This window comes from Lithobates pipiens, unplaced genomic scaffold, assembly GCF_037356315.1.
Source record: "Lithobates pipiens isolate NorthernLeopardFrog02 unplaced genomic scaffold, aLitPip1_a1.2 Scaffold_8, whole genome shotgun sequence".
Classification (NCBI taxonomy): Eukaryota; Metazoa; Chordata; class Amphibia; order Anura; family Ranidae; genus Lithobates; species Lithobates pipiens.
This window is the reverse complement of record NW_027507903.1, coordinates 515,337,751-515,404,999: the sequence shown is the minus strand read 5'-3', so window position 1 is coordinate 515,404,999 and position 67,249 is coordinate 515,337,751. Positions and strand designations below refer to the sequence as shown.

The 67,249-nt window shown below is 44.2% G+C and overlaps 1 protein-coding gene across 2 annotated transcripts; it reads left to right on the top strand.

Annotated features, from left to right (window-relative positions):
- The first annotated feature begins 23,808 nt into the window (after positions 1 to 23,808).
- MATR3 (matrin 3) lies at positions 23,809 to 64,115 on the top strand. 2 transcript variants are annotated; one of them, XM_077469413.1, is made up of 15 exons: positions 23,809 to 23,973; positions 33,396 to 34,402; positions 37,168 to 37,229; positions 37,995 to 38,021; positions 38,562 to 38,689; positions 39,897 to 39,940; positions 40,664 to 40,789; positions 42,934 to 43,059; positions 43,588 to 43,803; positions 51,166 to 51,297; positions 56,565 to 56,599; positions 57,712 to 58,066; positions 59,701 to 59,950; positions 61,430 to 61,551; positions 62,588 to 64,115. In XM_077469413.1, exons 2-15 carry the CDS (start codon positions 33,539 to 33,541, stop codon positions 62,630 to 62,632), a joined length of 2,532 nt encoding a protein of 843 aa, XP_077325539.1. In that variant the 5' UTR covers positions 23,809 to 23,973; positions 33,396 to 33,538; the 3' UTR covers positions 62,633 to 64,115. The 2 variants fall into 2 exon arrangements, with proteins under 2 accessions (XP_077325539.1, XP_077325540.1); XM_077469414.1 differs by having other exon boundaries at positions 23,838 to 23,933.
- The last annotated feature ends 3,134 nt before the right edge of the window (positions 64,116 to 67,249 follow it).

Sequence of the window (67,249 nt, the reverse complement as noted above, 5' to 3'; positions counted from 1 at the left end):
TTATGCAAATCGGATGCGGTTAAAAATGCATCCAACTCGCATATATGTGAACCGAGCCTTAGGCCGGGTTCACACCGCTGCGATGCGGGAACGCCGCGAATCCGCTGCGTTTTCCCGCATCGCATTACTCCCGCCGGCAGTTCACACTGCCCTATGCGGACGGCTGGGAGTGTCAATGATATGTTAATGACACCCCCAGATCCGTCCGCATATCGCAGTGCAATCTGCCGACTCGCACAGGAATCGGATTCTGTTGCGGACCAAAAAAAGGGTCCCGTGCGAGTTTGCTGCGGGAGCGATGTGAATTCAGCCATACTATCTGTATGGCTGAACTCGCATCGCTACGGAGATCGGATGTGATTTGCACTGCAGTGCGGTGCGAATCACATCCGGATCTCCCCCCGCAGCAGTGTGAACCCGGCCTTAAAGTAGAATTCCAGCCTAGCCTAACTAGTCTTAAAAAGACTTACTAAAACTGGTGCAGCTGTGCATAGTAACCAATCAACTTCCAGGTTTTATTGTCAAAGTTTAATTGAACAAGCTGAGGTTAGAAGCTGATTGGCTACTATGCACAGCTGCACCAATAGTAATTTTCCCCCCACCTTCTCCATAGTTGGTTACATTGCAGAACACTTGGCACAATACCATTGCCAATACCAACAGCCATTTTTCCAAGAGTTACCCAGGAGTCCCCACAGGTGGTTCTACATGTAGGGTGGTCCTCAAACTTAGGCCCCGAGGCCATCCTGAACCAAGCCACAGGACCTGCTAAATAAAGGTCAGGCGTGGCAAGGTGCCCCCATCTTCTCCTTATGAGGTTGATTTACTAAAACTGGAGAGTGCAAAATCTGGTGCAGCTCTGCATAGGAACCAATCAGCTTCCAGGATTATTTTGTCAAAGCTGAATTGAACAAGTTGAAGTTAGAAGCTGATTGGCTACCATGCACAGCTGCACCAGATTTTCACTTTTCAGTTTTAGTACATCGGCCCATATGTGTTCATAAGTAGTCACCCTGCCAGTTCAGCCCTGCAGAGGGCTCCCTCACTCTCTCCACTGAAAGTAGAGCTACAACTTGCTTGTCACGGGTGTCCTGTTTCCATACCTGAACTGCCAAACCCCACCCACAGATGGTATTAAAAACTCCACCCGCTACATCACTAGAGGTTTGGCATCAAATAAAGGGCACTACACCTGCCAACAAATTGACAGAAGAGGGAGCAGAGTTGATGACTTTTCTGGGAGTTCATACCCCTGTATTGTCCAATCGGCAGTCTTTGGGTGGGTAGATGACACCATTGTGTTCTGTGCAGTCAGGAAGAGGTAAATGTATAAGAAAAGTACTGTAGGACAGAATTGCAAATCCTTTGTAATTTTGTTCAGATAAAACAGTTCACATGTGTGTTTAGCTTGTTCTTTGGCATCAAATTAGGAAGTTACAGAGAAGTCCAAGAATATTCTGAAGCTTATGGAGTGGCTCTGTATAAGACTATTTGGATACTGTTTCTTTTCAGGTACTTAAACTCGCCACACGTGTTTCAATCTAATTGTACAAACTTTTTTTAGCTCTTCCAACAACTGTATAGTACAAAGGCCTGACTGATTGAATATAAAAGGACTGGGATAGTCCCTCCTATTACATAATTTTGGTTTATCTGAAGTTGATTGTACAAAGTTTGTATGGTCAGATTGTAACACGTGTGATGACTGTTTTAGGCTTTTTCAGCATTGGCATTAGAAGCCTGGAAGGTGGTCCTAACCCCTGACAAGCAAACCTGAAACAAAGGATCAAATCTAGCAGATTTAACTAAATGACTCAAACATACAAATGGTCAGAGGACAATTAGGGCTATGTTTCCACTATTGCGTCCCCAAAGGCGCACAGTTTTTTTGTTGCGACTTGAAGCAATGCCTATGTATTCTTGAGGTCTATGGTCCTCAAGTCGCATCAAAGTGGGACCAAAGTAGTGCAGGGACTACTTTTTAAGTCGCTACCTCCTTGAAGTGGCACAGATATGAATGGTACTCATTGGAAAACATGGGGTACGGCTTGTCATGCGACTTTTCAGTGCCAAATCGCACTAGTGGAAACCTAGCCTTAGTGCAGAAGGGGGACTTCATACATGTGATCATACAAGTGACTAATGCCTTCTTTGAAAAATCAGCACTACTAAAATGTTATATTTGTATGTATGTTATAAAATCAAAAGTAAAAATATCTGAAAGCTGCACACAAATGATTCTTATGAGAACAAAAGCTTACAGGGTGGAATTTTCGTTTTTAAGCACTTCCCGACCGGCGTATGCCGACGTACATCGGCACAATGGCAGGAACAGGTAAATTTGCCACCTTGCCATCTCGTGTGCGCTGGATACCCGCGATCGTCTCACGGGGAGATGCTAATGTAAACAATCATCTCCCCGTTCTGCCTAGTGACGGTGTCACTGATCTCTGCTCCCTGCCATCAGTAACGGAGATCAGTGACGTGTCGCACACAGCCATGCCCCCCCCCCACAGTTAGAAACACACCCCAGGACACACTTAACCCCTACACTGCCACTTAGTGGTTAACCCCTTCACTGCCAGTGTAATTTACACAGGAATCAGTGCATTTGTATAGCACTGATTGCTGTATAAATGACAATGGTCCCAAAAAATGTCCGATGTGTCCACCATAATGTTGCAATCCCAATAAAAATTGCTGATTGCCACCATTACTAGTAAAAAAAAAAAAAAGAATTCTTAATAAAAATGACATAGAACTATCCCCTTTTTTGTAAATGCTATAACTTTTGTGCAAACCAATCAATAAATGCTTATTGCATTTTTTTTTTTTGTTTTTGTTTTTTTTTTACCAAAAACGTGTAGAAGAATTCATATCGGCCTAAACTGAGGAAAAAAAAATTTGTTTTATATATTTTTGGGGAATATTTATTATAGCAAAATGTAAAAAATAATGCGTTTTTTTTTTTTTATTCCCCCAAAATTGTCTCTTTTTTTTGTTTATAGCACAAAAAATAAAAACCGCAGGGTTGATCAAATACCACAAAAAGAGAGCTCTATTTGTGGGGAAAAAAGGACGTCAATTTTGTTTGGCAGCCATGTCGCACGACCGCGCAATTTTTAGTTAAAGGGACGCAGTGCCGAATCGCAAAAAGTGGTCTGGTCTTTGGCTAGCAAAATGGTCCGGGGCTTAAGTGGTTAAAGTTCTCTTTAATTCTGTAACATAAGCAAGCGGTGTTCTGTTGTCCACCAAGGGAGAGCTCAGATAGGGCTGACAACACTGCTTAGGATTAAAGTCAGCATAGGAAACTGTCAGCTCAGACAGGACAATGGGAACTTACTAAAGATCAGGCAGATGAAGGAATTTTCTGTACTTGCAGTTTTATATTGACAAAACGTAGGAAATATTTGTGTAATTCAGTTGTAATGATATTTTTTATCTCAGCAGTCCTGTAATACTCTGTGTGCTTAATAGCAATGTAAATGGTTAAAGTTTAACTCCAGGTTTCCCCAACCCACGCCTATAAGTGTACCTTCACCTGTTAACACTTCTTGAATCCCACCCCCCTCTCCTTTCCACAGTTGAATAGCGTTTAGTAGTGTATGACTCCAAAGGAGGAAGCGACTATTTTACAGCTCAGGTAGCTCAAACTCCATAGGACTGAAGGCAAGGGAAAGGCTAATAAAGGTACAGATATCAGACTTTTCTTCTTTTGATGAATCGAAGAAAAGACTGGACAGCTGCACTCTGTTGACACCTTTATTGAAGACAGGTTAAAAATTCTTCTGGTACAAAGACATCGAGGCACAGGATCAATGAAAGGCTGACCTGTTTCACACTATGATAGGGGGCTTAGTCTTCGCTTCCTGCATGCAGATCCAGCACCTCTTTCCATTAGCAGATGGGTTTAGGGTTGCCACCTGTCCGGGATTCACCCGGACAGTTCAGGTTTGGACTTATGTATCTGTGTTTTAGACTGCCTGAAACCCGGACACATTATTCAGACTGCATTATGGCTTCCCAGCAGGGTTTCTGGCTGCAGTTGTCTAAGCTGAGCGTGTCTCCTTCACTCTTTCATGCTGCCCAAAGCCAGCACTAACAATACACCCCCCCCCCCCCCCCAATACACACACAGACGGGAGAGCAAAAAGGGCTCAATCTGCACCTCTTCCTCCCGCCCCTACACCTCTGTGTCTGCCCACACTCCAATCCCCGCCACTGTGCCTCAGAAAAGGAAAGTGAGGGCCGGAAATTTGAAGTCCAGCAGCCTCAGATGCATCTGGATGAGAGGTGCTGACTGCCAAGGGGTGAGTAAGCTCACCATCCATCCCTGCCTGTGACTGATGTCTCCCCCATTATCTCTCCTACCTCTGTAGTGCACGCCCCACACTATATAAGGCTGCCTTTGAGGCGGCCTCGTGTAGTGTGTTGGCATCTGAAGCAGTGGGTGTTCTGTGTACCTTCAACACAGTTACACACCAATCGTTTTTGGCTGATTTCCTATCTTGCTCTTGTGTAGTGGTTATTGTCTGTGCCCTGACCGCAGTATACACCACTATATTCACCTCACCTATATAGCTAGTGATCTAGCTTTAATAATAGAGCTTGCAGTCAGTAGTGTTAGGAGATAGTGCGTGCTGTCTGCGTGCTCTGTACCCAGTACATACCGCTATAATCCACCTACATAGCTGTTCTCTATTTGGGCCCAATTGCCATCTGCAGGAGTTATTGGAAGTTGTGTGTGCTTCCAGCACAGCACAGTATACATCTGTATATACCCCTTTAACTCTGCTGTTTTCTGGTTATTGTCTGCGTGCCCTGACCGCAGTATACACCGTGATATTCACCTCACCTATATAGCTAGTGATCTAGCTTTAATAATAGAGCTTGCAGTCAGTAGTGTCAGGAGATAGTGCGTGCTGTCTGCGTGCTCTGTACCCAGTACATACCGCTATAATCCACCTACATAGCTGTTCTCTATTTGGGCCCAATTGTCATCTGCAGGAGTTATTGGAAGTTGTGTGTGCTTCCAGCACAGCACAGTATACATCTGTATATACCCCTTTAACTCTGCTGTTTTCTGGTTATTGTCTGCGTGCCCTGACCGCAGTATACACCACTATATTCACCTCACTTATATAGCTAGTGATCTAGCTTTAATAATAGAGCTTGCAGTCAGTAGTGTCAGGAGATAGTGCGTGCTGTCTGCGTGCTCTGTACCCAGTACATACCGCTATAATCCACCTACATAGCTGTTCTCTATTTGGGCCCAATTGCCATCAGCAGGAGTTATTGGAAGTTGTGTGTGCTTCCAGCACAGCACAGTATACATCTGTATATATCCGTTTATCTCTGCTGTTCTATAAAAAAGGCATCTGCAGGAGTTAGTGGGTGTTGTGTGCCTCCAGCACAATATAAACTACCCAACTACTGTTTTACCCAACTCCCTTCAGGCCATTACCATGTCTGGAAGGCCAGCAAGGAGAGGCAGACAGGCGCGAGCCGATAAAAGAGGGCAAGCAGGCTCTGTGTCTAGAGACAACAGTGCTGGTCCTGGACGCGGTGCATTGTCATCAGCACGTGGCCATGGGACATGCTTGTCCTTCTTTTCTGCAGCTGGACATGTTGAACCGCAACATGCCAACGACTTGGTAGAGTGGATGACCAAGCCCTCTTCATCCTCCTCATCCTCTCTCACCCAGTCTCAGGGTAGTAGCAAAGCAGCTGCCAACACATTGTCTTCCCTCCTCTCAATGTCATCATCAGTGACTCCTTCCCTAGACCCACCACGTCCTCCTGAGGAGTCTCCTGAACTCTTTGAGCACAGTGTTGGGTACATGCTCCAGGAGGATGTGTTTGGTGGGCTCTGATGATGACACTCAGCTAGAGGAAGGCAGTAGCGTGAGCGCAGAGAGAGGGGATGCTCAAGAAGGACAGCAATCTGGCAGTCATGTTCCACAAGCTGCAGCATACTGCCAGGTTTGCTACAGCGATGAAGAGGGAGGGGATGATGAGGGCACTGACTCCACGTGGGTGCCTGGAAGGAGGGAGGAGGAGGAGGAGGCACATGTCCAACGAGGCAGGATGCCCTCCGGGGGCCAGCTTAGGGGCAGCACACCGACTGAATCACACCGCAGAGCTCCGCCTGCGCAGAGCGCTTCCTCTGCGCGTTATTCTAAAAGTTCTTTGGTGTGGGCCTTTTTTGAGACGAGTGCATCAGATCGCACCGCTGCTATTTGCAACATATGTCTCAAGCGTATCTCACGTGGCCAAAACATCAGCCGCTTGGGCACCACATGCTTGACCAGACATGTTGACCTGCCATGCAGCTCGTTGGCAAGCGTACCTCAAAGACCCACACCAAAGAACAAAGCGGACCTCTCCTTGCCCCTCATCAGCTGGCATCTCCAACCCCACTAGACCTTCAGTCCTCTCTGAAACCTGCTCTGAGAGGAATGAAGGTGTAGAATTAGGTGTGTCACAGCCAAGTGCTTCCGGGAACTCTGCTAGTGGTACATCCACATCCGATTATAGCAGGCAAATGTCCCTGCCCCAGCTGCTGGACCGGCGGAAGAAGTTTACTCCCAGCCATCCACATGCCCAGCGGTTGAATGCTAGCTTGGCTAAATTGCTAGCACTTCAACTGCTGCCTTTTCAGTTTGTAGACTCGGCCCCCTTCCGTGAGTTTGTACAATGTGCGGTTCCTCAGTGGCAGGTCCCCAAACGCCACTTTTTCTCACGGAAGGCGATTCCGGCTCTCTACCGACATGTGGAAGGCAATGTCCTTGCCTCGCTGGACAGGGCGGTCAGCGGTAAGGTGCATATTACCGCTGACTCATTGTCCAGCAGGCATGGACAAGGACGTTACCTGTCTTTCACGGCCCATTGGGTCACTCTTCTGGCTGCTGGGAAGGATGCAGGACAAGGTGCAGTAGTGTTGGAGGTTGTTCCGCCACCACGCCTCCAAAATGCTACTATTGGTTGTGACACACCTCTCTCCTCCACCCCCTCCTCTTCTTCTTCCTCCATGGCCTCTTCCAGTGCTCTGTCCTCAGAACCAGCGGTGCTCCGTAGGCGTTGCAGGGGCTACGCAAGTACGCAGGCAAAACGATGCCATGCCGTGCTTGCGCTGGTTTGTTTGGGGGACAGGAGCCACACTGGGGCGGATGTTTTGTCAGCTCTGCAGGGGCAGGCCGAGAGGTGGTTGACGCCACGCCAGCTTAAGCCAGGAATGGTGGTTTGCGACAATGGCACCAACCTCCTCTCCGCCCTCCGACAGGGACAACTGACCCATGTGCCCTGTGTAGCTCACGTCCTTAACCTGGTGGTGCAGTGGTTCTTGGGCAGGTACCCCGGCTTACATGATGTCCTGAAGCAGGCCAGGAAAGTCTGTGTGCATTTCCGCCGATCATTTAATGCCTGTGCTTGGCTGGCTGAGCTCTAAAAGGAGTTGAACCTGCCCAAGAACCGCCTTATATGTGACATGCCCACCAGATGGAACTCAACATTGGCCATGCTGCAGCGGCTGCACACGCAGCAGAGGGCCATCAATGAGTACCTGTGCGACTACGGCACCAGGACAGGGTCAGGGGAGCTTGGTTTTTTTCTCACCACGCCAGTGGGGCATGATCAGGGATGCATGCACTGTCCTGTCACCGTTTGAGGAGGCCACAAGGATGGTGAGCAGTGACAGTGCATGCATCAGTGACACTGTACCTCTTATCCACCTCTTGGAGCATACGCTGCGTGGAATAATGGACAGGGCTCTTGAGGCAGGAAGAGGAGGACTTCCTTGCCTCTCAAGGCCCCCTTTATCCAGACAGTGTTCCTGCTGTGCCACCCATCACACAGGAAGAGGGTGAGGAGGAGGAAGAGGAGGAGGAGGATGATTGTGTCAGCATGGAGGTGGAGGCTGGCACTCAGCAGCAGCAGTCTTATAGGGATGATTTACAGTCCCAAGAAACACGTGGACTTGTACGTGGCTGGGAGGAGGTAGCTGCGGATCATGTTGTCCTTAGTGACCCAGAGGACTCCGGACCGAATGCCTCAGCTAACCTACGCTGCATGGCCTCCCTGATCCTGCAAAGCCTGCGGAAGGATCCTCGTATTCTTCGGATCAAGGAGAGGGACCATTACTGGCTGGCCACTCTCCTTGATCCACGGTACAAGGGTAAGGTTGCCGACCTTATCTTGCCATCGCAGAGGGAGCAGAGGATGAGACATCTCCGGGAGGCCTTGCAGAAAGCTCGGTGCAACGCGTTCCCAGAGACTGGGAGGTCACAAACTCCTGGTCCTGGACAACGTGTTGCTGAGGCATCAGTCAGAAGGAGCGGTGGAGAAGGTGGCCGTCTGACTGATGCTTTCAGACAATTTTTTAGTCCGCAGCCCCAAGGTATGATTGGTTCCAGCACCCATCGCCAGCGTCTAATTTACATGGTGCAGGAATACCTAGGGGCAAGGTCAGACTTGGACACCTTTCCCACCGAAAATCCTCTGGCTTACTGGGTCTTGAGGATGGATCACTGGCCAGAGCTTGCACAGTATGCAATTGAGCTACTGGCCTGTCCTGCATCCAGCGTTCTTTCGGAACGCACCTTCAGTGCTGCTGGTGGCTTTGTTACCGATCACAGGGTGCGCCTGTCCACCGAATCAGTTGATCGACTGACCTTCATCAAGATGAATCAGTCTTGGATCACCCACAGCTACCAAGCACCTGAAGCTGATGTAACCGAATAATTTTTTTTGAAATATCACATCCCTTCAAGACTGCCGATGCTGATGCTGAGTGACTGTCCTGTTATGTTGATTGTCTATCCTCTTCCTCCTCTGCTGATATGTTGGAAGAACATTTTTGGTTCTGGGTGATGCCAGCAGCTCAATTTTTCTGCCCCTGTTTAACAGGGGCATTTAAGTACAATTTTTGATGCAATGCTTTGCAGCAGGGCTAATTCCTGCAATAAAACTAGAGTATATGGCAGAGGTTGCAGTGTGATGGCACCAGTGCCTAAGGCCCAATTTTTCTGCCCCTGTTTAACAGGGACATGTAATTACAATTCTTGATATAATATTTCACAGGAGGGCCCCTTCCTGTGCCCACCCAGAGTAACGGTGAGGACTTATAGTGTTGTGGCACCAGCACCACAACCACCAAAGGTCATTTTTTCTACCACTGTTCAACAATGGCATGTAATTACAATTCTTGATATAATCGTTCACAGCAGGGCGCTCCAGCGCCCACCAAGAGTCACTTTGAGGGCTTACAATGTTGTGGCAAAACCAACACCTTGTTCCGCCATTTCTGCAGAGCATATAGCCCCTACTTTCAAACATCCAACTTACAAACATCTCCTACTTGCAAACGCAAGGAGACAGCAGAAAGTGAGATGAAAAATGATGGACGACAAAACAAATTATACAGGGGTGATAACCCTTCCCTATGTTTTCCAAAAAGCTTAAAAATAGTTTTTTTGACTGGAGCTACACTTTAGAAATGTACCAGTTGAAAATTACAAACAGATTCAACTTAACACAACAAACCTACACAGTCCCTGTCTTGTTTGCACCGCCTGTATACTGCTGTTCTGAGTATATAGGGCCTGGGGGCCACACGCATTTCCTTTTTTTAATATGGGTACAGGGTTCCCCTTAATATGCGTACAAGACCCAAATAGGCTGGTAATGGGCAGGGAGGGCTACCCATGCCATTTTTCTGAATGATTTTCAACCATAGTGCAGGAACCAGATATAACATTAAAACCGCAAGCAGTTTTAAATGGTGTTATTTCCGTTTAATGTCATTTTGTGCAGGGACTGTTCTAAACACGGGAAACACGTGGCACTTCACAGGCATACTACAGACACCCCCCAGGCACCATATTTAAAGGAATATTTCACTTTTTTTTTTTTCACTTTAATCGTCATTAAAATCAGTGCTCCCGCCAAAACGGCCGTTTTTAAAACTTTATTTTGCATTGACCCATGTCCCCTGAGGCAGGAGCCAGGTCCCCAAACCCTTTTTAGGACAATATCTTGCATATTAGCCGTTAAAATTAGCACTTTCCATTTCGAACGTTCGAGTCCCATAGACTTCAATGGCGTTCTAACGTTCGTAACGAACGCGGGGTCCGTTCAAAAGTTCTGGTGCGAACCGAACCGGGGGGTGTTCGGCTCATCCCTATTCATGAGATGTCTGCCTAGAGCAATGTTCTTTTGTTGTTTCTTCTTTTGATATCTAAGCAGTGGTGGCTGGTGCCCCATTGGTCAGGGAGGGGCGGCAAACAAACCTGAGACATCTACCCCCTGGTCGCTCCAGACCGCCACCCCAAGGCAACCTGCATCCAATTCACAATAGTGTGAACCCAGCCTAAGAGTCAATTTTACATTTTTGCAGTAGCTTAAAGTGGTGTTGCACAGAAAAAAAATAAACATTATTAAAATTCCTAAAAAAATAAAAACATTTGGAAAAAAAAATTTTTTTTTACTTACCTCTAAATGCCTGTTGCTAGGGGTCCCTCGTAGTCTGTCTCTTTTAGTGCCTGGGCTGGTGACATCACTTCCCCTCGGCGCAGGAAGGGCTCAGCTCTGCCCCCTCCCTCCTGTCAGTCATCTGGGACACGTGACAGGTCCCAGATGACTGCGTGGCCAATCACGGCGCCGCTCGCGCATGCGCAGTGGGTGCCCGGCTGTGAAGCCACAGCAGGGTACCCACAGTTGCATTTCTGGCGCCACCGAGCGGAGCTTTGACCTCCCTGCATCACTGGGCCCTCAAACCGGTAAGTATACGATTATTAAAAGTCAGCAGCTGCAGTATTTGTAGCTGTTGACTTTTAATTTTTTTTTTTTTCAAATGGAAACTCCTCTTTAATGAATGTGCATTCCATTAGGACAGTCTATTGAAAATAATGGTTTGCAGTGCAACAAATTGTCCCAAAAAATAGGCAGTGCACAAAGTATGCAATGCACTGCACTACGTTGCATTGCCTTGTATTGCGACATGCTGTAATGCATGAGTATTGCCTTAATGTGTTGAGATGTCATTAAAAATGACTGGTACTGCAGCTCAGTGTAACATACTGTAAATCTACGCAAAGATGTAAATAGACTCTAAAAAATGGCAAGTCATGTATGAATATAGTAATAAATACAAAAAGTACCTAGCTTGAATCCAGCTGATCAGCAAAAAAGACAATTAAACTGTCTTAATGTTACCACAATACTTCATATTCCTGATACATGTCTGTTTTACCATATACTTGTATCAAAAAGTATTTTGTTCTCTGTGAATTGCTTCCTTTGTGTGAAATACCTGGTGACCCTGCCAGTCCCCCTGCTTCCCTATTTTAAACTGACCACTCCAGACATGCAAGCATATCCATCCCACTGTGGTCAGTTTTTTTTTTTTTGCATTGTACTTGGGAGCTCAGTCTACCTGTACTCCAGTGGTCAGACATGAGCTGGCGTGCCCCCGTGCACAGCTCTTCATGGGGAAAATCAGTGTGCTTTCTCTGACTCCTACACACACACACACACACACACACACACACACACACACACACACACACACACACACACACACACACACACACACACACACACACACACACACTCTACACCCCCAGCTCTCTAAGCCCCTATTGCAGTTAGAACAGAGATTATGTGATCAATTATTTTGCATATATGAGGGGGTCTTCAAAAAGTTTTCGCACTTTTTATTAACTCTATTAAGGATTTCAAAAACAAATTACATCGCTTTTATACAGTCACCTTCTTCGTGATGCATTTTCCCCAGCGCCGTACCAACTTTTTAATTGCCATCAGCAAAAAATGTTTTTGGTTGAGCGCGTAGCCACTGATGCACCACTTCTTCGAGAGGTCCAAAAAAGGTGGAAAACAGATGGCGGTAAATACGAACTATAAGCTGGGTGTTCTATAACCTCCCACTCATAAAAGGCTACGAGAGAGAACTTTATCTCCATGCTGAGTACACATGTGAAGATGCATTTGGGCTCCCGACACATCTGCCCACAAAAAGCCTATGACAGAACGAGATTCCTCTTTCACGACCAGTTACTACTCCTCCCGCCCTCACCAAATGTTTTGCCTTTCATTTCTATGTTAAACTTAATGAGTTGTTTTAAAGGTGAGGGTTCACATATATGTCTGTATTTTGCTGAAACATATATCATTATTCAATACAATATTCTAATTAAAACCAGCATTAGCAGCGCTTCAGAGTTCAAATAAATCTGTAAAATCAAAAACGTTCAAAGTAGTTTATCAATGTGTCCCAAATGGCATAAATCCTTATTTTTCGACCATCACCACACCTCGTTCGTTATCCCCCTATGGTAGTGATGGGGAACCTTGGCACCCCAGATGTTTTGGAACTACATTTCCCATGATGCTCACCTACACTGCAGAGTGCAAGAACATTATGGGAAATGTAGTTCCAAAACATCTGGGGTGCCAAGGTTTGCCATCACTGCCCTATGGTAATGGACTCACCGGATAAAAGATAAATAAATGCTCGCCTCAATCAACCATTCATGGGGCTTCAAGATCCCTGCGTCCATCCCCTCCAACACATGACACAACACTTCCTTTTCTGCATTCAGCAGCTCTATGACCATTGCTGTTGACGCTACAATAAATTATATATTTATTGTTATTACAACAGGGTTTGTTGCATACATTTCATATATTTATGAAGCAATTCACTGCCTTGCCCAATACGTTACGTGTAAAGTACGTTCCCCAACTTCAAACTGTATGGGTTGATTTACTAAAGGTAAAAATAGGCTGTTCACTTTGCAAGGAAATTTGCCACAGAGCTTGGTAAATGTGGTAAAGATTCACTTTGCAAAAAATATCCAATCATATTCAAGGGGGAAGAAAAAAAAAAACTGCATTTTTGCTTCCACATACTTCATCTCATTCACTAAACTCTGGGGAAACTTCCCTTGCAAAGTGAAGTGTTTTTGCCTTTAGTAAAGCAGCCCCTATTGCAGTTTATGTGTATTTAATCACTCAGCAGAACAATAGAATAAGATCATGTAAATTGGTGTACAGAACAAACAACAGTTTTGGGTGTCCCTATCCTATTCAAATTCAAAAGGTTCTTTTTAAATTTGAGAAAGGGTGGAGATGACTAAAAAACAGCTGTACTGTCTGTGCACTGATTTACATGTGTCCTATTGTGCGACAGAGTGAATACATTCACAGAAAATTGCTTAACATTTGTGTGGCATATTCTTTTGGATGATGCACTGTATGTTTATGTATTTATCGATATGTTTGTCCCAGATTGGAAGTTTGGACAGTTTAGAGTTAGGCCAAGCAAAGGCCCATCTTTGCCTGCACAGAATGCACGGGTGTTCCATGCATCTGCATGCTGGCAGTCCCATTCATAGTAGCTGTCCCAATTTGACAGCCATATATGTGCGGGTGTGTCTCTGAATGCATACTGCCTGTGTTGAGAGTGATGCATCTGCAAGGCTGTCAAATTAGGACCAGCCAGTGTGTTTGTGCAGCCTCTGTGTCCTAATAGATATGCCTGCATGCAGATGCGAAGAATAACTGTGCATTCCATGATGCAGGCAAAGACGGCTCTTCACATAGGTAAACGCATAGATACTGTGTATACAAGCCCATAGGTAACACACTTTACACATATGCCTTCATTTATAGAGAGGATGAAACTTCCTAATGGGGATACATACAGCAATAAAAACCTGACAGGGTTTGTAACCCCCTCTCAACTATTCAAATCCAAAAAAAAAATGGTGCTGATTCTACCCCTGCATTATCATAGCCCTTCACTGGGAAGATCAGTGTACTGCTGTTTCTTTGTGTACTGCTGCTCCCCCCCCCCCCCCCAGCTCTGAGCCCGTTATGCAGCTGAGAACCTAGAGGTCAGGTGATCACTTGCAGAAAAAGTAAAAAAAACTATAATTTTTTTATGTATCTAAATGTAGCCAGGAGTTGGCTATTCTTGCCTGCAATTCAGGGACAAGGTGCAGTGGTGTTGATGTGGAGCTGTCTCCCCCTAGTGTTGGTTTGAACTCCATGTTGTCATCTCCTAAAGGTAGAGCATAAAGCAAAGCATTGTGGGATGTGTAGTTCAGAATGCTGGGTTTTCAATTCTAGCAGGACTGGCCTGAACTACATGTGCAGGTACACGCAGGTTTCCGTTACATCAGAGGGGGCGGGGTCACCCATACGTCACTGGGGAACCCCTGGCTCCCTTCACCAGCGTCAGAGGGGGCGGGGTCGGGTGGCCCCGCCCTCCTAATATAAGAAAGCGCTGGGATCTCCGCAGTGTCTCCGCACCGGAGACAGAAGACGGATGTATGGACAGCGCTGGATTGAGAGATCCCCCGTCGCTGGATATGATCATCCATTGCTGGACCCTGGAGATTCGTCGCTGGATAGCAAGAGTGGATTAGCACCGCTGGAATCTTTTTTTTTTTTTTTATTTTTTTTTTTTTAATAAAGGAATTTTTCAAAAGTGTGTTTGTCTTATTTAACCATTTTTACACTTTCTTTGTGAAATGGTAGGGGTACTTTTGTACCCCCTTACCATTTAAAACAGGGGGGGGGAGGGATCTGGGGGTCCCCTTGTTAAAGGGGGCTTCCAGATTCTGATAAGCCCCCCACCCACAGACCCTCACAACCACCGGCCAGGGTTGTGAGGATGAGGCCCTTGTCCTCATCAACATGGGGACAAGGTGCTTTGAGGGGGTCACAGACCCCCAAAGCATCCTCCCAATGTTGAGGGTATGTGGCCTGGTATGGTTCAGGATAAAGGGTCTGGTATGGATTTGTAGGGGGACCCCCACGTCAATTTTTTTTAAAATTTGATGTGGGGTTCCCCTTAATATCCATATCAGACCTGAAGGGTCTGGTATGGATATTTAGGGGGACCCCCACGTGATTTTTTTTTTTTAATTTGACACAGGATTCCCCTTAATATCCATGTCAGACCTGAAGGGCCTGGTAATTGAATTTAGGGGAACCCCCACACTTTTTTTTTTTTTTAATCAATGAATGAATGAATTGTCGGCTAATAACTCATTGAGTGTTCTCTGTATTACGGGGAGCCGACAATTTAGCCGCAAGTGATTTTAAAAGACTTTTTTTCCTGCACAAATGACACTTTGTGCAGGGACAGTTCTAAGCACCAGAAACATGCGCCCCTTCACAGGCATACTATAGATACCCCCCAGCTACGAAATTTAAAGGAATATTACACTTTTATTGTTTCACTTTAATCATTATTAAAATCACTGCTCCTGAAAAAACGTCAGTTTTTAAAACTTTTTTTTGCATTGATCCATGTCCCCTGGGGCAGGACCCAGGTCCCCAAACACTTTTTAGGACAGTAACTTGCATATTACCCTTTAAAATGAGCACTTTAGATTTCTCCCATAGACTTGTATAGGGTGTTCCGGCTTTTCGAATTTGCTGCGAACAGCCCAAATTGTTCACTGTTCGCTGAACAGGCGAACAGGCAATGTTCGAGTAGAACATGAGTTCGACACGAACTCGAAGCTCATCCCTAGTATTTAACCATACTGTGTTTCTTTGCATTCTACCTTACAAACAAAAAATCCTTAGATTGTATAATTGCATTTAATGCTAGCGCTTTGTTGCCATCAGATAAGATATCCTTATGACATACAGTCTTATGTTATATACTGCTTCATCCGTATTGTGTAAGTTTCTTAACCACTTCAGCCCCGGAAGATTTGGCTGCTCAATGACCAGGTCATTTTTTGGGATTCAGCACTGTCTCGCTTTCACTACCGATTGCGCAGTTGTGCGATGCTGTACCCAAAAAAAAAATTGACTTCCTTTTTTTCCCACAAATAAAGCTTTCTTTTGGTGGTATTTGATTATCTCTGCATTTTTTTGGGGGGGTTTTTTGCACTATAAACAAAAAATAGCGACAATTTTGAAAAAAAAAAAACACAATGTTTTGTACATATTGCTATAATAAATATCCCCATTTTTTTTTTTTTTTTTTTAAGCACATTTTTTCCCTCAGTTTGGGCCCATGTCAGATGTGACACATCGGACACTTTTGACACATTTTTGAACCTGTAGACAATTATACAGCGATCAGTGCTGATTATTATTATTATTATACACTATTTATATAGCGCCAACAGTTTACGCAGCGCTTTACAATGTATAAGGGGGGACAACACAATTACAGTACAATACAAAAGGTACAGGAGGGCCCTGCTCACAGAGCTTACATTCTAAGGGAGGTGGTACATAGCTGCAGAGAATGATTTGATGAATGAAATGATGATTTGATGATTACTGTATAAGTGTCACTGGCAGGGAAGGAGTTAACAATAGGGGGCGATCAAGGGGTTAACTGTGTTCCCTGACTGTGTGTTCTAACTGTGGGGGAGGGGACTGACTATAGGAGATGACAGATCATGGTTCCTAGGTATTAGGAACTCACGATCTGTCTCTCCTCGCAGAACAGAGCAGGGACTTGCGTGTTTAAACACACACGTCCCTGTTCTGCCTCTCGTGCCCTCGATTGTGCATGGCCGGCGGTCATCGCGACTTCCGGCCGCGAGAATCAGTACCCCCACAATGCATCGGATGCACACCTGCTATCCTGCTTAAAGGAGCAGACATACAGCTACGACGGATCAGAGGATCGTGCCGACCCTCCACACTATAATGCCGGCGGCTGGACGGCAAGCGGTTAATACTAGTGTCAGTGGGTAAAAATGACTGAACACAGGGTGTCGGAGGACTTGCAGAGTTGGGGCAACCAGTGGGGTAAAGAATCTACCAGCAGCCCTCATGAGGGTAGCGCTATACGCACACACACAAATGTTTTTGCCTTGCATTTCTATTTTAAACGTAATGACTTGTTTTACAACGTATGGTCCCCAACTTTAAACCATATGGGTGTGATTTACTAAAGGCAAATAGGCTGTTCACTTTGCATTGAGAGCTGCTCTGTGCAGAAAAAGCTTGGTAAATGTGGTGTGTATTTCCATCCTGTGTAGGTGCCTCATGTGGCCTTTAGCATGTTTGTTTGAACAGAGGAGGTGAGCGAAGGTTGGAAGAGTGAAGCGGAACAACAAGGGAAGGAGGTCAGATGGCTTGGCCTTCTATGGCCGGTGTGGGGGTCTCTGGGCTGAGCGCACTGAGTTCTAGGGCAGTGTTTTTCAACCTTTTGGTAGTCAAGGTACCCTTTAGAAGTGCGCACACCAGTCTGAGGCCTTATTCATGCAAGGAGGTGTGTCCAAGCCCGAGCATTTTTGGTGTGTTCTGCTTTTCTTAAGCTGCTTTGTGCTCATGAAACATCCAAAAAAAGGTGCTGGCAGGATTTTTAAATTGGGCCCCACCAAAATACATGGTACTGTGGTACTGCGGTACCATGTGTTGCAGTGGATAAAAAGTAAACATGCAATTGGTGGATGGGTGGGGGTGCATTAATAATTAACTGCAAAAGCAACGCATTTTTGTGTGGCAGGGAAAAACGTGTGATTTCACGCATTTTTCCACACTGCATCTGGTGTGAAAAAGGCCTAAAATGTCGTTTGTAAGGCAGAGTTAAGTGTTCAATAGGTTGTAAATCACCCCCCTCCCCCGCTAGCTCAACAACCCCTCCCTCCCCCAACATATTCCAACTTCTGACACAAAACCCCCCTACTAGCCTCAAACCCCTCTCTTTGCCCTTGCTGCAGCAAAATGACATAATGCCCTGAACAATCCAGGGGCGGATCTGGGGGGGGGGGGGCAACAGGGCAATTGCACCCCCCGAGATAACATTAAAGAATGGGGCTGAGCGCACCCCGGGTAACCAGATCTGCTCTGGATACCCGGCCAGCGGATGGGCTGGACATCTCGCAGCCATTCGAAGCATGAATTGCTGTTCAGAAACCTCAGGACTGCACTCTCCGCCCCCCTGTACCTCCCCCTGCAGTTTTTCAGCCTTTCTCCTGCAGGCTGCTGCTTGAGTGGGTGGGATGGGGGTGTGCCTTTTCTCCAAGATCATCTGGAAGAGGGAGATGTATGCAGCTGCTGAGCAGAGAGAGCTGTGTGAAAGTTCCTGGAGGTGAGCTCTGCTGCCAGCACTACAGTGTAGTGTCCCCCCCCCAGTGTATGCCCTCCTGATCCCCCCCCCAGCGTATTCCCTCCTGATCCCCCCCCCCCAGCGTATTCCCTCCTGATCCCCCCCCCCAGCGTATTCCCTCCTGATCCCCCCCCCCAGCGTATTCCCTCCTGATCCCCCCCCCCCAGCGTATTCCCTCCTGATCCCCCCCCCCCAGCGTATTCCCTCCTGATCCCCCCCAGCGTATTCCCTCCGGATCCCTCTCCCCAGCGTATGCCCTCCTGATCCCCCCCCCCCCCCCAGAGTATGCCCTCCCGATTCCCCCCCCCGTGTATGCCCTCCCGATCCACCCCCCCCCAGTGTATGCCCTCCCGATCCACCCCCCCCCCAGTGTATGCCCTCCCCATCAGTGTATGCCCTCCCGATTCCCCCCCACTATCAGTGTATGCCCTCCTGATCCCCCCCCCCACTATCAGTGTATGCCCTCCCAATCCTCCCCCCCCATCAGTGTATGCCCTCCTGACCCCCCCCCCCCAGCGTGTGCCCTAATGTTCCCTGCACACTGACCTACATACTAATGACCTCTGTACACTACCTTACATACTACTTACCTCTGTACACTGTATTACATGGTATTATACATTACAATTCAGTTCCGTAAGCAACACCTTATTTTCTAGCAGTGCCCCTCCTGAGACTAGATTCTGGATATGCCCCTGGTACAATCCGACCATCAAAGAGTTAGTGTGTTAAGTTCAGTGTACAGAGGGGAGGGAGAGTACATCTCCTTCCTTCCGCCTGTGCCCAACCTGCCCTTAGCAACCCGTTACATCATCAGTTGGTAGGATGCAGGCAGGTGGCTTAGACTGCTTTCACTTTTGCCAGCAAAACTACAGATAACAACATAGAGGAGAAGAGAGCCCTGAGGAGAAAGGGGATGTGCATTCCTCCTCTCTGTACACAGAACTTAACACATTAACCCTTTCATGGTCGGACTGTACAGGGCTTTGTGTCATTTTGCCATGGCACCCCTGGGGACTCTTTGCGGTATCCTGGTTGAAAAACCCTGCTCTTGGGGAACTTCCCTTGCAAAGTAAACACTATTTGCCTTTTCAGTGGCGGCTGGTGCTCAATTTTCTTGGGGCGTTCGGCGTTTGATCGCCGCTTTTTTTTTTTTTTGCCTTGCCATACGCTTTAGGGCTTATTCACAGCAGTTAGCCATGCTGAACACATGGTCACTGGTGTACACTGGAATACATAATGTTGATCCTAAAACAATGGAATTTCCATATGCATAGTTCAATTCACAGCAGCAGTATTGGGATGTGGTGGTTTACAATGCAGCCCACTAAAAAAAAAAAAGTACCGCAGTTGCACAAAATACTTTTTTGCACACAACATGGCAATGCTGTGGTGTGAACTAACTCCATAAGGCCTTGTTTACACCTACATTGCTGTTTGAAGTGCAAGATGCACATTCATATCGCTCTTAGCAGGTGGTGAAGAGGTGATATAAATCGTCTCCTCACTGCCCATTTTTAACCCCATAAATACCAAATAAATAACCATGCTGGTTGTGGGGCAGTCGCATTGCATCCCCATTCACTTGAATGGGCTGCGTGTTGCAGGTAGTCCCACCTGCCAAGGGCAACAGGGAGTTTAGTTCCTGCTGCGGGCTCTAAAGCAAAGCATCACGGCTGCACCATGTGTACACCCCCGGATGCTGCCCCAGCAGCAAAAGGGGGAGGGGTGGTAAAATCAGGGTTTTACTGCCTCCCAATCGAAAGTGTAAGTGAACCCTAAGGGCTTGTTTCTGTGTGTTGGTTATGAAGAATGTGGCAACACTCATTAATGTACCGAGAATGTTAATGCACACAATTTGATACATTTTTTGAAGAGTTGAAAAAACATCAGTGTTTTTCTAGGGAAATAATTAAAGTGGAACTAAAACCCTCCCATCCTTTTCAACCAAGGAAGCTGCCATCTTAGGCTGGACATACATTATACAATTTTCCTTTGGATTTACCAAAACCATATAATATAAGCGCTAACCTAAACACTTTCAAATGGTATGCAATCAAGCAGTCCCTTGCACTACATCGTTGAAGGTAAATCTAAAGTTGGCTATACACTATATAATTTTCTTTAGATTTACCAAAAACATATAGGAGGTCAAACCTAAACACTTTCAATTTGTATGCAATCAGACAGGCCCTTACACTACATAGTTGGTAAATCTAAAGAAAATTGAACAACAAAAGTTGTATAGTGTGTATTCAGCTTAAAAGAAATTGAATAAAAAATTGGATGGCCAGCCTTAGGCAGGCCATAAACTGTTCAAATCTCGGCTGGCTCAGCAAGAACTGAGCAAGATTCGAACTGCGTAAAGACATGCTAAATGTACCGAGTTAATCGATCAGCTTGGGTACAACCAACACCCCGGCTACTATAACTGCTAGCAATAATCATTGTTTTTTCTCTGTGGAGATGGCTTCCCTTGCTCTCCCCCACTGGCAGAAGACAATGGCCCAGCAGGAGGGATTCCTGCATCAATACTAAGGCCCCTTTCACACGATAAGTCCGCCTGTCCGTTTTTCAGGCAGATCCAAGCGGGCCACCCCTTGACTCTTATGGGCAGGAGGGTGACACCCGTCTGCCATTCAATCTGCTAAAAACAGGCGCATGGCCATACGTTCAGCCATCTGTCTGGCGGATCGGATGAGATCTCATGAAAACGGACATGCTGTCTGTTTTCGTCCGCTCTCCCCCTAGAAATCAGTGGGGCTCTAACTGGTCCTGCCCTGCTCAGTGAGCAGAGATCGACCTGTCATCTGCCGGCTCAGCAGAGATCAACAGATCGATCTGCTGAGCTGGAGGACTCCGCTGAGTGGATCCGCCCCATGTGAAAGTGGCCTAAGGCTAGGTTCACACTATTGCAAATTGGATGTGGGTTTCCCAGCACCCAAATCGCATAGCAGGAGATTGTGACCGGCTCTTTATGGATCCGGTGAGAATTGCACATGAGTCATGTGCAGTCTGTTTCTGGTCCAAATTCAGCCAAAAATTCAGGCTGAAATCGGACCAGAAACAATAAATAGGGATGCACCGGACTCTTGATGTGAGCCGGAGTGTGCTGCAGTGTGAACCCAGTCTGCCTGTGTTGATGGGGGAATCAAGAAAATGTATTTCCTGCAACCACGCGCTCCGTGTATGGCGGCCTTAGCCTCTTTGATTTTCAACTGCCATAAAAGCTGCACATGTCATCAATTATGACACCAGACAGTTTTTTTGAGAGCACAAGCAACTGTGATGGTTGGCATTGCTGGCATGCTGGGAAAATAACTGTTCTTTGAACCTGTAAAATTGGTGGATTTAGTTCCCCTTTTAAAGGGGAAGTGATGTAGAGGCGATGATCTGCTATAAAGTGGTTGTAAATCCTTACAGACCACTTTGAGCTACAGGTAAGCCTAGATTAAGGCTGACTAGGTCCAAGAAATATCTCCTAAACCTACACAGTTTAGGGCAGGGATATGCAATTAGCGGACCTCCAGCTGTTGCAAAACTACAAGTCCTATGAGGCATAGCAAGACTCTGAGAGCCACAAGCATAACACCCAGAGGTAGAGGCATGATGGGACTTGTAGTTTTGCAACAGCTGGAGATCCACTAATTGCATGTCCCTGGTTTAGGAGATACTTGCAAAAAGACAGGCGGCGCACTGAGCATACTGCTGCTAACAGCGATATGCCGTTAGTGGCAGCTCCCGTGCGCATGCGCGGGAGTGACATCGTGGCTCCTGCCAGTCACAGCGCTGGAGCCATGATACCCGGAAAGAAGATGGATGCTCCATGGAAGAGGGGACAGCGGTGACATCGCTGGCTCCTGTGTCAGGTAAGTGACACATAATGGACTACTATGCGATTTTTTTTTTTGTCAAATTTTTTTTTGTCTTTTTCCTTTTATATCGCAAAAAATAATTGCAGAGGCAATCAAATACCATCAAAAGAAAGCTCTATTTGTGGGAAGAAAATAACGCAAATTTTGTTTGGGTACAACATTGTATGACCGCGCAATTACCAGTTAAAGCAGTGCAGTGCGAAATTGTAAAAAGACCTCTGGTCCTTAGGCTGACAATTGGGCCGGGCTTAAGTGGTTAATCTCATTTTAACTAGAATTTTCTCTTAGCTCCTCTATAGGACGGACGACCTATAGGTTGCACTCCTCCTGCCATTACTAAAGTATAAATTGGAGTTTAATTTTACATGGGACACCGCGAGCTTCTTAATCTTGGGGTCGGTTATCCAGTTCATGACTGTATAGGTTTCGATAAACAGTCATACCGTATTGTTTGGTTTACATGATCTGACTCGTCGAGTTGTATTTACAGTACAAACAAAATTTCTGTGTTCTCTGTATCAATGTATGTTTGCTGTTTCCACCTTATTCCTTCGCAAATAAAGAATTAAAAAAAAAAAAAACTTCTGCCTTTACAACCCCTTTAATATCGCTTTAATGGAGGCGGTTGAGAAGTGTAATAACTCCTGAAAGCAACATGCTCCTTAATTTTTAATACAACGCAACTACACCTTGGAGTATTGCATAGCGCCCAACTGTCACTGATTTGGAACAAAGTCCCTCTTCATTTTGGTCTGATCTATATAGTTGTATATAAAATGCACTTTTTATCTTTCAAAAAGTGTTTCCCAGTGATAAGCCTTTCATCCAATTTCTAAAGTGCTGCATTTGTAAATTTGGAAAACCAATATAAAGGAATAGTAGTGGTTAAAAAAAGTACTTGGGGATTTAACTAATGTTTTTTTTCTATAATTCTCTTTTAAGTGAGCGTGGCAGGGGGGGGGTGTCCTATACCTACATACTTTTACTAACAAGTGCCCATCATTGTCATCTCAAAAAGTTGGGAGTTATGGTATTGCAGTGTGTGGTGCCCATTGTAATATCCATAGCAGGCATTGAAGGGCGGTTATGTGGCTACCCGGTTCACATTTATGCAATGCGCGAGCCAGTGCAATTTTGCATCACATGCCACCGCTGTGGGTGTCAATGCAAAGTTGATGACACCCCCAGATCGGTTCACAGATTGCAGTGCGAACTGCCAATTGGTGCAGGAATTGCATGGCATAGGTGTGATCTGATTCCAGTGCAGACCAAAGAAAGGGCCCTGCACAATTTTGGTGCTAATGCAGACAATCTGTATGGCTGGATTCGCTCTTCACAGACATCACATGTAATCTGCACCGTAGTGCGAATCATATGCAATGTCTAACATCGCACAAGTGTGAACCTTACTCAGCCTTAAAAGGCCACTTCACACCAGAATGCAATGTTGCAGCGGGTGACAACGTTTGCACACCCCAAACGCACAGCGTTTCCCCACATTAGATCGCATGGTACATTCGTACACAGCATTCGCCTTTTACAGCACAGACGTGGCTTGCAGGGTAGTGAACGAGCCCTAAGAAAAGAGGTTTTGCCTTGTCCATGCTTTGGGGTTGCCAGCTTAGCCCCATCTGCTGTGCCAGGCCAGCAACATTCATCTACAACTAGCTCTTTTCTAGCAAAACCTCTGCAGCTCACCATTAATTGTGCATTATTACCCAAGACCTCTAGATGTCAGTATAGAGCCCACATCCCTGACAGCCAATCAGAACAGACGTGGCAGTGATACGCCTCTCTCCAGACCCAGCCCCTTTCCAACTACACGATCTCCGCCCATCATATGACGTCGCTTCTTTCGAGGCGGGAAGAGAAGGAGCTGCGCGTACTTCCGTCCAGCGTAGGTGCCTCGTGTGGCCTTTAGCGCGTTCTTTGTGCGAGCAGAGGAGGTGAGCGAAGGTCAGAAGACCGGAGGAACGAGGGGAGGAGGTGAGACGGCGTGGCCTTCTATGGCCGGTGTGTGTGGGGGTCTTCGTGCGGACGAGAGAGGTGACGGCGGCGGCCATCTTCTGTCCTGTGATGGCGATGCTTTGCCTCGTGCGTAGAGAGGCAGGCCGCTGGCTGTGCGGGAGGGGGGTCACCGGGGGGGCGCTATTTTCACCTCACTTTGTTGTCTATTTTATAAGAGGCCCTGTCCTTGTTGTATTCCTCATTCCCACGATTTGCTGTGGCTTCCTATGGCAATGGGGCCCACTTACCTCACACTCAGGTTGTTCTACCTATGGGAATGTGAAATCTACCATTTTTATTTTCAAATATGACCTTGTTTTTTTTGTCCGCGGGGAGACTTACTGCCCCCACTGACCTGTGTGTAGCTGTGCTGCTGGGTTTGGACCCCTATAGAGCCCTGCGGGGCACGTCTGTACAAGAAGGCCTGCTATCTGCACACATGGGGGGGGGGGGGGGGTTCGCTGCACGTGCACAAGGACTGCTAGAAGCCTTCGTTGTCATTGTGTGTGCACAGCACTTCCACACCCGATGGCCTCTACCAGGACCCGGAGATGGTGGCATCACCAAACCCACCGACTGAAGATCTGCTTTAGATGCAGTGTATTACCAAAAGTATTGGGATGCCTGCCTTTACGCATAGGGCTCAATATTGAGGTGGCCCACCCTTTGCAGCTATAACAGCTTCAACTCTAATGGGAATGCTGTCCAGACTGTGAGCCAGGCCTTCTTGTCCACATCAGTGCCTGACCTCACAAATGTGCTTCAGGAAGAATGGTTAAACATTCCCATAGACACACTCCTAAACCTTGTGGACAGCCTTCCCAGAACAGTTGAGGCTGTTATAGCTGCAAAGGGTGGGCCAACTCAATATTGAACCCTACAGACTAAGACCGGGGTGCCATTAAAGTTTGTGTGTGTAAAGGCAGGCGTCCCAATGCTTTAGACAATGTGGTTATGTTCGCTTATCAATATGTCTGCGTGTATATAGGAAAATCCCCTGTGGCAGATACATTTTATTGTATAGGAAAGATTGCAGATTACATGACACATTTGGAGGGTGAGATGAATATTTCTGTAACTGATCTTTTCTCTATAATAAATGGGTAGTATGACCCTCTTGGGTGGCTTTGTATTGTGACTCTTCTGCCACATGGCATTGAGCTACTCAATCCTCTCCAATCTGCCTCCCACATCCCCCTCCCCCCAGCTGAACCATGTAATTGTAGCTGGAATCTGTCATATTTCCTCATCACATAGGGTGGCTATACCACTCCTCCCATTGTAAGTCTATGGCAGGCCAAAGATCATGCAATCTTTTTTTTCTGGGTCGCAGGAAAGGAAATCACTTTATTTCCCCCATCAACACATTGGTTATGGGGGAATCCCTCCCACAGAGCTATTGTGTTCTTGCAGGAGCCTGTCCCTGCCAGGGAACCCAATACTTGCTATTGGCTATAATCACATGCTGCTTGTACCCAAGTCAATCCAATCAGCCTGCCCATAAATGAATCAAATCTAGGCTATTCCCTGCTTAACCGACCAAGATTTGAACTATCTATGGCCGGCTTATGGGCCACATAAGACTCTTAAGGCTTGTACACACTAAGAAAATTGGGAGAATATTTTTGTCCGGGAAACAATAATGCAATTTTTCTGATGGTGTATACACGACTTTTGACAGCCGATTCTGACCGACAATTTCAGAAGGGACCATCTGCAGAATTTTTCTTGTACAAGGCCGGAACGAATGATCTTTGTTTTAATGTTTGATTTTTCCTACAAGAGAAATTAAAGAAGACTGCAAATGATCAGAAACGACAAAAGAACCCGTTGTATGAGAATTTTCGTACATTACCTTCCTCCGTTCCGACTTGCTATGAAACAATGAGCAAAAGCAGGCGTTTGTTAGATTTTCTTAGTGTACCCCACTTTACTGGTCCATACATTTTATCTCCGAACCTGTTTTTTACGTTTTTGGATGGTTCAAGGAATGCTTAGAGGTTGAACTAGTGTCTTTTTTTTTTTTTTTTTTTTTTTTTATGTTTAAATGTAAGAAATTTTCTGTATCACTTACACACAAGGCTGCTTACACACTGGAGCGGGCAGGAGTTGACGGTAAAACGCTGCTAGTTTTAGCTGCGCTTTACTGTCATTTTAGCCGCGCTATCGGGGAGCTTATAACCCAGCTAGCGGGTGATGGAGGTGTTAAATGTGCCCGTGTATCACTGCCGAAGCGCTTAGCAGGTGCTTCGGCAGCAGTGCCCATTCATTTCAATGGGAAAGAGTGGTGGGGTAGCGCTGTACACTGCTCCAAAGATGCTGCTTGCAGGACTTTTTTCTTTTTACCACTGTGAAAGCACTCGGGCTTTCACATTGAGACTGCAGGTTTTTGCAGGTGCTATTTTTAGCACAAAAGCACCTGAAAAATGCCTGTGTGAAAGGGGTCTGTTAGATTTTATGAGATTTGGGGGGGGGGGGGGGGGGGATTGGCCCAAAAAAATCTGCATCATATATTGGCCATCGGCCACCACGATTTCTAAATATCGGCATCAGTCGACCTCTACTTAGAAGCTATGCAGGTAGTTTGTGTCACTGTTGGGTATGTTTTCTCTTCCCAGGATAATGAAAGCAGGATTAAAACTAAAAGAAAACATTTATTATATTGCAGGTAAACAATTCTTAGTCCAAATTCACACCTGGGCAACGTGTTCACTTGAATTGGCTGCCCTACATGCACCAAATGTTTGGAGAGCCATTAAAGTGGTTGTAAACCCTTACAAACCACTTTGACCTACAAGTAAGCCTAGATTAAGGCTTACCTGTAGGTCCAAGCAATATCTCCTAAACCTATATGGTTTAGGAGATATTTGCCCGAAAACAGCCACCGCTGTCTACGGCGCATGCGTGTCGGCTCCCGTGCGCATGCTCGGGAGTGGCGGCTTCGCCGAATGACAGCGGCGGAGCTGCGAGACCCCACCAACAAGATGGATGCGGCGGACTACAGGGGACAGCGGCGACTTCGCTGGCTCCTGTGTCAGGTAAGTGACACATAATGGGCTACTATGCAATGCATAGTAGTCCATTATGCTTTGCCTTTGCAGGGAATGAAAGAGGAAGTAAACTCATCAGGGTTTACTTCCTCTTTAAGAAATATTGACACTGCAGGCACAATGCCCGTTAGAGGGTTGGGACAAACCATTTCCCCATGACAGGGGTGCTTGCATTCAGTGGTCAGCTTTAATGTAAAGCCTTTATTCTAAATAGAAACTGTTTCTATTCTATCGAATAGTGTCCGCTGTTGAAAAGTCCCAGAAGGGGACTCCAGCTGATTCCCCAATCAGCTGGTGCGATGTCACCATTATGCATGCGCACATTGTAGCAAGAATTTTTTACAGGAGATACCATTTGATGGGCAGAATTGAACGTTGCACAAACAGCGGAGGACATCGTAGTTCTCAGATTATGCCTCGCTGTTTCGGGGCAGGTTTACAGTCTGCTGAAGGTGGGGTTTGGTGTGTTGAATGGCGGGTTTTGCATGCGTCTAAGGGCGAGTTGCAGCACAGGCCAAACCCACTCTTCAACACAGCAACAACCTGACAACTACGGTCTCCCTCCGCTTTTTTGCATAACTTTCCATTGTGGCCGTCAAATGGTATTTACCGTGGAAAAAGACCACCTGCGATATGCACCATGGTGACGTCACACCAGCTGATCGGGAAGTTGGCTGGAGTGCCCTTCTGTACTGTGCATGCATTGGCACATTTTGACAATGGTCACTATTAAATAGAACTCGCCTATAAAGTGTTAGCTGGCGTTTTGGCTTCAGTTTGTTAGCATATTCATCTTCTGTTACATCTAGCACTCCCCTCCCCCAGACTGACCATGTTGCTGTCCGGGTGCCCCCCTGTTCTTCATCCAGAGTGGGGGGACTCTAATACAGTAGTTGTTGCTGACCAGATCACCAGGTAAAAACAAGTGGGGTGGGAGAAACCCTTAGGCTCGGTTCACACAGGGGTGGCACGACTCAGACGCGACCTGCACACGATCAGCGGCGACTTGCAAAACGACTTCTGTATAGAAGTCAATGCAAGTCGCCCCAAAAATAGTACAGGAACTTTTTTTTCTAAATCGGAGCGACTTGAGTTGCTCCTATTAGAACGGTTCCCTAGTACAGAACGGAGCGCGACTTGCTTTCTGCCTGGTAAACCATTGTACAGGGGGAATGTCGCTTATATAGTATATAATTTTGGGCTATACTCTTAGTGTTACTAAACCCTAGAGCCGGAAGCATCTGGTGGGGCTCTAGAAGAGGAAAATCAAGGCTGCTCTGTGCAAAACCTTTACACACAGCAGGTAAGTTAAAAAAAAACATTACTTTTTACCTTTTGATCACTAGAAGGCACGCCCGGAGCTGATGCGCGTTGCGGCCGCCGGGCACCCACGACCGCTCCACGCAGAAAGGAGATCTGTCTGTTTAAACAGACAGATTTCCATGCTGTCAGGGATGAGGAGCGATCTGTTGTTCATACTACTTATAAACATCAATCGGTCTCCTCGCCCGGGCAGTCCAACCCCCGTCAGTTAGATTCACTCCCTAGGTAACCGTGAATCACTTGATTGCCCCTACTGTTAACCCCTTCCCTGCCAGTGACATTTACACAGTAATCAGTGCATTTTTATAGCACTGATCACTGTATAAATGCCAATGGTCCCAAAAGTGCTTGTTCTGTCCACCATAATGTTGCAGGTCGATAAAAACCGCTGATTACCGCCATTACTAGCATTCCCCTTTTTTTTTTTTTTTTTTTTTTTTTTTTTTTTTATAGCATGAAAACATTATCAAATGCCACCAAAAGAAAGCTGGGGGGGCGCATCAATTTTGTTTGGGTACAGCATTGCACGACTGCATTTGTCATAGCGACGCAGTGACGTATCGCAAAAAATGGTCTGGTCATTGAGCCACAAAATCTTCTGGGGCTGAAGTGGTTAAAGTAAACGTTTACCAGTATTTTGCTTTATATTTGTGATATGAAATGAAATTGTCACCACATGTCAGTAATAACCCATGCAAGCCAGACAAATACAAAGAATCCAAAACGAATAAGTTAAAAAATGAAGTTATGTGCAATAAAATTGACACGGGAAAAGGTATTGAACATGCTAGTTGAAATGCAATACTTGGTACAAAAACCCTTTGTTGGTAATGACTATGGATGAGCTTCTGCGTGTTCGCAGAGCCTGCCAGGAAGTCACCGCTGCACTAATCACAGGCAGTGAGACGTTGTCCGAATGCGTGGCTGCAGAGATCGGAAAATGTCTCACTGCCTATGATAAGCGCAGTGCTGACAACGTGGGTTGTACGAACACGCCGAAGCTCATCCTTAGGAATGACAGCTTCAAGATGCCTCCTTTATGGAGAAACTAGTTACATGCATTGCTCAGGTGTGGTTTTGGCCCATTCTCCCAGTCTTCAAATCTTGAGGGCACCTTCTATGAACTCTGATCTTTAGTTCATTCCATATATTTTCTATTAGGTTCAAGTCAGGTGAGTGGCTGGGCGATTCTAGCAGTTTTATTTTCTTTCTTTGAAACCGGTTGAGAGTTTCCTTGGCTTTGTGTTTGGGATCATTGTCTTGCTGAAATGTGCACCCTGGTTTCATCATCCTGGTAAATGGCAACAGATTTTTTCCATTCATCCTTCAATTACATTTGCCAGTACCATATGCTGAAAAACAGGCCCACGTCATGATGTTCCCACCTCCAAACTGTACTGTTGGTATTGGAGTGATGTGCAGTGCCATTTGACCTCCAAACATTGTGTGTATTATGGCATCCAAAGAGTTCAGTTTTGGTCTCATCTGACCAGACAATATTCTCTCAGTATTTCACAGGCTTGTCTAAGTGTTGTGCTGCAAACTTTAAACAAGCTTCAGCATGCTTTTTCTTCAGTGATTGAGTCTTGCATGGTGAGCGTGCATACAGACCATGACATTTTGAATGCATTACTTATTGTTTTCTTTGAAACAATTGTACCTGCTAATTCCAGATCTTTCTGAAGCTCTTCACAAGTGGTCCTTGGCTCTGGGAAAACTCCTATTTCTTTTCACTCTTGTCAGAAATCTTGCGAAGGAGCACCTGCCGGTGGCTGGTTTTATGGCAAAGCTGTTCTCTCCTAGTTCGGATTATAGCCCCAACAGTGCTCACTGGAAGTTTAGAAATCCTTCTGTAACCAATGCAATTGGGATTTATTTTTATTTTTTTTGCTTTTTACCCATGAGTTTCTTGTATGACACATTGGTAATGAGATAGATATAGATATATACCATCTGTTGGGACTGAATCAGATGATATTTGCACTGACAAGGGGCAGGATTACTTTCTGATTTCAGCCATGGCTTGGCTTGCCATTGCTTTTTTTTTTTTTTTTTTTTTACCGTCATTCCATTTTATTACACATAACTTATTCTTTGAACTTATTTGTTTTGCATTCTTTGTATGTATGGATTGGGTTGCCGACATGGTGACAGTTTCATGTCCATAGCACCTTTAGAAATATTTACCTATAAAAACAGTGACCTGTTCAATACTTATTTTACCTGCTGTATGCCTCCTTCAGACAAGCCCTGTCACATGAGGAGAATGTTGCGCTGTCAACATCTGTACTCAAAGAGCTGTGCTTTGGAGCAGATCTTGCAGGGCACCCACCAGGATGAGCTTTAACACCTTCACTACTGAATTGACATCCTCCCTGGCCAGAATCAAGCCTTTGGGAGGAAAGTGCTTCAAGATGTAGTTCTGCTCTAGGCAACATCTTGGAATTGTCTCCAGTCAACTGTCCTGTCGGAATGAGTCAGAAAAACCTGAGTTTTTACAAAAAAATAAAAAATAATTTTCCAGGAAATATTATGGTCATATCGTGTAGCTCTTCGACTGATTGGTTTTATTTGTTGCAGTTGCTTTTGTAGTATTTAAGGCCTGAGCTCCACAGATTTAAAGTCTATCTTCCACCTGTTTCCCTTTATGTAAATGTGACTGAATTCCACCTTTTAAAATTGTCCGTGTTCTTCATTCTTCTTTTTCTGAAGCACTCTGTATTCAAATATCAGTCATCTCTACCTTCTAATAATCGCAAAACCTCTTCCTCTCCCCCTCCGCCCCCCCCCCAAAAAAAAAAACTATTAACGGTCTTGCTATTGTAACCAGTATGTAGCGGGTTCAGTTTTAGCTTGATCGTATTTTGACATTCAATCCGATGGGATCTAGTTGCCTCTTGCAATTCTGAAGCTGAGTCTATCAGTGTATTTGAGTTTGCCCTGACAACATTTAATGCCAAGATTATGGCCTGTAAATTTTCCTTTTGGCTGCTTCCAACCTATGGCAGCTCAGACCATTATATTCTGGAATTACATTACAATAGGTCATACCTATGAATCTGTTGCCAGATTAACCTGGCTTGTTCCTTTTTAAGAATTTATTAAAAGTAGTTGTACATTTTTTCTCTGATTGAAGTAGTTTAAGCTGTTTTAAAAAAAAAAAACACGCAAACCTCTCTGCTGCAGCATCAGTCCCACGTTTGCGCAAAACCAGAAAACTGAATAATGATTGCTTCTCGGTCAGTTTGGAGAGCAGTAACTGTCAATTGCCAGTAACTCTACAATGTGCCCCTCCAGTACTCCCCAGATCACCGGACTAGAAAGAGGCAGACACAGCTGGCTTCAGCTCTCAGCATCTTGTTGAGAGCAGGAACCAGCTGTCCAGTCAGCTGGGCAGATTACAACAAATGGTCAGTATGCTTCCAGAGCCTGGAATGGCTTGGACATCAGATGACAGTGGGCGATAGCCTGCTTAGCTGTCAGTAGCCAGACGAGGTTATACACTGCCTGGCTCAGGTGCTTTTGCTTTGTTTAATCCAATGTATAAAGCATCATCTTGACCTTTTTCTTACCAAAGTTTGGATGACCAAAATTTGCATTGTTATGGTTTGTTTGACCTGGATGGGCTTCTTGCTCAATCACTAGCTATTGATTTTGCTGGCTTGTGCTATAATCAAACCCATAGACAAAGCTGTCGAATCAGTCCAGCGTTGGGTTGAAATACCTCACCATTTCTGACCACTTTGTATTTATATTGGTAGTTGCAGGCTATTGCATTGAAGCCATTGTTTGTCCCACATGTTTTTTGACTTTTTGTTTTTCTACCTGAAAATCTTGGTGTTCGGGTGGCAGTGTTCTCTAGATATACTAGAATAGGAGGGGGCATGTTTCAAATTAAAATCCCATGTTTATGCATGCTTTTGGTACTCTTTTCCTGGAATATTAAAGTGGTATTAAATCTAAAATATTTTTTTTTTTTTTTTTATTATATTGTTCCTTACCAATTATTGGCTATGATGGATGCATTTTTTTTCTGCTTTCATCTTGTGATTCTGCCAGTAAGTCTGTTTTTCAAAAGATCACGCTCTCTTGCAGATATAGCCATTAGAGGGATGAGATGAGCCGTTTACCACTGGCGGTGCTTAAAATGATCAGCTTTTATTTATGTAAAGATCTTTATCTCAAAAGGAGAAAAAAAACTGTTGGTGTAACTTCAGGGTGTGACCTTTCAGAGTTTGAGATTTACCTGGACAAGATGGAGGAAATCCAAGTTGCCCAGGGGGCTGTGCTATTTAAAAAAATAAAACTATCAAGCCCCCGGTAAAGATGGCACGAAGAACGTGATCACAGTAGTGTCTTCTACCCCCCCCCCCCCCCTTCACATCACCCCATCATGTGTAGCTATTATGCTACCGTTCAAAGGTGCCATTGTGCCCCTTCATCTGGAGTGGATGCACTCTTAATACAATGGGTGTGATACTGGCCAGATCACTGGGTGAAAACAAGGGGCAGGCCTAAAAAAAAACGAATGCAGCCACCACTTCGAATGATTGGCAAGCTGCATTATTTTTGGTTTCTGGTTTACTATCACTTTAAAGTATGTCCATTTGTACACTCTTTCCCCCCCTCTGAAAGTACCTCCTTGCTGTTATACATGGTGCCCTTTTTCCCTTCCTTCACCTTTCACTTTAAACTTTCTGTTTTCAGATAAGTTCATTTCAAAGGGTAATTCACAAAAATATTTTTGCAATATGACAAATTATAATTCTGATATTGTCAAATTTGATTAAACTTGTTTTGTTTCAAGAAAATCTATCTTTAATCATTTCATCCAGCAAAAGTATAGCATTGTAAAGGCTGTATTTCTGATATATTCTGTCATTTTTTCTGGATATCCTCTGGCTAGTGTTATGTTGGGTCTTAGGTGAGACCATTTCTTGACCTGTTTTTTAAATGTTTTCCATTTAAGCCCAAAGTTTTGATGTCGATATTGTAACTAAATGACTAAAATTGCTTGTTTTTCTACAGAGTTACTTGGCGTCTATATTCTTAAAGAAGATTCATCCGTCTCCTTGGTCACAACGTTTCAAGTGTTTGTACACTAGCTGCAGGACTTGATCCTTGTTCTTGCCTTGCTTTTCTTCTTGAGAATCTGAGAGAATAGCCCCATAATGTCTAAGTTTTCTCATTCATCCCTAAGCAGAGATCTGCCTGATCAACGCAGACGAGATTCATCCAGAATGGGCCTTCTCTCAAGTGATCAGCCTTTATCATCTGGCTTTGGTCGATTGGGCCCAAGCTCTGGCCGTATTTCCAGCTTGATGGACCTAGGTCCTAGCTCTAAAATGGGCCCCCAAGGATCCCGTGGCATGATGCCCTCTGGCTCCTCTTCTCAAAACTTGCCATCCATTTTAAACCTTGGTGGCAGGGGTCCGCCACCTTTATCTTCCCAACCACCCAGAGATCCTGATCAGGCCAGTAAAATTTTGGCCAGCTTTGGTCTTTCCTCTAGTGACTTGGATGAGTTGAGTCGCTATCCAGAGGAAAAAATCACCGCTGAGAATTTGCCTCAGATTATTGAGCATCTTAAGAGGAGGAGGGCAGAAGACGTTGCCATGTTAAGGAGAGAGAGACTGTCTCGTGATCCAATGAGACCTTCACGCGATGACTGGGATGACCTCAGGCCCTTTAGAAGAGAGAGTTTTGATGATCGCCCCTCTAGTCTCAATCCTGTGGTTGACCATGATCATGGGAGCCGCTCTCGAGAACTTGCTTATCGAGAGAGACTGGATATGGATGAACGCTTAAGAGATCGAGAGAGGCTTAGAAACGACAGCTTCTTATCCGAATCTCCTTTTCGTAAGCTTGAGAGTAACTATGATCGCTTGGGTTACGTTCAAGCACAAGAAAGATCTATGTTTGAAAAGTCAAGAGGAATGCCATCCGGTAGAAGTATTGATGATTTCCATGGCCTTACGCCTAAAGTGTACCCCCATCTCTGTACTCTGTGTGATATACCTTGTAATTCAATTAAGGTGAGTTATCCCCACCCCCATCTCATCCCTAAGTTCTGAAGTCTCTATAGATTAGTTTTGGTGTCATTCAAGGGGTATGACTTTCTCTCTCGCTGTGTTAATGATCATGATTGCTTTGCTTCACAAAACTTTCGTAATCTACTTTGCAAAAATAGATTTGATTCCAAATCATGTGTTTTTTTTTTTTTTTCTGATATTAGGCTTTTAATGGACATCTCAGAGTTCAGAATTATTTTAAAGCCAGAGATTTTGCTCAACATTGTGGCCTCAGCACAAATCCAAAATGCATAACTGGTTATGTCCAGTAATCTGCTGGGTTTTCTAGGCCTGACTAAAGGTTAATGCGACTTGACTGTCTGTCTTTTGCCACACACAAAAACAGTTCTCAGTATGCACATGTGCTTATTTTAATATAGGCTGCAAATTCCATAATCTGCTTGAGCCCTACATTTGGTTGAGCTAATCTTGTTGTCCCTAAGCTTTTATAGCTTACTTGTACTTAAACTTTGTAGCCAGTCCTTGTTCTTTTGTATTTGACTGGACACACCGTGCAAACATATCCCTTTTTCATTACATCCTCCAGAAGGTCAGCTCATCCAACCTCAAGCGATTCAATTGTACCACCTGGCAAGTTGTCTTTACCCCTGCCTCTAGCTATCTATATTTGTTTAAAGTTGATATTCTGATAGTGGCTCTTAATTGTTAAGGAACACAGGGTCAGGAGTTCTGAGATGTATGGGGGGCGGGGTTATAAGGTCACATCGAGAAAATTGGGACATCGGCAGCCAGTATAACCGCTCCCACTTCAACCTGCCTCAGTTTTGACCTGGTTGCTTCTTTAGGCTTATCGGCATTCATTTGTTGTGTTTGCCCCGTATTTGGATGTTGCACATCTCAGAGTTCCTTGACTCTGACCCTGTGTTCCTTAATGAACATTCAACAAGGGGTTTTACTGGCTAAGCTTTTTGTTGCCAGTGTCCAAATCATCTAAGTGGCCATATATAACCCATATATCTCAGAATTCCTTCTTGCTCTGTGCCCCTAAAGTCAAAAGCATTTTCTGTTTTTGAAACTTGTAGAACCAAATAAGCAGACAATCGTAGTTTAGCTCCTATTTTTCTTTTCTTTTAAATCGCTTAGTCTTTTTTTTTAGGCTTTACAAGCTACATTTTTAAGTAACGCATTCATGTTTGGAAGAATTTACTTCTTCAAGACTCAAAGATTTATATCCTGTTCAGGTTTTAATTGCTGGAGAAAGGGGTAACCAATATGTCCAAACTATCTTTGTCCTTGGATGGGCATTTTTTTCACCCTCCGGTCTTTATATGTGACAAACTTTACAAATTCATTCAGCTATTATACTTGGCATACCTTCTGACTGTTGGTCAGGAATCTGTGTTCATTTTGAACACCTAAAGCTATTTGGTCAGGTATTGAGTTTGATTCAAGCCTGATATTGCATTGTTTAGTCTCTGGTCAATGAGGAGCCCTTCCTTTTACACAAAAGCACAGTGAATTGGATAAGGGTTGATTTATTATAACACCTCACCACTTTCTTCTCAGTCTTTGCAAATACATTCTGTCTTTTGCAGCTTGGTGTATGGAGACTTGTTTTTCCCCTTCACTGTTCTGCCTTAGTATTCTTGTATCCTTTATATGTAGGAAAAAGGGATACTTTTCAAATGGGTTTATTTTTTTTCTACAAACACCCCTCAAAGATTAGCATTTTATATTAAAAAGTGATTTTGCTCAGGGCAGAAGGAAGTGTTGTTACTCATATGCCAGTTTCTTATAGATATCCAGAGGACTATTTTAAACCTTCAAACGTTGTTGCATTATCTTGGGGTTGGATATGGCTCCAAATGTCCATTAGGAGCATCTGTAATTGCCTAAAAATCAAAACGAGACAAGTGCGCCAAATTTAAAGAATACATGCCCTCTCTGATAAGGTGCACTTATTCTTTTTGGCTTAACCTAAACAATCTCGTCCTCCCACTCTACAGATGTATGCATGCTCAGATATAATGGCCTCTGATATTTGCATCCAGTGGTGAAAGGCTCCATCTCTTGGCTGTGCCTTTGCAGTCCAGCCCAGTAGACTTTGATGTGGCTATTTGACCCTGTCTCCAGATTGGAAGACAGACCCATGGAAGTCTGTTGGGCTGTAATGTGCAAGTGCAGCCAAGGGGCTCTAGCTGTCAGATCCCTCAAGTATGCCACTTGGATCTATTTATTAGATCATAGATAAAAGTGCACCTATTTAATTCAGATCAAAAGCAAGGAGAAAATACATGCACAAAAGGAAAATTAAATTGCTAATCCTTGGCCCAGGATAATTTTTTGCTATATCCATTCCAGGAAGACCTTCAGCAATGGGGGTTGGAAGCTGTAAAGTGTCAAGGATGCTGAGATTGTATCGGTGGTATCACTAAGCTGATCCAGTATCCTGGGCACTTTACAGCTCCAACCCCAGGTTATTACCATGTGGGTGTGTTCTGCCTTATTGTTGTATAGATATTTCTGTGGTGCGCCAGCCAGCTGTAATTCCTGGTGCAGCCAAAGGTTTGTAGGCAGGTGTACTGAGGCAAAGATGGGGATCCAAGCAGTTTTTGTTTAAGCAACTCCAGTCAAAACCAAGTGTGGATAGAGCATTGAAGGCTTAAAACATCTGTCCGGTTTTTCTAGTTTTGTTTCCCAGTTGGGGAGACTTCTCTTCCTTGCTGGAAATTTCATACTAATGCTTCCATCTTCTTTCTTTCTCATAGAACTGGAAAGAACATATCAATGGAGGGTACCATAGAAAGCAACGTCTGCTGCTGCTTGACCTGTAAGTGAATTATTTTAAACCACTTTTTTTATTATTTTTTTTCTTTCCTGACATATGTATGCATTAAAATTCAGTGGTTATCGATTTCCTTTTGTGGTTTGCTTGGGGGGAGGGGCAATAGGTGGCACACTTTTCCAGCTTTTAAGACCGTGCAACTCCTTAAGCAAATGTCAGGTAGCCATTGAGAAAATCTTGTTGCACGAAATTTGATGAAAACGCAATTTGTCCCAACAAAAAACTATGTACAAATACCATGCAAAAATATTAAACCTTGCATGAAAAATTGTGTCCAGTGCTTATATATCCCATGTTAGTGCCCTGTGTAATCAAATGTATATTCAATGAAGTGTCCAGTGCATTCCAATGAGTAACGTGTCCCATGTGGCTTTGGTGCAACAAAATCCACGTGCAAACAAAGTTCATCCGGGAAAAGGTGCTTGTGCTCCAAAAGAAATCTTTCCTCCAATCTATCCACTGCAAAACACTAGCTACTTGCCAATCACTAGTTGGCAGTAAAGTTAGCAGTTTTTAGCTTTGTATTGCGTGTTACTACCTACTTAATCCAGCCAATAAAGGGTTCTGTTAGAGTTCCTTGGCAAGCCCTTGTGTAGCATGGCTTCAAATTACTCTTTAATGGGGGACAATAGCCTGATTCTGCATTCCAGATAAGAGTTTATGTAGCATGTGGACCTTCCCCTCCAGTGTTCTGTTATTACAGATTCTAATGTTCCATGAAACTAATCAATTGCTGGTCTTTTTGTGCAGATTTCCAGAATTGGCTGAACCTGGAATGTAAGTGTAACAATCATGCACTATACCTATGCTATGCACTCACATTGTACTTTGTACTTTATGTTCTGTTTGTTGCCGCTAAGCTTTTCCCCCTACTATTCAGCAGTCCTGTAAGGGGAGTATGTGGGGGGGTGGGGGGGGGGGGGTCAGGGGTCCATTGACAGACAGTTACTTTGCTACCAAGAAGTTTAACGGCACACCCTGTTCACACAGGACAAAGAGTGTAGTCCTAGCCTTAGTCATATGTCCATTCCATAGTGCAAATAGAACTTTCATATGTGTGCTATTGCTAAATTTGACCAGTAGACAAATCTGTCAGAGGTTCCTGGGGGCACTGCAAAGTGTATGCTGGCAGCTCAAGCTGCTTTTCTTAAGACCTTTTTTTTTTATTTTTATTTTTATTTTTTTATACATATCCTGACGATGTAACACTTAAGATTTTTGGTCAGTATGGTTACTTGCATGCTGTGTATCCTCTTGAAATGTACCAATTTCTCATCCAATGTAAACTTGGGAGAATAATGAATGAAATATTTACAGGGGTGATCCTTACATGCTGCAGCAGTCAACCAATCCAGCCCCTGGACTCCTGGGACCTCCTCCCCCTGCCGGGATGAACATGAGAGGTGGTCCTGATGATCGACATGGAAACTTCAGAGGTTACCTAGGTGAGTGAAGTCTGTGCCCAAGCAGCTAGTTCTTGGTTTTAGGAAGTGATGTCGTATCCTGACACCAGTCCTTTTGCTTGGAATGCTTGAAAGTCAAAGATGTAAGGACTGTCAATTTACAGTGCACAGCTCATGCCAGGCAAAAGCATACAAAGCAAGAATATAAGTAGGGCTGAAACAACTGATCGATTACTATTTTCATAATCGATTAGTAACATAATGAAGAAAACTAAAAATTAGCCCTTTATAGTACAAAAAGAGCAAATCGCTACTGTAAATATTTCACTGTTCTACAGTAAAAAAAAATGAACCCTTTACAGTAGTGATTATTTGCTTCTTTCTACTATAAAGGGCTAATTACATTTTTTTTAACCCCATTATGTTACTAAACATCTTAGACTCGGTTCACATCTATGCATTTTATTTTTTTTTTTTTTTTTTTTTTATGGTTCTTTTTGCAGAAATGCACTACAGTTCAAATATATGGTTTCCTATGGGACGCATTCACATCTGAAAGGGTCAGAGACTTTTAACGTGAAATGGTGCTTTATTGGTTCAATATACTTCAATGGAGAATCTGCAAAAAAGCATGTAATGTGTTTTTGCAGCAATTCGTGTTTTTTTTTTTTTTTTTTTTTTTTTTTTTTTTTTTTTAATCTGCCCCAAAAAAAAAAATCAAATTGCAGTAAAATCACGTGTGCAGAAACAGATCAAAAGCAAACTGCATAGGTGTGCACCAAGCCTTATGATGGTCACACAGATCAATTTTCAGATGAGACAATTCAGATGAAAAATCTTTGTACATTCGCTGAATGAAAGAATTTTGTTTGAAATTTTCACTTTTTTTTAACATTCTGTTTTTAAAATGTCATTTCTGAATAAATACCACTTACACTGTCTAGAAATAGATTGACCAAGAAGTTTTCGATTTCCAAATTTTCCTGTCACTGTGGTTGAAAATGGCTGTCAATTTTTTTTTTTTTTTAAGGTTATTCATCGAAACAATAATCGGCCAACTAATAGATTATAAAAATAATCGTTAGTTGCAGCCCTAAATATAAGTTAATAATTAGTCATGTTTTGCTGTGCCATCACTGTGGTAGCCAGAGTTATTGCTAAAATAGATGCAGATTTTTTTATTTTATTTTTTTTTCTCTTCTGCTTGTAAAACCAAGTGTAATTTTAATGTTTGTACTTTATTGTGCAGGACATGATGATATGCCAGGACAAAGACCAATGCCAAGGAAAATGGTTCGTATACATTTGAAGTGGTTCCTCCTGATTTTTATATTCTGGGAACTCAGAAATGTCTGCTGTTGGTGCACACTACAATTGTAATATTATGTCACAACTGCCTACAACATGCTTGGTAAAGAACCGATACATGTAGACAAATTTCCACGCTGCATTTTTCAAACATAAGCCAGAGATAACTTTAAAATATTGTATATCTAAAAAATATTTGATCATAGAAAAAATAAAATAGTTTTTTTTTTTTTCTCAACATTGAAGGACACAGTGTAACTTCATACACCATAGTGACAGAGGAGAGGGGTCCCTGCGATACAACAAGATATGACTTTTACAGGCCTGGAGATGCTGCTTTAGTAATATGGAGTGCTGTGTTGTGAGGGAGTTGATGTGAAGTCATATATTCATCCATACTTGACTATGTCTTAGGCTATTGAAGGGGTTAGCATTCACTGCTCTAAATGAGCATGCCAGTAAATATTGATTTGCATTAAACAAAGGACGTGACCTCACTGCCTGACTTATTTGATTTTAAGGCCATCTATCACATTCCTGGAGATGTGAGGGTGGGGCGAGTGATTCAGGCTCCAACCTCTTCATGAAGCTGCGAATAGTGTTGAATACCTGTGGGCACTAGGCTATGTGGTTCCTAGAAGTATTAATTGCATGTCATTTACAATGTACTTGCTGTTTGGTGTTTTAATTTTAATGCATTTGATTTAGGGCACCGGCAGGGTGGTTCATATCATGGAGTTTGAGCGAGGAAAGAACTTGAGGTTCCAGCTTCTGAAACTTGCCAAGCCTTTTGGAACGGTTGCAAGCTGTTTCATTCTGAACAAAAAGAACGAGGTATAGATAACTGTCAAAACCATGCTTACAATTGTTTTAATTTCAGCTCCACCCAAAATATTCCACTTTTGTTTGAGCACATATAGGTTGGATGCCATTTATCTTAATCAGTGCTACCTTATGTTTCTGTACGTGGCTCTAATGGTGTCCCTATCTCGGTATTCTTCATTTAAAAATAAACTGATAGGTGGTGATTATCATTTAGACTACTTTCACACTGGGCGTGTTGACCGTAAAGCGCCGTTAGTTTTAGCAGCACTTTTCAGCCAATAGCGGGTCGCTTTTAACCCCCCGCTAGCGGCTGAAGAAATGGTTAAAACCGCCTGTGTTTCAGCGCTTCCAGTGGGCAGGGGAGGTTTAGTATACAGCGCTCAAAACCCATGGGATGCAGTTTTTAGGCTTTATAGCTTTACAACACCTGAAAACCCATTTCGGTGGGAAAGTAGCCTTAAGCTTTGTAACAGTGATAGTATAGTCCTGGAAATTAGGGATGCACCGAAATTTCGGCCGCCGAAAATGCCCTTTTCGGCAATTTGCCGAAAGGAAAAAAGGCCGATAATTGAGCCGAAAATGGGGCGGAGCCTCCACCGTCTGGTTCAATATACCGCTGGGAACATCACAGCTTTAATTTCAATAGCTGTGTGTTCCCCGTCGCGCTCCATCACATATGGCCCCTCCCCCTTGTCCAGGGAACTTTGATAGGCAGATCACCCTTCCAGATTTGATGGTTGATCTGTCTATCAAAGTGCCCGGACAAGGGGGATGGGCTGTATGTGACGGCACACGACGGAACACGCAGCTATTGAAATTAAAGCTTGTGAGAGGTGGCTTTCCTCTCTTTGCTGCATGATCCCCCCCCCCTGATCACACTTATCTCTTTTATCATGTCGCCAGTCTCTGACCATCTCCTGTATAAAAATATTTTTTTTAAAGTAATTTTCGGTATCGGTTTTCGGCCTAGTGTATTTTTCAGTTTCAGCATCAAAAAACCCATTCGGTGCACCCCTTCTGGAAATTCATAAGGTAATGCAGTGGAGTACCTAAGATGCCATAGTCCGTTTTCATATTGCTAGAGATCATACTCTAGTTTGGGGTGGTGTGGATTAATAAAATGTGTCTAGGTGAATAAACACATTTAATACATCTGTTATACATCAACATTTCCCCCTGTTTTAACTCTTTAACCTCTTAACACCAGCGCCTCCCAGGCTTTTGTGGGTGGGGGGGTAGGGTTTGATTGTGTGACTGCTGTTTGGCTGTCCCGGTGGTAACATGTTTGGAAAGTTCCTGATCGGAAGTAGTGATCAGGAACGTTCCATTGGTCGCTGGTAACTGCAGGTCACGAGCTCTCGGCACAGCTGTACACCAATTCATACAAATATGCGCCGCTGAGATGCGTCGTGTATTTATTTGCGTGTGGCTGGCGCCAAAAAAACACAGTAAAAAATCTGATCTGGATATCCAGCAAGCTACCAACATCCTGTACACACTGAGCACTAAGATGCTTATCAGTGTAGCCAGTTGTGCCAACCTTTATCCTGCTGCACTACAGAAAACCTCTTTTGTTGAAGAGGGCAATGTAGCACAATAAGAACTGTTCAAGCTGCCAGTTAGATTTTACTGCAGCAGAGTGCTTGGGAAAACGGTAGCTTGCTGGATTTCTGGCAAGTCGATAGATGTTGTGGTGTTTTTTTTTTTTTTTTTTTTTTCTCTGTACTAGTACTGTTTTTAATAGCGTAAATTGGGAGATCAGCATGCATAAGAGATGCACTTTTGTGAAGCACACTTCTCCATAAAAAATGCCTTCATGCTAAATGTATGTGTTAATTATTCCCCTGGTAATAACTTTGGGGTGTCTGTCCACACACTGAGCACCCCTGATAACCACCAAACGTTGGGATTTTTAGCGTCTGTAGTTTTAGCCATATGCGAAAGCTCTGACTCCTACAGATCAGCCACTTCCCTCCTCAATGTTATCTGCAGATCACAGCTCATGATTTTTGCTGAACTAGCATACTACTACTAATACTAGCATACTACTCTTCCAGAACATTTTGGAATGAAAAGTGCATGCAGTTTTGCTATAGAATGAGTTTAGTGCATTTATTTTTAGTATGACATAATCTTTCTCTCCCCCCCAACAGGCTTTCATTGAGATGTCCCTTCCAGCAGAGGCTCATGCTATGGTTGATTACTACATTAATAAGCCAGCTCTTGTGTTTGGGAAGCCGGTCCAAGTACACATGTCACAAAAATATAAACGCATTAAGGTATGTGTCAAGTTTAGCTATCAACTCAATGTAATCATATGATTCGCAAGGGGGGGGGGGGGGGCACGCATTTGCTGTGAACAATCTGTTCTGCTCAAGGCCTCTACCACACTTTTACAATTTGTTGAACCATGGCTAAAAACACAAATACATGGGTATCCTTTTTTGATTGTTTTGAAAGGGTTAATGCATTTAAGGTTTGAGATGCTGTTTATCTAACGATGGGTAGATGAGTTCTGCGTGTACGGACCCTGCTTATCTTTGAGATGTCACAAGGTGGTCTTTTACCTGAGGTCCTGGCTCCACCCACTTGTGGGTTCTTGAGCTTCCTGTTGGATTTAGATGTAAGAATTTAAACTTCATAGTGGTCTGGGAAAGGGCAGGGAACTTCTATTGTTTTTAGTGATCAGATATAGAAGTGTATATAGGTGAAGCCAAGAAATTTGGGGAATGGTGGGTGTTTTTTATATCATGGTGTGCATGTAATGTTCTCACTGCTTTTGCCTTGTAACACTTGTCCAATTATAGAAACCTGAGGTGAAGCCTGAAGGAAGGTCAGAAGGGAAAGCTGAAGGAGGGGCTGAACAAAAACAAGAGGAAAAATTAGAGGATGATAAAGAGCCTGGCCGTGTCATACACCTTACTAACCTTCCAAAAACGGTCTATACTGACAGTGCAATTATAAAGCTGGCTGAGACCTATGGAAAAGTGAAGACCTACATATTGATGAGAATGAGAAGTCAGGTACATACACCTTTGTCATTCATGCATGCAAATTCACCTCTGTGGAGTAGGGGAAGCAAAGCTCAGATTAACTGAGGTAATTTAAAGGCTAACTCCACTTTCGTGGGGGGAAAAAAAAGCAAAGAGAAATATAGCTCATAATTGCGACACTTTCCTTTTTCAATCTGCAGCCACTGTAATTTTCTGAGAATGCAATATGGCTACATGGATTTAGTTCTGTATACAGAATAGGTTTCTGAGGTGTCCAGTACAGAATTTCCTGCTTGTGTGATTGAGTCACCAATTTTTTTAAGTCGGGTTTCAGGCATCACCTGCAACAAAAATCTCATTTTTGGAGAGATACTTTCAATAGGAACACAGGATGCAGGCCCAGCAGCTTTCCTCATTGGTACTCTGCAGCTTCATAGCTGACAGTTAATTGTGAAACCCCCTCCCATTAGATCCACAGGGGGATTTCTTCAGACCTGCAAGAAAAATGTTATCCTTGCAATGTACATAGATCACCCAGAGGGGAATGTTTGTGGGGGGGTTTGTGTGGGTTTGTTTTTCTCAAATGTGGCGTTTACTGGGCCACTTTAGACATTCCTCTCCTACATGTAGAAATGTATTTATTTTTTAACTTCCTGGAGACCCTAGGGAATTAAATGCCAGTCGTTAATTTTTTATGCCACACAGATTTTCAAAGGTTTTTTTTTTCCGGGGGAGGAAAAATGCTTTCATGAATAAAAAAAAAAAATGCCAAAGTTGGCTCAATTTTTTATTTTATGTGAAAGATGTTACATCGAATAAATGGCTACCTGACATGTCACGCTTTAAAATTGTGTACACTTGTGAAATGGCGACAAACTACGATGCTACTTTTTAAAAATGTTTTACAGGTTACCAGTTTAGAGGAGGTCTTAGGCTAGAATTACTGCTCTTTAGTTCGTGGTGATACCATGCATGTGATTTACATATGCAGGAGCAATCTACGTATGCCTTCACTTCTGTGTGCGATCGCGTAGGGATGGGGGCACTTTAATAAATGTTTTTTCTCTTATATTCACCAACCGACACAGCTCCTCTTAGCCATTGGGTTGTATACCTTACCTCTAGGAGAATACTAGGCAAAGTTGTAATACAACACTCAGAACTCTCAGTTCTGCCCATCTGGGTGGTCCCTTAGGTATCAACCCTCCTATCTGCTAGCAGCACTAGGAGAAAGACCTAGGAACCCTGCGGGCCCATAGGTCTGTGTTTTGTTTTTTCTATGCAGAAATCTGGCTTTTTGCGCAGGATGAATGATCCTGTGATCTTCTATCAATAGCTGGCTGGGTGACAGGCTCGTTCACTTATCCTTGTAGTCTCCCCAGTCCGGCCATCGAGCGTGTGCAGGTCGCAGTTACGGCTCGGCAGGCCACCACATTCCTCAGCTCCAGAGGTGGTCGGTGAGCTTTTATGCTCTGGGGCATACATATGACCGGGCTACTGATTGTCTGCATCACAGAATGCCGAGGCCAGTAGCTACCCTGTACTGATCAGGAGTAGATCTACAATGGAATGTCTCCCAGCTCTTCAGGACTGGTAAGTACAGCTCTCCCTGTTCTGACAGGGCTGAGCAGCTGGGCATTCCCTGGGAGGTCACCTCCCTATCTTCTCTCCCCTGTCCCTATCTTCCCTCCCTCCCCCCTTCGGGGGAGGGGGGGGATGCTGCATGTGGCTGCTGAGCGGTGTGTGCGCCTAATATAGGGGCTCTCATCTGACACGGGTGGGCTGGCTGAATGGTGGTGGTCCTGGGACCTGTATGGGTATGCCCCTGGAAGGTGCCTGTGAGTGTCTGCTGGGAATGGTGCAGCGCTGTGGTTTTGCAGGGTTTTTTTTTTTATATCTACCTCATGGCGATGTTTGGCGGCCATTTTAGGTGTGGGCAGAGCAGGCTGACTGTCTGGGCTTCAGCGGTCATTTTCTATGTGATTCCTATTCAAGGCACTAACGGCCATTTTCTGGAAGGCTGAACATATTTCAGTGTTCTCTGACAGCAGCATGGCTCGTACTCTCGCAGCCTTTTTTCCTTATGTTTCCCGTCTGTGTACTGGATGCTGAGCGGCCAATTTATGGAAGCCTGAGCATTTTTTCTGATAATTTTAGTGATCGTTCCAGCAGTTATCACCAACTCGGTTTATGGTTTCCGCTGCACCTGGGTGCACTCAAGGACTACAGGCACCACTTGTGGACAACGCAGAACTCCCCAGGGTGGTGAGTCTGGCATGAATGATGCCCTCAGTCAGCGGCAGCAGGGAGGGTGGGACTGTCACTGTCCTAAGTCCCCTTCGGGTGGCAGGCAGGGATAGGGTCAGCATGGCTCAGAAACTAGTGTTTCTTCCCCCAAAGTCCAGGCAATAGCAGTCTGCTCAGTGCCCATGGACACCCTGATGGCGGTCCTCAACTCGTTCATTGCTAGATGGAGGTGTTGGGTGGGAAGATGGGTGCAATAAGGTGACCCCCTGTTCACACACACTCCACCGCCCCCCCCCCAATGTCCTTTGGGGAGAGCTCTGGCACAGATTTGGGAGCCTGGTGACTCCTTGTCAGATGAAGCTGACCAGGACCATTCGGACAGTAAGGATGAGTCCCTGTCCAGGTGCAAAAAAAACGCTTGTTGGAGCACTTATCACAGCTGTGTGTGATACCCTGAAGATTCAGGAGCCAGCAGGTCCCCCTGCTGAGGTACCCGGTCCTGTTTGGGTCCAGCAAGCCAGCGTGTTCCCATATGACTTATTTGACAAATTCACCTACAAGGAATGAGGTCGCACACAAGACCTTTTTGTTCCCCAGACAGAGGGCAGTGCGTTACCCCTTTGAGGAATGCCTTCTCACAAAGTGGTCGGCTCCTCCGGTCATGGACCCTCCAGTATCCAGGTTAATTAAGTAACCAGGGTCCCGGTAGTGGGAACTCCTGCATTTTAAGGATCCTGTTGACAGGCAGGCCGAGGCAGTGGCTTGTTCCTTGTTTACGGTTGTGGGGTCTGCTGTGCGACCAGTACTGGCACCCCGCACGTGTGTTGCAGACACGGTCTGAGTGAGCAAAACTTTTGCACTGTGAATTGAGAGAGCCTCAGGCTTTTCCTGTCTGCGTGAAACTGGCAGACCAACTAATTCTAGGCCTTATAGTACATTTGCGACATGGCCCTGGATACCTCCCTCTGGTTCTAGGGCTTCAGTGTCAGCTGTGGTGCTGAGGCGCCTGGCTGAAATGCTGGTCTGTTGACCAGGCATCTAAAAAAAAAAAAAAAAAAAAAAAAAAGCCCTGACTGTTTCTCTTGGCGAACGGCTCTTGGGAGCCTCTTTGGATGGCATTAATAAGCATGCCACCGGTGGTAACAGTGTATTACTCCCAGAGGCCAGGAAGGCTAATGAGCCACGCTGTAGGCATGGGCCCTCTTGTTTCCGTTCACGAATGGCTGGAGCTTCGGTATAACGTCTCCAGCCTGACAGGACTACCACAGACGGACAAAAGCGTCCCTGAAACCGCAAGCCTATCCAGCCTGTGAGTAGAAGTGCTACCGCATGAAGGTTTGTCCCCACCCATCTCTCGGGGGGGGGGGGGGGGGGCGTCTCCTTCAGGAGTTTGCAGCCTGGTTGTCCCCTCGGTTTTTGACCAATGGACCTGCGACCTGATAGTTGCTCTTGGTCGCCAACAGATTCTTCCCTTCCAGTATCCCCGGCTCGTCGGGAGGCCCTATTGGGGGCAGTAAGGGACCTGCTGAGTAGCAGGGTGGTTATACCAGTTCCGGAATCTGAACGTTTCCAAGGATTCTACTCAAATGTTTTGTAGTTTCCAAGAAGGAAGGGGTACATCCAATCTTGAACCCAAAAGCCCTCTATCACTTTAAGGTGTAGAGGTTCAGAATGGAATTAGTCGTCCCGTAGTTGCTGCACTCAATCACGGGTACTCCCTGGAGCCCTTAGACATCCAGGATGCGTAGCTGCACATACCCATATGTCTGGCAGCAGAAGTTTCTGCGATTTGCAGTCAGGGAAGCCCATTACCAGTTTGTGGTTCTCCCTCCGGTCTCGCATCAGCCCGAGTCTTTACCAAGGTTTTGGCTCTGTTTTTGATGTTGCTACGGCAACGTGGGATCGCGATCGTGGGATATCTAGATGATCTGAGAGCATCTTCCGCCTCAGAGTTAGAGGATGTAGCAATCACTCATTATGCAGACTCTGCAAGAATTTGAGTGGCTGTTGAACCTAAAGAACTCGGTGATTGTACCTACTCAGCGTTTGGAGTGCCTAGGCTTGCTGCTAAACTCCTTTGGAAGCGAGTTTTCTCCCTTCAGACAAGCCGCAGACTTTCAGATCTGCAGTAAAACTACTGTTGTACTGCAGGTGGTTGTCTCTTTGCTTTTGCATGCGAGTCCTGGGGCTCATGGTGGCCTCCTTTTTTGAGGCTGTACTGTTTGTCCAGTTCTGCACCAGAGTCCTGCAGTATGACATTTTGTCTAAATCGGCCAAACTAAATTGTCCCTGGATCATCATTCCTTTATGTAACATTGGTTATTCCTGGCTTTTAAGTAAGATGTGGGCGACTAAGTGTGTGCTTGCGTTTTTTTTTTTTTTTTACTCCTGTGGGCAATGTTGGGTACAACTTATAAACTTATCACGTGCAGTGGGGCTGTGCCTTTGGTCCAAGGATTCATTGTTTAGCTCTAGGATTTGGTTGAAGTAAATTTGCCCACCCTATCCTATGCCAGACTGGTCCCCAGTGTTTGTCTCCCCTAAGCAGTTTAAGGTTCTGACAATGCAAGACCAAGGCAGGGCCTTTTGCATTGGATGAAATTGTGCTGAAGGACCGTCTGCTGCAGCATCTGTCGAGAGCCCAGAGGAGAGGATCAGGCAAATAAAAGCACTTTCCCTGCCTTAGACTAAACAAGTAATTATCCCCTGCAGTGTTGGCACAGCATGACTGCAAGGGATAATTTTCAAGTTTTTGAGTGGGGCTTTAACCACTTAACCCTAGGTGGACATCCTATGATCTCCTGGACTTTAAGTAGTTGTATCTGAATGAGGCATCGTTTAGATCAGGGGTGCCCAAACTTTTGAAGAGCTAGGGCCACTTAAGCAACTTGGTAACCAGTCGTGGGCCACAATGAGCAGATGACAGTTGTGTCCACTCTGCATATGCAAAGCCGACACAGACACAGCCCACTCTACTCTATGGGCCTCCTCATCTGATCAAATGGAAGGGGATGGATCCATTTAGGGTTTTTTTTTTTTTTTTTTTTTTTTTTTTTTTAGCAGCTCAGATTGGAAGGGGGCAGGTGTAAACAGACACAAGTCTATGGCTCAGTGCAGGTAAGCCGCAGGTACACTGCACTACACCTGTGGATCCGTTTAAAAGCAGCCCATTAACCACCGCAGGGCAGATACGTCAATATGAGTCAAAGAATGAATCGGCAGGTGGTGATTTAGACCCCGTTCACAGGGCCTGCTAGAATTCAGCTTTAAGATGCAGATAACTTGATCTATCTACCCCAGCTTAACTCAGACAATTCTTTCCTATGGCCCCATTCACACTGCATTTAGCAATGGTTTTGTTAGCTGCAAAAAATTTTTTCTTCTATCTGCACATAACTGCAGGTATTTGCAGTGTTCTATTTCATCTGCAGATAGCAGTGGCAATGAGGCAAGAAAATCAGGAAACAGAAATGGCAAGAATGTTCCAGCGCAGCCGCATGTAAACGCAGCTAATTGCAATGAACTGCAAGTGAACGCTGTGCTAGGATTCTCTGAATTTCAAAAAGGCAAAACATGCTTTTGTGAAAGGGGACTTGGGCTGCATTCACAACGGAGCATTTTCAGCTCATGAAATGCTTGTAAAACGCATTTCAGCGGCACCTGTTCATATCTAAGTGTTTTGTCACCTGAAGCAAAACGCCTTAAGCTCAAAGAACATGAGCTTCTCTGGGGCAGATTACAGGTGGTGTTCTGCTTTTTACATTGGTGACCTGTGCAAAATCACGCTGCTTTGAAATGCTCATATGTGAATGCAGCCCTACAATAGAGCTGACCGGTGACCAGATGGTCCTCGGCCATCTCTGACCCGCCAGAGGCAAAATCATGGCGTCCCTTCTGGCTCTGGCAGATGTAAATGCTGCCCTTTTTTGTATAATAGAAAACTTCAAAAAAACTTGCTATGCCTCTTGCTAGATATCATTTAAGGCTTTCCAGCATAGAGGAGAGATCTGCAGTTTAAAAGAACATTTGCATTCCTTGTAATAGGAATAAAAGTGATCCAAATTTTTTTTAAAGTGCCCCATCATGCTTGCACACAGAAGTGAACACGTATGTAGGTCAGGCCTAGATATGTAAACTGCACTCAAACCACATGTGAGATATCGTCGCAAACATTGGAGAGTGCAATAATTGTAGCCCTCTAACTAAACTGGTAACAAAAATTGAAAGAATAGACTGGAAATTTGTTAGTACCAAAGTTTGGTGACATTCCATGAGTGTGTGCAATTGGGCTAACGTTCTTATCTCTTTCATATAGATATATATCCTCGGTGTATGTATGTATGTATGTATGTATATATTATAATTTTGTGTTATATACACTCTAATCTTTATTGAAAGATTGCTGCGCAAATATGTGACATTTGCAACAACTGCCATTTTATTCCCTAGGATCTCTGCTAAAAGGGTTTTGGTGTCCACGGAGCACCTCATCACTTCCACACTCTCCTGGGAAATGAGTCCTCATTTCCCAGGAGTCTGTGGGAAGTACTTGATTAAAAATTGCATTAAGGCAGATCACAGCGATTGAGGCATGATGTCCGTTATTTGCAGCTGCAAATAACTCGGCTGCTTGGAAGGCTAGGGATTCTTTGTCTTGCGCTATTGTGATGTGGTTATCTATGTTGCCAAAACGGGGCGGGACCTTGATCCATCTCTGCCCGTTCTTATGGCAACTTTAGAAACAATTGGCGCTATGGCTGCCGGTGAATCATGCAAGTTCGAGAGGTGCATGCTGTTTAACCAGTTTGCACCTCTCCAACGCTAATCCCAAAAGAGGTATCGATTGGGCTTCACATGCCCACAATCATTATGACAGTGGCCAGAAGAGGATGCACGAAATTGTGAGTACAAAATAAATGTTACCAACATCCACTATTAAACATGTTAAATCGTTGTTTAATTTAATAATGCATTATGCTAGGATACATGGGGGGAGAGAAAAAGAACAGTGTCGAACTCCTCTTTAAGTGCCTTTTCACGTAAAGGAAAGGCCATTTTGATGCATATTCATTTGCTTACTATGTTGTTGAATGAGCTTTGATAGAGAAGGGTTGTATTGGTTTATTTTTTTTTTAATTGTTATAGGCTTTTGTTGAGATGGAGAGAGCAGAAGATGCACAAACGATGATAGAGCGCTGTAGCAAGATCCCTCTCATCTTTCAAGGAAAAAATGTGAAAGTAAACCTCTCTCAACGATACAAAAAACTTGTATTAAGAGTAAGTATTTTACTTTTGAAGCCTTCACAATGCTCATTGGTGGATTTAGCTGATTCTGAGTATGCATGTCCTGCCTAAAGAAGTTTTGGAAGCTAGAGCAGATCCTCTCCTAAGGAGGTATATCCTAAATGAAAGTATAACTAAAGGCAAAACTTTTTTAGTTTTGGATAGAGGTGAGAGCGATTAGACCGCTTGTCCATTTTTTAATCTTATTTGTTTTGTTTTTTTTGTTTTTTGCTGTCTGACCCCGTTAAGATTTAAAGGGATTGTAAAGTGAATTTTTTTTTTTTTAAATAACAAACGTTATACTTGCCTCCACTGTGCAGCTCGTTTTGCACAGAGTGGCTCAGAACCTGCTTTTCTGGGGTCCCTCGGCGGCTGTCTCGGCTTCCTCCCGCAGGTGCTTCTCACATTCATGTGAGCTCCCTCGCATGGTGAGAAGCATCTGCGGGCGCACTCCCGTGATGCAGCCGGCGGCTATAGCCGCTCGCTGTATCACACGGCCCTGGCGCTCCGCGTCGGTGGATGTGATGGACAGCAGCACGAGCCAATGGCTGCGCTGCTTTCCAGCCAATCAACGGCCAGGCTGAACGGTGGAAAGGACGTCGGGGGACGAGCGTGGGACTTTCGAGGGGTGAGGTAAGTAAAACGGGGGGGACTGGGGGCGCCGGCACTGTCAGATGTTTTTTCACCTCAATGCATAGAATGCATTAAGGTGAAAAAACATTTACGTTTACAACCCCTTTAAACTTTGTTTTCAATTATCATGGAATGTAAAAAAAATCCAAATTTTTGGTTGTCCTCAGGAAGAGGGAAATCTCTGCAATGGGACACAGATGGCAAAAAGGAGTCCCTTGCCTTATCCAAAATGGTAGGGAGAGTTTTACCTATAGCTCTACTTTAAGGCATTGGCTCTATCTGGTTTCTGTAGGAAAAATCTTTTTTTTTTTTTTTTTTTTTCTTCTTACAAAGTTTAAAAAGAAACAATGCTTTTACTTAAAGCGGAGGTCCACCCTAAAGTGGACCTTCCGCTCATCGGAACCCTCCCCCCCCCCCTCCGGTGCCACAATCGGCACCTTTCAGGGGGGAGGGGGGTGCAGTTACCTGGATAATCCAGGTAACTGCACCCACTTCCGGGATAGCTCTCTGCGGAAAGGGGCGTAACTTACGCCCCTTTCCGCAAGTGCCCGCCCCTTCCCGCAAGTGCCCCGCTGCCTGCTGGGAAACACACAGATCCCAGAGGCAGCGGGGAGTGTCCTTATTGGGCAGCACGATTCGTGCATTCACAGTAGGGAACCGGGAAATGAAGCCGAAAGGCTCCATTTCCTGATTCCCATACCCAAGATGGCAGCGGCAGGACCCGACAGGCGACCTAGAGATCGGCTTCGGGTGCCGACATCGCGGGCACGCTGGACAGGTAAGTGTCACTATTTTAAAAGTCAGCAGCTGCAGTATTTGTAGCTGCTGGCTTTTAAAAAAAAAAAAAAACGCGGAGTCCCGGTGGACTCCCGCTTTTAACATGGCAACCTTTTCATATAGCTCCAATCGGTGCCCTGGGGTACTAGAAGAAAAACTTTAGCTTTATGAACTGTTTTGCTTGCATCTATCTAGCAAGGTTGCTTTGCGGTATAAGCAAGGAAGCCAAGACCTCTGCTTTTTGTGCTTTTACTAAACAAATACTGTACATACAAAACTTTTACACTATTAGGAATAGAAGACTGACAGATATCTTGAACAAGCAAATGGCCTACGGTCTGTAACAGTAGAAATGCACCTAAAAGTTACTGTGTTTATCTCCAGTGACAAGGACTCAGCTGGTAGTTATTGGCGAATCGGGCAAAAGCATCTTTTTCTTCAGTGGCTGGTTAGATGAGTCTTTTGGTGTTAATGCATTATGGAGCTTGGAGCCCTGTCCAGCTTATGCCTGGCAACCTTTTTTATACCTCAGGTTTTTTTTTACCATAGTTGCCAAATGACAAAAATGGACCTGTTTACTGTAGTTAATGAGACAATAGACTGCTGAAACAGTTCCCATTGTTTGAGGACAGCCTATGTACTTGTTAGCAAATTGTTCGTTTGAGAAGCTGCCCCAAAATACAACCTGATTTCTGTTCCTGTGAACACTAGTCTGATGGAGAAAATTATTTATATAGCAAAATTGTAAACGCAACACTTTTTTTATTTTTATTTTTTATTTTTTTGCCCATTTTTAGGCTTGATGTACACGGGATGTTTTTACAACCTTTCCTGAATGATTTAACTTGACAGATAGTAACCAAGTTTAAAACGTCCATTTTGCGTCTTATTTTTTTTTTTTTTTTTTTAATGGCCAAAAATGAAAAACACCTGTAAACGGAACATGGCTAAAGGAGAGTTACCACGTTTGGCGTTTTGAAATGCCTCCCAACACAGCTTCTGAAGCCTCTAAACACAACTGCCTATAAACTACTATAAATGATAAGATAACCTAGAAGAGCATTCAGGAGCAGTTGAAAGAAAAAAAAACCCAACTGCTCCTAAATGTCCGTTTACCAGCAGCAGTGTACAATGAGGCCTTATGAGCTGAACTCAAAGATCTGCAACTTTTTTCTATGTACACAAAAGGCCTATTTCTCTCAAATATTCTCAAATCTGTGCTAGTGAGCACTTCTTTAACGTGATAAACCACCCACCTCATAGGTGTAGCATATCAAGATGCTGATTAGACAGCATGATTATTGCACAGATGTGCCTTAGGCTGGCCACAATAAAAGGCCACTCTACAGTAAAACGTGCAGTTTTTATTACACAGCACAATGCCACAGATGTTGCAAGTTTTGAGGGTGCAGGAATATCCACCGGAGCAGTTGTCCCTAGAATTGGCTGTTCGTTTCTCTACCATAAGCAGTCTCCAAAGGTGTTTCAGAGAATTTTGCTGTACATCCAACCGGCCTCACAACCGCAGACCACGTGTAACCACACCAGGCCAGGACCTCCACATCCAGCATCTTCTCCTCAGAGACCAGTCACCCCACCCGGACAGCTGCTGCAACAATCAGTTTGCGTAACGAAAGAATTTCTGTACAAACTGTCAGAAACCATCTCAGGGAAGCTCATCTGCATGCTTGTTCTCATCTGGGTCTTGACCTGACTGCAGTTTGTGGAAATCATCATGAGTGGGCAAATGATCACATTCGATGGCGCCTGGCACTTTGGAGAGGTGTTCTCTTCCTGGATGATTCAGTTCACTGTACAGGGCAGATGGCGTGTATGGCATTGTGTTTGATGTCACCATTGTGGATAGAGTGGCCAATGGTGTGGTTATGGTATTGGCAGGCGTATGCTATGGACAACAAAAAAAGATGGCATTTTGAATGCCCAGAGATACCGTGACGAGAGCCTGAGGCCCATTGTTTTGCTCTTTATCCACGACAATCACCTCATGTTGCAAGGATCTGTACACCATTCCTGGAAGCTGTAAAACATCCCAGTTCTTGTATGGCCAGCATACTCACTGGACATGTTACCCATTGAGCATGTTTGGGATGCTCTGGCTCTGCGTATAACACAGCGTGTTCCTGCCAGTCAGTATCTTTGCACAGCCATTGAAGAGGAATGGGCCAACATTCAACAGGCCGCAATCAAAAACCTGATTAACTATGCAAAGGAGGGAAAAAACTGCATGTTTTTATTGTGGCCAGCCTAAGGCACACCTGTGCAATAATCATGCTAATCAGGGTCTGGATATCCATCCAGCTGTGAGGTGGATGGATTATCTCGGCAAAAGAGGTGCTCACTAACACAGATTGAGGCTGCATTCACACAAGTGGTTTTTTTTCAGGCAGTTGAGTGGTGTGTGTGTGTGTGTGTTTTTTTTTTTTTTTCCTCTGGTCAAAAGGTCATCAATGTAAAAAGCAGAAACACCTGTAATCTGCCTAAAAAAAAAAAAAAGCTCAGGTACTTTTTTGAGCTTCAGGTGTCAAAACGCTCCCATGTGATCAGTTGCCATTAAATTGAATGGGATTTTTTTTTTTTTTTTTTTTTTTTCCAGCCGTTTTACGAGCTGAAAATGCTCAGGTGTGAATGCAGCCTTAGACACATTTGTGAACAAAATTTAAGAAAAAAGCATTTTGTGTACATAAAAAATGGTGTAGATCTTTGAGTTCATCTCATGATAAATGGGGGCAAAGACAAAAGTGCTGCGCTCTTATAACATTCAAACTCAACACACTTTGCCTCACTTTTTTCTCTTGGACTATCTGTTCTTCTAATACATAAACAGCAGACCTCAGCCCTTCCACTACAATATCTACTCTAACTAGCTTCTTGCCTGGATAGCTGACCAACGCTTTGCCACCTGCCTGTATTCACTTCTGACCCTCCCAAAGAATCTCAATAGGGAGGAGAGGAAATATACAGATTTTCTAGAAGATTACTGCTGTTTATTTTGGGAGATTTGTTATAGAGCCTCAATTTCCACTCTGGTTAGTGGATACTTCTCAGCAAGAGTCCCAGCCACTGTCCTGAAGCTCGTCTGCCAATGCAAGTCTAACTTCAAACCTTCAACAGATTCCCTCTTTCCCAGATAGGCTTCAGCATCAGATATGTCGTGCTTGGTTTCCATGTCATGAGAAACAGTAACATGGTATTTAAGCTCTGTTCTTTCTGGAACCTTACATAAAAACTAAATGCTGCACTCCAGCTGTGGAATCTGTGCCCCAGTCCCTACAATCCTGTCACATGGTATGCTTTTGGCCTACAATATAACATGCCTGTGTGAGGACCCAATTCCACCCCCTTAGTGTATGTGCTTGCATATCTGGGCCCTGTATCTTTCAATCAGACCAGCTGCCTGTGGATGGTATGGGATGTGGCACAACCAGTACACTCCAGAATCTTTGGCCCAATGCCGTACTGTTGATCCGATGACGTGTGAGCCATTATCACTTTGGAGTTGTTTGGAACAACCATAAGCAACGACAAGTTTTGGGAGCATTCAAAGCCTTGCGGCTTGATCTGCACGTTTGCAAAAGTCCTGAATAGGTATCCACTGCAGTGCAAATTTCAGCTTGTAGCCAGTGGATTATAGAGAGCATAAGTGCACTAAAAATTTGACAGGCTTGAGTTATGAAATTGGCTGAGGTACCAACCTAATGCGTATTTTAGTACTAGGGCTGGTAATCTGCTTGCCAATTGCACTTGTTTACGTAGAATTGATCCTCTACCCATATGGGTGGTTTTATTTATTTTTGTCGGCTTTCTAAATGTGTTTTTGCTTTTTCCTCTAGATTCCGAACCTTTCAATTGAAAAAGAAAAGGGCAGGTAATTTTAATATGCATGTTTGACATTTTGTTCCTCCCTTTTATTCCATTTTTAGTCAATCATGTTTATTAGCTTATTCAGGTGAAAATTAAAGTGTTTAAAGTGAGTAACAAAATTAAGTTGATATGTAGATGTTTGCAGCTATCTTAGTTTCGTCAGGTTTTTCCCTTTGTGTGCATTTCACCCACTCCTTCACTCTGCTGCAGAGGTCATCAACCCTGTCCTCGGGGCCCACAACTAACAGGCCGGGTTTGCAAGATAACTGAAATACATAACGGGTGATATAATTTGCTGCTCAGTGACTGCAGTATTCTAGTCTTCGTCTCCCCAAGGTACTACATAGAACCTGGCCTGTTAGTGGGCACTGAGGACAGGGTTGATGACCACTGCTTTACTGTATCTAGAATCTGCATTGCCACCCTAGGACAGAATGTGAGGACTGCAGAACACCTCCCTTCTCATAGTGAGGTAGGTGTTCTGTAGTTCAGATGACAACTGGGCAGTGCTGTTAAATGCTTGGGCTTTTGTGGATATCGGTATTTTGGTGACTGGACCTTGGCAAAAAAAAGCTATAAGAACTTCCCCTATATAACCTATAACCACTCCCAACAAGCCTTTTTTTTCCTTGCTAGTGGTCTTGGACAATTAGATGTCTTCAAGTGATTGTAAACACCCACCTTGTAAAACAACCCATTCGGTGTAAAATAGACATGAAAGTCAAAACATTTCTCAGCTGCATAATAGCAGGGGGAGGAGAAACAATGGTTGGCTGTGTAAGAGGGTGGGGGGAGGGGTAGATTACTGGGTTTAGGATCTCCTTTAATGCTGGGAGGTGGCTTCTTGATAAAATGGTTGGCTGCTCTTGGTACATAACTTCTGAGCCTCCTGAGGATGTGTGACAGTTGGGTGTTGAAGCCCTACCACCACACCGGTTATTCTGTCAAAAAGGGATTAAAGGCACAGGTTCCATTTATCCTCATTCTGACTTCAATATGTAGTCACAAACTTGGAAAAGGATTAATGTAACTTGCACGGCACTCTGTATTATAGTCACTTCTCTCACTGTTGTATTGTTTGCAAACCTTGTGTAAGCTGGTATTCCACATCTACAGAAAGAGAGCTCATCCCCAAGGTCAGAAGAATGGCGCCAAACCAAAGCAGCGGAAGACTGACAAATCAGAGTCAAGTGATGCAGACAAGTCCTCACAGGTTGTCACGACAGAAGATAATGACCAAACCACTGAAGAGACTGATCCAACAGACCTGGTGTCTGGATCATGTGAGCCTGAGCTTGCAGAGGAGACTGGGGATGAAGAAGCAACTGCACTCATGGAAATGAGTGGCTCTGTAGAAGATGGGGCAGAAGTACCTGACGTTTCTGACCTGGATCAGCAAGAGATGAGTGAAGATCAAGGAGAGGCTCAAGAGCCACTTTCTTCAACTCCTGCTGTTGGAGGGAGAAAGAAGGTATGAATCATTCTAGCTATATTATTTTTATCTAATTACCTGTTTTAAAATGTAGCACTTCTATGATGCGATTTGCCTTATCTATAGATGGTGATGATATGTCGTTTCAAAGAGAGAGTAAGCTTCCTCTAACATTTACCGATAGGTAAGCCTTATAGACTAACCGATGGGTAGTGTAAATATCTCCTAAACGTGCACTGTTTAGTAGATATTTACATTACATGCAGCCAGTGACATCACTGGTGGATGCGCTCTAAAAAAACAGCCACCGGTGCTGTTCCTTCCTAGCCCTGTGCCGTGTACTGCGGCTCATGTGCATGAGTGATGTCATTGTGGCTCTGGCCAATCGGAGTCGCAGCCATGAACCTAGAAGTAACAGTGGTGAAAATGGAAGCGGCTGCAGCGCTGACATTGCGGCGCTGGAACAGCTTTGTTTTAAGGCAAGTTTCACATAACTTGCTAGTATGCGATTTATACTGGCACATCATGACTTTACCTTGTGGGAAGAAAAAAAAAAAACTTTAAATATGTTGTCCTCCTCTTGTGAGGTTTTGAAGGGATATGATGATTCTAGCCTAGCTGCTTATTTCGATTTTTGCCATATACAATTAAATACGGCATGGACCCCAGCAGCCATCCTGTTCTGGCACTATGTCCTCACTCTTCTGAGTTGAATAATACATTTACAGGACGCTGTCTTAAAGTGGGGTACCCCCTAAAAAAAAAAATAATAATTAAGTCAGCAGCTACAAATGCTGCAGCTGCTGACTTTTAATAATCGGACACTTACCTGTCCCAGGCTCCAGCGATGCGGGGCCGTCATTCGTACTGTGGGAACCCGGCTGTGGCTTCACAGGCGGGCACCCACTGCGCATGCGTGAGCGGCGCAGGGCACCGTGATACGCCGCACAGTCACCTGGGACATGTGACAGGTCCCAGGTGACTGTGCGGCGCGAGGGCAAGTGATGTCACCAGCCCAGGCGAGGAAGAAGGCAGACTACGAGGGACCCCCTAGCAACAAGTATTTAAAATTCTTTAAAAAAAAACATTTTTTACTCACCTCTAAACAATTCTTTTATTTTTTTTTGGTGGCAACACCACTTTAAAGGGGGATTCCACCAAAAAAATAAAATAAAAATTAAAAGCCAGCAGCTGTAAATGCTACAGCTGCTGACTTTTAATAAATGGACACTCACCTGTCCCGGGTTCCAGCGATGCCGAGGCCGATCGATCGCTCGGCTCTTAGCTGCTGCCGTCACCATTCTAGGTGAGGGAATCAGGAAGTGAAGCGAATCGGCTTCACTTCCCGGTTCCCTACTGCGCATGCGCGAGTCGCGCAGCGCAATAGGAATTCTCTGCGCTGTCACTGGGACCCGTGTGAGTCCCAGCAGACAGCGCGGCAGGACAGGAAATTACATAGACTCCCACGGGAGTCTGTGCCCGGAAGTGGGTGTAAATACCTGTCTTAGACGGGTATCTCCACCCCCCCTCCCCCCTGTAAGGTGCCAATTGTGACACCGGAGGGGGGGGGGGGGGGTTCCGATCAGCGAAAGTTCCACTTTAGGGTGGAACCCCGCTTTAAGTGAAAAATAGAATAACGCCTTGTTTGATCAAAACTATTCCTCTCATTCTAGAACACACAGGGTTTTCATGGGAATATGGAAGATTTTGTTACTCTTGATGAAGTTGGGGATGTGGAGGATATGGAAAGTCACAAGATGAAATTGGAAGTTTCTGAGATTGCTGAAAATGAGACGGCTAAAGCGGAGGACGTGCTTACAGGTGTTAAAACCATTGCAGACGAGAGTGCTACAGAAACCAGTAACTTAGCACTACTGAGTACAGATTATGAGCTTGGGCCATACCAGCCCAACAATCCTGTCGGTAAGCATATTTATCATTGAAGTCTTGTCTTTCCTTTCTTGTAGTAGTTTTTCAATTGGTCATATGCCATGAGCAGAAATTTCTTGGCAGGCACATGTCTGTCAGGGCAAAATAAAAATATTTGAATTCAATTTGAAAGGTATACATCATTGCAGTGTATTTGGTCTGCTTCAGCGTTGCTATAGACTTTTTGTTTGTGTGAGAAGCAGTTCTGATGTGAACAAAAGCCTATGAACGCAGATTTTTTTTTTTTTCCCCATTTAGTGTGTACTTCCATCATCCAGTGCGTGCTTCCATCATCCAGTGCAGGAGCTGTGATTTGGATGGTTGCGCTCTCCTGCCCTTCATTTAGGAGATCAGGCTACAGACCAGAGTGGATTTGGCTTAAATCACAAGCAAAATAGCTTGATTTTAAATTGGCTTGCTTTTAAATCCTAATTTTTAAAGAGCAACTGTCATTCATCTCCCGCAGCTGCCCCTCTCACCTGCTGTTGACTTACAGACGGTCCTATTCACTTTAATGGGGTTGTTGGTGATGTGGCAGTGGCACAACAAGGTGAGACGTGGCGGCAGTAGGTGGGTGGATGCCCGCTAACGCTGCCATGATGGATCTGAAATGACAGGTGCTCTTTAATTGTAAGGACTCATTCTTGCTGGTAGTTAGAATCGTAATATTTGCAAACAAAATTAAGGTTTCCCATTTAGAAGGTTAGTAAAAAAAAAGTGATATTGGAGCTGATTCAATCATACAGTTCATAGTGTACATAGATTTGCAAAACAATTGGATATGGGAATATTCCAGAACATTGTTTTATCTCGTGGTAACTGAAATTGTGTGACTGCATCAACGCAGTGCATGTTTTTTCAGCTTGCAGAGCTTGGATTCATTGAGTTTACCAAAAATGTAAATATTGTAGGATATGCAGCCTCATGCTGAATAAACTAAATTTATCAATGTATCTTAAATAGAAATGTATCTTTTAGACTTTTACTCCACCCTGCTACAGACTATATCAGTTGCTTGCATTTTAAGGAAAGGATTTGTGTGACTGTACTAGTTGGTGATTCTAATAACTTTAGCCTAATTGTACAGGACTTGTACTACCTAGTTTCATAGTTAGTAAGGTTGAATAAAGACACCAGTCCATCCTGTTCAACCTGAGTTGAGTGTCTACAGTTGTCCCTATCCCTGTACATTGCACACTCACATTGGTCCCTACCCTCAAGGAGCCCACAATAAACCATGGGGATTTATTTGGCAAAATTGAGTATAAAAACTAGCATTACAAGTGCAGAATAAGCACAATGTGTGGATCTCCATGCAACAGCACTTGTCGGATCAGCTTCTTTGTCCCTGGGGAGCAATCATTACATTATCAATTACATCATTGCATAATCATATTATATGAATGCGCTGTTTTGTAATGGTATTTATGAGCTTGAGATATATGTATTTTTTTTTATTTTTTAATATTCAAGGAGTGGACTATGTGATTCCCAAAACTGGCTACTACTGCAGACTGTGTTCACTGTTCTACACAAGTGAGGAGGTGGCAAAGGTTACACATTGCGGCAGCCTGTCTCATTATCAAAAGCTCAAGGTAAGGTGTGTGTGTGTGTGTGTTGGGTTCCCTTTGACCTTCCATGTTAGGCTGACCATAAATGTAAAAGGGTTCTGTTTAGATGACATAGGCACTTGGTAAACTTAAGTTCCTGGTCAGATATTTGTTGAGAGGATCATTATATGGGTTACTTGGACTACAAAACAATTTGATTTCATAGCAAATAAGGAGTTCTTAAAATGAGTTATTTAAAAATAACCATGTTTATACTTGCCTGCTCTGTGCAGTGGGTTTGCACAGAGCAGCCTAGATCATCCTCTTCTCAGGGGGCCTGCTCAGTGCTCCTGGCCCTTCTCCTGTTGAGTGACCCCCACCCCACAGCAAGCAACTTGGGATGGGGGCACCTGGGCCCAGCCAAAGCTCCCTGTGTCCATTCAGATATGAAGCTGTGGCCTGGCCCACCCCTTCTCTCCTCATTGGCTCACTGTGTCTTGACAGCAGCAAGAGCCAATGGTGCTGGGATTATCAGGCAGCCAAGACACTAATGCAACATCGCTGAATCTAGAAGAATTTCAGGTATTGGGGGAACCTTCTGCCTTTACAATCTTGCTTTGCTAGAGACATGGAAATCCCCCAAAAATGCAGGCATTGGCGGCTGTCTGCAGACTTCTGACTAGAGTTTTTTTGAGAACCCTGTCCTTTAGGTGACTGATGTCAAAAAAAATTATTTGAACAGGACCCCAGGACAGATCCAGCACTGCTGAACATCAAGTGTTCCCCACCGTTTTCTCATTTTGTATTTTGGGGTTTTTGTTTTAAATTTTATGCTCAGACTCCTCAAATGTTCTTTTAGGTTTTTGCTGCTAATCATCCATAGGCTTATTACGTGGTCCACAAGAGAGATCTCCTCTGTCTCCCAAGTCTTCTATTCCCACTGCATTCTGTAAAATGTATTAAGAGGAGATAACTGGGCAATTTTCTCCAGCTAGTATCCAATGAAAACGAAAGACGTTGAATGCAGTTAAATGTATCTTGCCTCCTGATTTATTCATACACAATTTTGTTTTCTCTTCAGAAAATTCTGAACAAGACGGCCAAAGCTTCAGAGAAGAAAAACTGAGCAGCAGGAAGACTTTTTTTTTTTTTTTTTTTTTATTTGCATTAGAACACTTTGGGGAAATTGTGAAATAAACTGTTCACCAATAAACGGATAGTATGTTAGATTTGTTTCAGGATGTAAGTGCAGTAGCAGTTACTTGCAGTTATTTTGAGTTGTGTTTTCTCAATAGTTTGCTTATTTTATACAAAATCTTAGAGCAATGTTTTCTTCAGTCAGTAATGGTCACAGTATTATATAAAGCTTCCAGTCTGAGACTGTTGGGGGTGCCTCCAGTTTAGGTGGCTTTGAAAGGATTCAACATTGGAAAGAGCAAGAAAGTGAACATCCTTTAAACTTTGTACATATTTAACCCCTTCATGCTGCCTTCAAGGCAGCAGTCTTATGTGACCACTGCAGTCAGTCACATGATCAAGATTCTTAGAAGGCATGAACAAGAGCTGTCAGTGACCGCTTGGTGTGCTGTAAGCATGCTTTCAGCAGACAACCTCTGGTCACTCGATGCACGTGTGTGGCGGCTGGATGTTACAATATTGTTGCTGCTGCGTAATGGCACTGCGTAAGTAACGCGTTACATAAACGAAGCATGCCAACAAAGTTAGTTATGTATGCCTTATTTAGTGGTTTCCATCATGCAAGTGAACAGCAAATCTGAAGCTACACTTTTGAGCTGGGTTTAGAGCCCAATTAAGTTTGTTTAACTTTGAGATGCATCAGAAGAAACTGTGCAAAGTCTCTTGCTTTCTGTAGAAAGTATTCACTACTAGAAGTAAACAAAGATCATGCTTCTGATTGGGGGGGGAAAGATTCAGCTGACTCGCCATGGGGTGTGGGAGACTTCCACATTCACACAGCAGGAGTCCTTCTCTGATGAATGCTGGCAGAGGACAGGTTATTACACTCCAGCTGTGGCTGCTTTCTAAAGAAAACCAACTGCAGGACTTTGCACACCTTTTTTGTTTTAATGCGCCTGGAATAAGTTTAGCGGATTTAAACAGTTCGGGGCTTTACCAGTGACTGACATTGAAGAGCAGCTCCAGTCAAATGGCAAAAGGCTTGTGTATCAGTGTTTTATCTGCCCCAAAGATTTTAGTAATGCACATATCCTTTTTGTTTTCCTAATCCCTATGTTAAACGGCTACATTACATCAGAGCTTGCAGTTTTGAACATTGTGTTACTATCCCAATCTTTGGCTAGCTTTTTATTTTTTGTCCATTGAGGGATTCGGGAGTTCACCTTCATGGTGTGCTGCCTGCAAGAGAATTGGACACTAGCTAACAAAACTGCTGGCCAGCCCAGGATAACCCTCCTATTAGCAGCATGCCTCAGTAACTGTGGAGCCCAAGTGCTTTATGTGATGTATTTTAATTCACCTGCGTTCATTTTATACACTTCCCCAGAGCAAATCCATTTTATACAATTTGTTTGCTAGTAGTGAAACTGTATTCAGCCAAACTGAATAAAATGTAACATTTTTTTTTCAAAGGCTTGTTTTTTGTTTGTTTTTTTTTGTACTGTTGCTTTAATGAAAGTTGTATAGGACATTGCACCCTACTGTGTGTTTTTAGAGACTGGTAAACCCCGAATACTTTGGTCACAACCTCAAGTTGTGCTGTAAGCCAGCTGTACTGGGGGGAGGGTCGCTGACTTTGTGGAACTTCAAAAAATGTGGATCTTTGTACAAAGGCCGTCGGCCGAGAACTTGTATTGCATACACACGGCAGGACTTTTTCAGCCAACTTTCACCAAATCCTGTGGTTTTTCTGCTCTTTACCACCACCTTTTGGTCAACTTCTGTATTGTTGTCTGATCTTTTGCATTGGTTCTGAGCATGCCTGTTTGTACTTTTTACAAAAGTCCTATGGCTTTCTGTACACACGATCAGACTTTGCTCCATCGGACTTTTGTTGCCAGAAAGTCAGATGAAAACCAAAAAAGTTTGTGTGATGGAACGTACACACGGTCGGATGTTGCTCCAAAACAGCTGATTTGCATGTTTGTTGTCAAAAAGTCTGATCGTGAAGTATGACTCGGGCAGAGGAATGATGGGAGTTCAACATCTGGAGGGTGGCAAGTTTGAGGAAACCCCCCCCCCCCCCCTTGAGTCCTTGGTTTTGTTCTAGTTTCTGAAAGTGGTGGACCTCTTCTCCTTCATTGAGAAAATCAACCTTGGCCTAACTAGTGTTTGTTTTTTTTGTTTTTTTTAATACCTCTGGATTTTTTAACCCATTGTTGTCTTCTAACACCAACAGAGAAGCAATGTATCAAAATGTTTCAATCTCTGTAAAAATGTGGGAGCCATACCTGGACCTTACATCCCATACATAAAGTCTGAGGCCAGAGAGGGATGCCCAATCTGTTGCCCACACAACTGCAAACCTGTAACCATGATAATCAATTTTAGATGCGAGGGTCCAACAGTTTCTACTTTATTGTTGTAGCTTTTGGAGTATATGTTTTTAAGTAGTCTCCTTTCATAAATGAATAGACTAGGTCCTCTACCACAGCCCAAGAGACATGCTTTTTTGACAGAGGTGGACAGCTTTTATGGACACATGGTCCACTGCATTCAGTTAGAAATTAAATGAAATTATTTTAATCGTACAATACAGGACACAGACTGAATGCTGGCAAACTTTTGAGGACGCAACCTCCTTATAACCCTACCCCACTCCTGAAGCCTACCTTTTTTTGCTAGTGTTTGAAGGTGATGGACCACCTCCTTATTCTTCTTGAGCCTTGGGTTCACACTATAGCGATGCAGGAACCAGCACAATTCCAGTGCAGGTTCCTGCATTGCATCTCTTGTTGGCAGTTCACACTGCCCTCTGCTGCGGTTGTCATTACAATGCTAGACACCCCCAGATCGGTTCACAAATTGCAATGCAAACTCGATTTCGACAGGAATCGGCAGTGCAAGGGGGGGGGGGGGGGAGTCCCTGCAACCCTTGTGCAAATCCAATGCGAGTTCAGCCATACAAACTGTCTAAACTCGCATTGCATGTATCGCGTGCAATGTCTGTTTGCCTATGAACCCAGGCTGAGGGAGAAATCCCTCTTAGTGTAACTAGCATCTTCTTTTCTGTCCTTGGGCTCTCCACTAATGAAATTAACAACTCACTATTTTCTAATACAGTATAGGCAGTGTACACAGATTGGTGCAACCTTAGGACCCAGACTCCATGCTGGAGACTGAATCCTTGTGTGCTTATGCATCATGTTTAATTAGCTGCAGGTTATTGTAGAAGTCCAGGACCGTGGTCCATCCCTATGGAGCCCAGAGCCTAAATACACCTTTGGGGGGGGTATACCCACTGTGATTGACAAAGCCTGGACCTTGTATAATAACCAAAAATGTGGACGAGTAAGACAGCATCAGCCTGTATGTGATCATTAATGTGAGTAGTATGCATTCATGCACTGTAACTATCAGGAAACGGGACTGTCGCATCTTAATGTCGCATTTACGGCACAAACGTTTCCAACTTGGTGGAATTGATGGTATTTATGCTTCTCCAAACTAGCCTCTTTCTGTACCTCCAGCTCCTGATAAATGTATGCCTGGTAAGAGGAAGCACACAGATGCAGTCACGGATGTAAAATCACTTTTATTACCGCCCCAATTTTTTAAAAATTAGGACACCCTTTAAAATCTACATAAAAACATTGCAATTATTTGCCAATCTCATACCCAACCTTTCTTTTATTCACAATAGAAATCATGTCAAATAAGCTGATTATAGCATTTTAAGAAAAAAAGATTAGAGATCATTTTTAAATTGAAGGCAGCAACACAAACAACTCAGTTGTGACAGGACAACAAAAAGCTAGCAAAATAAGTGGTACCAAGAAGGAAGAACATTTTCTACAACTATTTTCATGTGGTTGTATAACCCACTTTCACATTTTTACCTACAGGTAACCTTCTAATAAGTCTTACCTGTAAGTAAAATTAATATTTCCTAAACCTGTACAGTTTGGGAGATATTCACCTTGCATGCGTCTGCAGCAGCATCTGCACTCAATAGGTCTGGTGGATGTTGCTGGAAAAATCTGAGCTTCATGCAGGAAAGAGGACTCCAGCATGCATGCACGGGAGCGTCACAGCTGGACTACTACCGCCCCATGCACGAAGCATGCTGCGTTCTTAGGCCCGGTTCACACCTATGCATTTTGCGGTTTCCAATACAGATTTTTGATCTATGGAACCCTGGCCCTTTCCATAAAATTCACAGATGTGAACTTGACCCAATGGAAACCATGTTGAACGGACTGTAGTGCGTTTCTGCAACACAAACTGCACTAAAACAAAAAATTGCAAAGGTGTGAACCAGGTCTTGCTGGCCCAGAAGGGGGAGGGCCGAACGTCTGACCTTCCTTCCCATGGAGGTGGGGGACAGGGTACCTGTCAAAAACACACCCGCTTCTCTCTCCTTCCCCCCCCCCATATTGGCATCAGGTCAGAAACTAGGGTAAAGAGCTTTAGTCTGGCAAACCTCTCCCCAGCTTTGCTTTAGAGACACTCTGGAAAGCATTTGAACAATATCAGAATTAAAAATTGCAAAGACTAACCACTTCCTGACCGGCGCATGGCATGTACATTGGCGGAATGGCAGACA

Excerpts from the sequence above, each read along its gene's own strand:
- MATR3 (XM_077469413.1), top strand. The coding sequence starts at position 33,539 with ATGTCTAAGTTTTCTCATTCATCCCTAAGCAGAGATCTGCCTGATCAA. Across the intron at positions 40,790-42,933 it reads TTCTGAACAAAAAGAACGAG|GCTTTCATTGAGATGTCCCT; the intron begins GTATAGATAACT and ends CCCCCCCAACAG. Across the intron at positions 43,060-43,587 it reads AAAAATATAAACGCATTAAG|AAACCTGAGGTGAAGCCTGA; the intron begins GTATGTGTCAAG and ends GTCCAATTATAG.